This window comes from Oncorhynchus kisutch, linkage group LG30, assembly GCF_002021735.2.
Source record: "Oncorhynchus kisutch isolate 150728-3 linkage group LG30, Okis_V2, whole genome shotgun sequence".
Taxonomy (NCBI): domain Eukaryota; kingdom Metazoa; phylum Chordata; class Actinopteri; order Salmoniformes; family Salmonidae; genus Oncorhynchus; species Oncorhynchus kisutch.
The window spans coordinates 32,580,654-32,652,742 of NC_034203.2; the positions used below are offsets into that span (position 1 = coordinate 32,580,654).

General features: G+C 42.0%; 2 protein-coding genes across 2 annotated transcripts in view; both read left to right on the forward strand.

The window, feature by feature from the left end:
- Positions 1–3,295: 3,295 nt before the first annotated feature.
- On the forward strand, positions 3,296–35,816 carry LOC109880006 (GTP-binding protein REM 2). Its single transcript, XM_020472227.2, has 5 exons — positions 3,296–3,569; positions 5,109–5,424; positions 6,177–6,250; positions 17,386–17,563; positions 33,939–35,816. Exons 1-5 carry the CDS (start codon positions 3,558–3,560, stop codon positions 34,262–34,264), a joined length of 906 nt encoding a protein of 301 aa, XP_020327816.1. The 5' UTR covers positions 3,296–3,557; the 3' UTR covers positions 34,265–35,816.
- A 30,511-nt stretch (positions 35,817–66,327) lies between these two features.
- The window catches only part of LOC109879994 (protein-glutamine gamma-glutamyltransferase K-like), a 27,245-nt gene continuing 21,483 nt past the window's right edge, over positions 66,328–72,089 (forward strand). The window contains exons 1-2 of the mRNA XM_020472215.2: positions 66,328–66,545; positions 71,953–72,089. The exon at positions 71,953–72,089 is cut by the window's right edge and continues 141 nt beyond it. Of these exons, the coding sequence (XP_020327804.1) occupies positions 71,954–72,089 (136 nt within the window). The 5' untranslated portion in view covers positions 66,328–66,545; position 71,953. The remainder of the gene's footprint in view (positions 66,546–71,952) is intronic.

Here is a 72,089-nt window from a genome sequence, read left to right on the forward strand (position 1 = left end):
ACTTTTACTTCACTACATTCCTATAGAAAATATTGTACTTTTTATTCCATACAATTTTCCTGACAACCAAAAGTACTTAGTACTTAGTTACATTTTGAATGGTAAGCAGGACAGGAAATTGGTGAAATTCACACACTTATCAAGAGAACATGTGGTCATCCCTACTGCTTCTGATCTGGCGGACTCACAAAACATAAATGCATCTTTTATAAATATTGTTGGAGCGTTGGAGCGTTGGAGTGTGCCCCTGGCTATGTGTACATTTTTTAAACAAGAAAATGGTGCCGTCTGCTTTGATTAATATAAGGAATATAAAATTCTTTATACTTTTACTTCTACTTTTGATACTTAAGAATATTTTATCAATTACATTTACTTTTGATACTTAAGTATATTTAAAACCAAATACTTTGACACTTTTAGTATTTTACTGTGTGACTTTCACTTTTTCTTGAGTAACTTTCTATTAAGGTATACTATACTTTTACTCAACTATGACAATTGGGTACCTTTTCCACCACTGATTAAGGTAAGGGTTAATGTTTGGGGTAGGGTAAAAAAAAATGAGTGCCTAGCGCTGGGATTGAACAAGCTTGCGGTTTACCCCCATCCGCCATCCTTGTCCACAACGCCCTAGCAAGCCGCAAGCCTTCTTCATGATAATAGCGTTCACTGTTACCTCGAGTGACCGGTTTTGAAGGCATCTCCCGACATCCTAGGGACGTGGAAGAATGTCAAATGTCACCTTGGATCTCGAGTGACCTGGCTGGTCATATAGGCTATTTGTTAGGCCTTCAGTCGACATAATCTCCTTCAACAGCCGTGTAACGTTGACGAAAGACGTTCCTTGACTTATAAGTGTTAATAGAGAATTGCTTGTTTTTATCTGGAGGTTGGACAAAATAACTTGGACAGGGACAATAGGAGCACATTGATGAATAGAGGGAGATGTCATTTTAACAAGGAATGACCAATCAAATCTCCATACTTGGGTCTGACTCTGTAATATTATAGTAAAGAGCATCCCATGTTTTTAAAATGGCATGGTTTGACAAGCAGACTCTCTAAAGTAGGATAATTGGATTTGAATGCGAGGTAATTCATATTTAGAGACAGCAAAAGTGGTATTTAAAATTCATTGGCATGGTGGGAATTACTTGAGCCCGAGATTGATTATATAATCAGTTGTTTTGCATCAGGCTGAGTGCGTATGTGTGTGCGGGTGTTTGTGTGCTTGTGTGTTTCAGTTGCACTCAAATTCAGTTTGAGAGAGCACGTTCAAAACCCAGTGTAATCTAACAACGCAATGACATGGAACACTTACTTCCAAATGTTCAATGACTAGTCTGAAAACGCACTCTGAGAAAAACAGAAATCTGCCCTATTTGCCACCTGACCCCTCTAACCTATTTCAGCCGGAAAGATCATGCACACTATTGCTAATCAATCAACCTATTAACATGAGGAGCAGGAAGCATTTTGTCAGGTTGAGCTTGCTGTTAATGAGTGCAGTTATCTCAGTGATCTGCCTGCACTGTGATTCACACGCACACACGATGCTCGCTCTGATGTACTGTTGAGACTTCAGTACTTCCTGCAGTCAAATGACCAAATCGCCCTCTAGTGGCCTCATGGGTGGAATGTTATTTATATATATTTTTTTATTTATAAATCCAATGTTTCTATTTCAAACAGTTTTGTTATATTTCAGTCCCCATTCAGTCTGCATCAGTCATAACATGCTGCCCCGCTCTAGCTGCCACTGCTACTGAGGCTTGGGCCCAGACAGACAAAGAGATAGACAGACACAGGACATTGCTTTATCAGGCCCATAAGTGTGTAACAATTAACCACAAGGAGTAACTGGGGCTAATTATCCCTGGGGTGTAGTGAGTGTGTTAGAGGTGGTTCAGTAAACAGTTGTTCATGTGATGAGTAAACTAACCTTGGCTGAGACCTGCAGACTCATGTTAGCTCCCAGAGGAAAGGCCTGTCCAAAAAAGTCCAGTCGTCAGCTCCACAAATACAATTTCCATCTAGACACCATAGCCCTAGAGCACACAAAACATACCTCGGCCTAAACATCATCACCACAGGTAACGTCCACAAATTTGTCAACGATCTGAAAGACAAGGCAAGAAGGGCCTACTACGCCATAAAAAGGAACATAAAATTTGACATACCAATTAGGATATGGCTAAAAATACTTGAATCAGTTATAGAACCCATTGCCCTTTATGGTTGTGAGGTCTGGGGTCCGCTCACCAACCAAGAATTCACAAAATGGGGATAACACCAAATTGAGACTCTGCATACAGAATTCTGCAAAAAGATCCTCTCTGTACAACGGAAACCACCAAATAATGCATGCAGAGCAGAATTAGGCCGATACCCACTAATTATCCAAATCCAGAAAAGAGACGTTAAATTCTACAACCAACTTAAAGGAAGCGATTCCCAAACCTTCCATAACAAAGCCATTACCTACAGAGAGATGAACATGGAGAAGAGTCAACTAAGCAAGCTGGTCCTGGTGCTCTGTTCACAAACACTGTGACTGACCCAAACTTAAGGAAAGCTTTGACTATGTACAGACTCAGTGAGCATAGCCTTGCTATTGAGAAAGGCCACTGTAGGCAGACCTGGCTCTCAAGAGAAGACAGGCTATGTGCACACTGCCCACAAAATCAGGTGGAACCTGAGCTGCACTTCCTAACCTCCTGCCAAATGTATGACCATATTGGAGACACATATTTCCCTCAGATTATACAGATCCACAAAGATTTCGAAAACAAACCCAATTTTGATAAACGCCCATATCTACTGGGTGAAATACCACAGTGTGCCATCACAGCAGCATTATGTGTAACCTGTTGCCACAAGAAAAGGGCAACCAGTGAAGAATGAACACCATTGTAAATACCACACACATTTATGTTTATTTATTTTCCCTTTTGTACTTTTACTATTTGCTCATCATTACAACACTGCATATAGGCATATGACATTTAAAATGTATTTATTCGTTTTCAACTTCCGTGACCGTAATGTTTACTGTTCATTTTTATTGTTTAGTTCACTTTTGTTTATTATCTACTTCACTGTTTGGCAATGCCAATAAAGTCCTTGAATGTAATTGAATTGAAAGAGAGCGAGAGAGAAAGAGTGGGGGAGAGAGAGATGAGCTGTGTAGCTCATGTATACACTAAGGGCATTCTTTGGCGTTGGGACAAGAGGAGATTATGAGAAGGGGGCGTGCTAACGTTTTTTTCTGTGCACAAGAAGGGCCGTTTATTCATAACACTCCCAGACGCAGGTGTAGACCAGGCTACCTTTTCATATGCTCTGCACTCTTCTTCGATCAATACCTACACTTCGAGACCAAGGAGCTTCGGGAGGAATTACCAGCCGGAGAATGGTTTCGCAATGTTAATTGATATTTGGTGCGGTTATTTTGTTCTCTCTCATCCATACTTCCCGAGCGCAAATGACTTGACATGGATTGTGGTCGCAGTTAGGGACTTTATTTGTGAAAAATAGAGGAAGAATTTAACACGATGACTGACCAGGTAAGGTGACAAAAAAAAATCTGCTCTGACCTCACTGTTTTTATGTGCCAAACGTTTTCTTTGAGTTCAGTAGACTATAACAAATTGCATCTTTAAACTACATACCGGTGCGCTGTATGCTACATAACGTCTTTAGCAGAAAGACTACGGAGCTGGCTTGGGAGCTTCGCGATATGTGGAGTTCTAGTAGCACGTGCACGCTGACAAAGCTGTCACTATGTTTACGCGCACAACTCCCACTCTCAATCAGCGTTGTCTGTCATCTCCCGAAAGGTGCGGACACATCAATTTGTATTTGTTTCATAAGCAGGCTCATCTCTCTTCTATAATAAATTAGGATCATTATTATGATGTTTTTACAGTATAATTACTCGACATGTTGAATTCGAAACTAAAATGTGATCATCAGTGGGCGAAATAATAGCGGGTCTAATAGTTACACTATAGTGGCAACATCACCAACAGTAGCCTAGCAGCTAGAGCAATTTATGTTCTACAGTGGTAATACAATGAGCAAACAGAAGTATAGCAACAAAGCATTGCCTGTAGGCCTACAGTATTGTACTGTAGTATTTTGTTATTATCCAATGTTGTGTGTTACGGTTTGCCCTAGTTTCTCACCTGTCAGTCGATCCTTCTCGGTGTCTTTCTTTATTGCTCTCCTGCATCTCCTTGACAACAAAGACCTTGATTAATTCATTGCACCCTTTCAATTACTCTTATTGGTACTGTGCCTGAGTCCAGCAATACACTCTATCCTTGTGTGTCACTGAGTGGAGCTCAGCCACAGGCACACCTGCTCCTGGCTCTGTGCTGGCTGTTTGCTGGCTCCCAGGGTGAGTGCTCCAGCTATATGAATTGCTGTATTAATATTGATGGAGGTCATCTGACTGATCTGCTGCAGTACACACGCTGAATGATCCCAGCAACACAAACTCATGGCTTTGGTTGTTGTTGAAAACTGATGGCTTTGGTTGTTGTTCTGAGAACGCTGAAGTCTCTATACTGTGTGTGTGTGTGTTGTGCGTGTTTGCATATGCACACACACACAAAGGTTTAGGTAGGCCTATACGTAGGTATATGTGTTTACGTTTTGCGTGCATAGAGCCTATAGCTTACTGTAGACATGTTGAACTGCTTTTGTGTGTGACATGCAGGAGGAGGGCTCATGGACATTTATGTTCTGGACCTATTTTCTGCTAATGCATCCCAGAGTCCCATTGTAACAGTCTCGCTTCCATCCCTGTCCTCGCCCCAACCTGAGCTTGAACCAGGGACCCTCTGAACACATCAACAACCGCCCCCCACGAAGCATCATTACATTTCACTCCACGAAAGCCTTGGAGCTGATCTGATTGGCCAGAAGACCGATTAGTGTTTAAACGCAGCATTTGCTTCCATAGTAATAGGCCTACTGTGTCAGCTATTTGTGTCAAATGTAACTCTTCTTCTCCTGCATTAACATTCACTCAGTTCCATGCTCATAAGGGTCATGTCCTTTGGGGCTTGTACTCACTACCTATTTTTTGTCTCTCTCAGTACAGTATGTTTCTTACCACCGCTCCCCCTCTGAGAAGAGGAAGCACACCTCTACCAATCAAGCACCAGCTGAGGCGGGAGGAGGCCGTATCAGAGGACCGTGATTGGATACCAGGGATTGACAAACCATCCACACTGCCAATCAGTGACACTCTTTGCCAGGATGAATCATTTGGTCAGGCGGCGGAGGGCTATCATGGGAGTGCTATAAGGATCGTACTACTTGGGCAGAATGGGGTTGGAAAATCATCGCTGGCTCTGTCCCTGGCTGGACTGTCAGACAGATCTCTTTCGGTGGACTCTGAAACAGCCTGTGGTAAAGTTCTTCAATGTGTTTATATTTGTGTGTGTGCGTGCGTGTGTGGATTGTAGTGTGTGTGCAGTGTGCACGTGGTATCTACTTTATGTCAATCGCATTACATCATCCACCACAAAAGACCAACATCATTCTGATTCGTGAGGTTGAGAGTTACTTTTCCCATTTTCTGAGTGCACTCTAAAGGCAGAGAAATTACAAGATAAACCAAAAAAGCACTCTGTGTCACTAGGCTGTCTGAAAGGTCAGGGTGATAATAACAGCAGTCTTGGGCCAATCACTCAACCAATCAATGCTCCAGCAGAGTGATGGGCACACTGCTCTGTAAGAGGTGCTGCAAGAGACATGTCATGAAGAGTCAGACCACAAAGTATTCATTATGGTTCCTAGAATCCTGGAGAGTCAAGGTATTTGCAACATAGCTATTTCTGGAACCTTAATGCTCTATGTGGGCCACCGTACTGTAGGCTACCATAACCTTGTCCAATATCTGTGCTTCCAACTCCTCAGCCTATCATTGTGTAATACCAGACATGGGCCTCGGTTAACTTTTATTTATTTTATTTCACCTTTATTTAACCAGGTAGGCTAGTTGAGAACAAGTTCTCATTGACAACTGCGACCTGGCCAATAGGCTGAATGTTTTCTTGCATTTCCACCTCAAACCATTTGTGAGTGTGTGTTATCATGTGTTTGTGTATCACTTTAGTGTTGCATTGTTGTGTATGTTCATGTGTCATGTTTGGTTACAGGAGAAGGCTACGAGCGCACAGTGTCAGTTGACGATGAGGAGAGTTCAGTCATCATTTATGACAACTGGAAACAGGTATTTAAGGCATTCTCTACACCACAGGTGTCAAAACTCATTCCACGGAGGGACAAGTGTCTGCGGGTTTTCGTTCCTCGCTTGTACTTGATTGATCAACTAAGGTCACTAATTAGTTACAAACTCCCCTCACCTGGTTGTCTAGGCCTTAATTGGAGCCAAATTGAATGGAAATAACAAAAACCAGCAGACATTCAGCCCTTCATGGAATGAGTTTGACACCACTGCTCTACACTGTCATTCTACTACTGTCAATATATTCAACTAATTCTCTCTGTACTGTCTGTCTTGTCTTGGTCTCTCTCTTTCTCTCTGAATCTAATTCACTTTGCCTTTATGACACTGATTGCATTCCTGTTCATGCCGCTACATTTTGAATAGATAAGCCACCCGGAGACAGTGGCAGCCACAGATTTTATGCCTTTTAGCCTTTTTTAGCTCTTACTTAGATAACTTGAAATTGCTTTCACATTCATGTTTTTTGCTCAAATTTCTGTCTGAGTACAGATATGTGGTGGGTGGTAATGTAGATGATTTGCTTCATTGCATGTTTTGATAAATAGCCTGAATGTGTACGTCCTCTCTTTTCTGGCAGAATTTGGAAGGGATTTTGAATGGTCTTAGAATGCGATTGTTTTGTTCTATTCAAATATTTGAGTTGTAAAGAGGCTGGAGGAGCACAGCTGGTCTAAGGTGATTTTGTGTGTGTGTGTGGGGGGGGGGACACAGGTGTAAGTGTATGTAGCCACGCTGAGGCAGTGGCAGCCAATAATTTACTAGTCCTTTTTATTTCCCTTACTTAGACAACTTGAAATTGCTTTCAAAGCCCATTCAAAATCCCTTCCAAATTCTGCCAGAAGAGAGAGGACTAAACATTCAGGCTAATTATTTAAATATGTAATAAAGACATGAATCAGCATTACCACCCTGCAAATATCAGACAGAAAAATTGGAACATGAATGAGATTGTTTTGTCGTATTCAAATATCTGAGTTATAAAGAAGCTAGAGAAACACAGCTGTACTAAGGCTGATCTGTGTTTATACTGTGTGGGGGGGGGGGGGGGGGGGCACTGAGGATTTCATTATGATAAAGTACACTTGGTAATAGTCTAATATTAACCAGGTAATAGCCTTCTATGATGATGGTACACTCAATGCTGTAGTGTGTACACATGGACTTTATACCAGATCATATGGACTTTATACCAGATCACATGGACTTTATACCAGATCATATGGACTTTATACCAGATCACATGGACTTTATACCAGATCATATGGACTTTATACCAGATCACATGGACTTTATACCAGATCACATGGACTTTATACCAGATCACATGGACTTTATACCAGTCCAGGAGTACTCCCTAGTTTACTAAGTGTGAGTTATTTAAACCTACAGATGTAGGATCTTAATTTATCACCCTGATTCAGGACAACTTTCAAGAAATACAGGACATTTACAATGTGTAGTGTATTTGAGGTATAAAAAGGCCAGAAAAGGTTTTATAATTTCCACTATGAATTGTCAGACTTGATTTTCCCTTACGAAAAATGTGTCAACCCATACAGAAATGTCAATGAATTATAATCCACATAATAATTCCCATTTCCTGTTGCAGAATGATGTTCCTGCTGTAACAAACTGGTTTAAATTAAGATCCTGCGTCAAATAAAATACAATAGTGTTTGTGACATGCTTCATGACAAAAACGAGTGTAGACGGACAGTGAAATGCTTACTTTCGGGCCCTTCCCAACAATGCAGAGAGAAAACAGGAGAAATAATAGAGAAATAATAACGGGTGTAATAAATACATAATGAGTAACGGTAACTTGGCTGTGCACGGGGTACCAGTAATGAGCCGATGTTTAGGGGTATGAGGTAACTGAGGTAGATACAGCACAGTGCCTTCAGAAAGTATTCAGACCCCTTGACTTTTTCCACAATTTGTTACGTTACCACCTTATTCTAAAATTAATTAAATTCATGTTTTTCCTCATCCATCTACACACTACCCCATAATGACACATTTTTTCAAATGTACACTACCGTTCAAAATTTTGGGGTCACTTAGAAATGTCCTTGTTTTTGAAAGAAAAGCAATTTTTTTTGTCCATTAAAATAACATCAAATTAATCAGAAATACAGAGTAGACATTGTTAATGTTGTAAATTACAATTGTAGCTGGAAACGGCTATAGTAGAATATCTACTATAGCTCACAGAGGCCCATTATCATCAACCATCACTCCTGTTTTCCAATGGCACGTTGTGTTAGCTAATCCAAGTTTATTATTTTATCATTTTAATCCAAGTTTATTATTTTAGAAAGCTCTTTGCAATTATGTTAGCACAGCTGAAATCTGTTGTACTGATTAAAGAAGCAATAAAACTGGCCTTCTTTAGACTAGTTGAGTATCTGGAGCATCAGCATTTGTGGGTTCGATTACAGGCTCAAAATGTCCAGAAACAAATAACTTTCTTCTGAAACTCATCAGTCTATTCTTGTTCTGAGAAATGAAGGCTATTCCATGCGAGAAATTGCCAAGAAACTGAAGATCTCGTACAACGCTATGTACTACTCCCTTCACAGAACAGCGCAAACTGGCTCTAACCAGAATAGAAAGAGGAGTGGGAGGCCCCGGTGCACAACTGAACAAGAGGACAAGTACATTAGTGTCTAGTTTGAGAAACAGACGCCTCACAAGTCCTCAACTGGCAGCTTCATTAAATAGTACCCACAAAACACCAGTCTCAACATCAACAGTGAAGAGGCGACTCCGGGATGCTGGCCTTCTAGGCAGAGTTGGAGAAGAAAAAAAAGCCATATCTCAGACTGGCCAATAAAATGAAAAGATTAAGATGGACAAAAGAACACAGACACTGGACAGAGTAACTCTGCCTAGAAGGCCAGCATCCCGGAGTCGCCTCTTCACTCTTCACAAAACCCGAGCCATGAGGTCGAAGGAATTGTCCGTAGAGCTCCGAGACAGGATTATGTCGAGGCACAATTCTGGAGAAGGGTACCAAAAAATGTCTGCAACATTTAAAGTCCCCAAGAACAAAGTGGCCTCCATCATTCTTAAATGGAAGAAGTTTGGAAGCACCAAGACTCTTCCTAGAGCTGGCTGCCCGACCAAACTGAGAAATCAGGGGGAAAGGAGGTGATCAAGAACCTGATGGTCACTCTGACAGAGGTCCAGAGTTCCTCTGTGGAGATAGGAGAACCTTCCAGAAGGACAACCAACTCTGCAGCACTCCAACAATCAGGCCTTTATGGTAGAGTGGCCAGACGGAAGCCACTCCTCAGTAAAAGGCACATGACAGCCCACTTGGAGTTGCTAAAAGGCACCTAAAGGACTCAGACCATGAGAAACAAGATTATCTGGTCTGATGAAACCAAGATTGAACTCTGGCCTAAATGCCAAGCATCACGTCTGGAGGAAACCTGTCACCATCCCTACGGTGAAGCATGGTGGTGGCAGCATCATACTGTGGGGGTGTTTTTCAGTGGTAGGAACTGGGAGTCTATTCAGGATTGAGGGAAAGATGAACAGAGCAAAGTACAGAGAGATCCTTGATGAAAACTTGCTCAAGAGTGCTCAGGACCTCACCTTCCAACAGAACAACAACCCAAAGTCACAGTCAAGACAATGCAGGAGTTGTCTCTGAATGTCATTGAGAGGCCCAGCCAGAGCCTGGAATTGAACCCAATCGAACGTCTCTGGAGAGACTTGAAAATAGCTGTGCAGCGACACTCCCCATCCAACCTGATAGAACTTGAGAGGATCTGCAGAGAAGAATGGGAGAAACTCCCCAAAAACAGGTGTGCTAAGCAATTTGCAGAAATATCTAAAAACCTGTTTTTGCTTTGTCATTGTGGGGTATTGTATGTAGATTGATGATGGGGGAAAAACACAATATAATCCATTTTATAATAAGGCTGTAACATTCAAAAATGTGTTTTTTTACATCGGTAGCGTCGTTTCGCTCAGGGGAACTCCATTTTAAGGCATTTCTCTAAAAGGGAATAAACTTTCAAGCTTTCACCTCTTTTTATCTCTCTGGTCTTGCTTTTTTCAGTAAAGATGTCTCTTTCTCCTCCCTCCATCTTTTCCCTGATTTACCTCTTTTATACAAAAAATCTAATCAAATTGTATTTGTCACATGTTGTATTTGTCAAATACAACATGTGTAGACCTTAGAGTGAAATGCTTACCTACAAGCCCTTAACCAACAATGCCGTTTTCATCTTAAAATGAATCTCCTCTCTCTCTCCTTCTCTCTTGCCCCTCTCGTTCGTGTGCTCCCTTTCTTACTCAGAACGGACCCTTTTTTAGTGTAGTTAAATCTCTCTGAAAGTCAGTTACATGTGTTATTCTCTGCATGTTTATACAAGTGCAGGTGTTACGCCATGGCAACATGAGCAGGCCAGTGGGGTTTGGAGTGGCTCCAGCCCAGCAGCAGTAAGGAGAGAGAGCAGACTGGACCAGCTCCCACTCGCCCCAACACACACACACACACACACACAGTCATTCAAACACACTCACCAACACCCTTCTTTCACTGCTGATGCCACGTTGACCCTGATAGCAGCATCACTGCAATGAATTCTGGGTGTGTGTGCGTACTTGTATGCGTAGCATGCGTGCAGTGTGCACTGACCCCAGAGGATTTTGCCTAACTCTAGCTAGTCCCCTATTCCATCTGTGCTCCACCCTCCCCAGGTTACCATGGTGACCAGTGGACTGAACAAATCCCCAACATGGATTACATCATGTAGTTGTAGAAGCAGTGGGCTACAAAGCTTCTGGCTCCCAGAGTCGGTGGGAACCACTGGTTTTACTGTAGCTGCATGTGCCTCATCTTAACCCAACCAATCATCTGGAGTATTTTATAGGATAATAAAACATTTATAATAATTAGATTGATTTTAGAGTGGTTCCCAGCTGATTCACACCTGCTGCTAGTTGTACCTTCTTCCATGTCAAAGCACCTGAGTCCTACACTGAGTCCTACACTATCAGCAGCCATACAGCCACATCATCACAGAACATTTCACAGAGTACACTCACACACACACAAAGCGCTCAGAGAGTCTACACACCCACAGTGGCTCTCTGAGCTTCTCTTCAGCTAGCCCTGGGACTGGGAGTCTTGACGTCAGGCTTAAATAAGTCATCCAGCTTCCTAAAATAGCCGGCACATGCATGGCCGGGACCTGGATGTCCTCTACTGTACTATTTGCCATCTTCTGTGTAGATCACTCATGCAGACAATCAGCCACCATCTTTCAGGGCCAGTGGGATGTGTTTTGATGGTTGTGAGTTGGTTCTCTAGCACTTCCTCTCTCTATTAACAGGCTGACCACACCTGTCTGCACCACCAGGCTTTTTCAATGCTGGAGGTCTGAGCCAGCTGTGAGCGAATGGATCTAAGTGTAGAGCCATTCATTACTGCACCGGCAAGCCTATCGAAATACACTGTTTGTCTGCTGCACGTGTCTATAATTATTTGACAACTGTAAAGTGCAACATTTATGGTAGAAAACCTTGGAAGCACTCCGAGGCCAATCGAAGTAGGCCAGTACACGGTAGCAATCTTGAAAGGAGACAAGGATGTGTGTGATTTGGTGGTGTTCACTGCTTGACTTGGGCAGGAGCTCACGGGAGCTGAGTACCGGTACCTCATATTTTCTACTGCTGGAGCTCGTTTAGTTTAATTTTAGTTTAATTTATTTTCACCAAAGAAAACAAGTGATCGACAACAATGCGAATAAAATTTGTATAAAATTTGGATTTAGATCCGGGCTTTTCGCTGGCCATGGCAGAACACTGACATTCCTGTCCTGCAGGAAATCGCGCACAGAACGAGCAGTATGGCTGGTGGCATTGTTATGCTGGAGGGTCATGTCAGGATGGGTACCACATGAGGGAGGAGAATGTCTTCCCTGTAACGCACAGCGTTGTAATTGCTTGCAATGACAACAAGCTCAGTCCGATGATGCTGTGACACACCGCCCCAGACCATGACGGACCCTCCACCTCCATCCCGCTCCAGAGTACAGGCCTCGGTGTAACGCTCATTCATTCGACAATAAACGCGAATCCGACATTCACCCCTGGTGAGACAAAACCGCGACTCGTCAGTGAAGAGCACTTTTTGCCAGTCCTGTCTGGTCCAGCGACGGTGGGTTTGTGCCCATAGGCGACGTTGTTGCCGGTAATGTATGTGAGGACCAACAGGCCTACAAGCCCTCAGTCCAGCCTCTCTCAGCCTATTGCGGACAGTCTGAGCACTGATAGAGGGATTGTGCGTTCCTGGTGTAACTCGGGCAGTTGTTGTTGCCATCCTGTGCCTGTCCTGCAGGTGATGTTGTTCGGTGTGATGTGATGTTCGGATATACCGATCCTGTGCAGATGTTGTTACACGTGGTCTGCCACTGCGAGGATGATCATCTGCCCATCCTGTCTCCCTGTAGCGCTGTCTTAGGCATCTCACAGTACGGACATTGCAATTTATTGCCCTGGCCACATCTGCAGTCCTCATGCCTCCTTGCAGCATGCCTAAGGCACGTTCACGCAGATGATGTCTTTTGGTGTTTTTCCAGAGTCAGTAGTAAGGCCTCATTAGTGTCCTAAGTTTTCATAACTGTGACCTCAATTGCCTACCATCTGCAAGCTGTTAGTGTCTTAAAAAACCTCTTACAGCTACCCCCCTACTTTTTTCTATTTCCGCCTGAAGACATACCCAAATCTAACTGCCTGTAGCTCAGGCTCAGAACCAAGAATATGCATATTCTGGATTTCATTTGATAGAAAACACTGACGTTTGTGTAAATGTGAATTGATTGTAGGAGAATATTTCACAAAAGATCTGGTTTAGATAATACAATGAAAAAAACATGTTTTTTCATTTTTATTGTTGTATCATCGTCTTTAAAATGAACAAGCCAAAACAACTGTTCAGATAGGATGATGGGGACAATTTCAGTGAAAAACATAAGAGGGCAACAGTACTTGCGCAAAGTTTCAGAATGATAACTTCCAAAATGAGTGTGCTACATGACATTTATCCCACACAAGTAGCCCAAATGTACCCAAGTGGCCAAATTGGTGAAGTTATACATTTTGAATGGAATAACTATATACAAAATACCAAAATGGTATTCTAACACACCTCCCCAAAAAATGGAGAAAAAACATGAAAAATATATATACATTTACAAAATAACACTTTCAATATTTGGAAGACCCTCAGTCCTCTACACAATATTGTGCTGCTGATACCAGGTGCCATAGCAGTCTCTTTCTGCTGTAAAACAGAGGGTCACCAAGCATGTGGTGCAGGTGATGGGGAACTTCATTTTGCAAAGAACACAGCGACGCCTCCATGCTGTGCCCTTTTGGCCCTGAGGCATATCCATGCCTGCAGAAATACATTTGGGCAGATGAACACCAATTGTGACAGGAGCTGGGATGAACCAGCTTCAGTAGGGGATGGACACCTTGGCACTGGGGGCTCCCATTCGGAGTCAGTGTCACTGTGAAAGAAAATGTTCAGTTAGAATAGTTTCACATATGACCCCTGTATCAACAGGTATAATAAACATATATATATAGAGTACAGGGAACATAAGGTTGAATATATTATTATAGACCTGCTAGATCTACTGTCTTTATTATATTACAACAGACCAGCTGTATCTACTGTTTCCATTTCACTTTGGCCATTGTTGTGGGCCTGCCCTCCCCTCAACAGCCTCAAATAGGCTATTTCATGTGGGGGTGGGTTGGCAGACACACGCATCTCACATTTCATTACATTACATTTTTATATATTGCTACTAAAATTTTAAGAAATCACAAAAAAATATATATATATTTAACCAGGCAAGTCAGTAAGAACAAATTATTATTATGACTGCCTAGGAGCAGTGGGTTAACTGCCTGTTCAGGGGCAGAATGACAGATTTGTACCTTGTCTGCCGGGGGTTTGAACTTGCAACCTTCCGGCTCTAACCACTAGGCTACCCTAGGCTACCCTGTTGGTAATTTCAAACAACGGCATTAGCAAAACGATGTCCTCTCCGTTCAAAAAATAGTCCTCCATTTGGGAATCGCTAAATGAATCGTCCTCCAACAATCTCTGTCTCTGAAGATGCGCTTTACCACAACGTAACATGCGTTGCTCCTTCCGGTATGATACTTCAATGGCGAATGACCCTCTTTACGCCGGAGTTTACTACATGGGTTGGTCTTCCAACACATAACCATTACATATTGCCGTTTACCTCAGCTCATTGGCTATCTACCCAGCTAGATTTCAAGATGATCAGTGTTCATTGGGTTAAAATAGGGTCAATCAACGAAACAGCGGTCATATCATTGGTGCACAATGATGTCATTACTTGTTGTCTTCAAATCGGTTTCTTTCAGTCAATACGTTCCGCGAAATGACCCATCACGTTTGGTTCTGTTACAAACAAACCAGTTCATTGCAATGAAACCAAACATGACTAGAAAAGTCACGTTTAGTGTGTGTATTTACATTGAATGTGTCGTCGAAAATGGAATGAGACGGAATTCACGACACAAGCGGTTCACAAAATGTTTCTTGTTAGGCTATAAAAATGAATTTTATCAAACAAAAGACCATTCATTGTGTAACAATGAGCATTGGGATTGCAAACAGAGGAAGATCGTCAACGGTAAATGATTTATTTTATTGCAGTTTGTGATTTTGTTACGCCTGGGCTGGTTGAAATAGTTGTTTTTTATGGGGCTCTATCCTCAGATAATCGCATCGTATTATTTCGCAGTAAATCCTTTTTTAAATCTGACAACGCAGTTGGATTAGCAAGATTCTAGGCTTTCGATACATGTGAGACACTTGTATTTTCATGACTGTTTAATATGACTATTTATGTAGCGATCACCGTATGTTGTCGAATTTCATCCCGCTAACGGATTCGGTGCGCAGAGGTTAACGACTGTTCCACAGGTGCATGTAGTTAATAGTTGGGAAACAGTTTAAACCCTTTACAATGAAGATCTGTGAAGTTATTTGAATTTTTACGAATTATCTTTGAAAGACAGGGTTCTGAAAAAGGGACGTTTCTTTTTTTGCTGAGTTTATATGTAGAGCAGTATTGTGTGTGTGTCTGAATAGAGGGGTCAGTATCTACTGTTGTGTGTGTCTGTCTGTATAGAGCGGTCAGTATCTAGAACAAATAGATTTGAGTGGTTTTTAAAGAGTTCAGAGTTTAACATGGGACACAGTATTTAGTAGTTCATTCAGCTATTGCTGAAGAAGCAGCTACTCTTCCTGGGGTCCACATGAAACATTACATCATACAGAACACTAATGGACAAGAACAGAACTACACACATTTAAAATAAGAACAATGGACCACAGGAGGAGAATGCAGACTGTCTTGGAGAGACTAATATACAGCAAGATAATTTATTTTATTTTATTTTAGAATCTTTCATCAGAGAAGCTAAGCATACAAGTCAACTGTATGTCTAGAAATGCATTGGAAATCATTCAGATTTCTTTGTAAAATAATATATATATATATACTGTACTTTTAACTTCAAAACATATTTGACAATGTCTAATGTCATGTATATTCACCGTTTTCCTGTATTGCATTTACACATTATCCTGAATGAGATTCATGGTGAAAACATCAGGTTTCAGTTGTTTCTGTTTATGGCTTTTACTCAGGAGGCCCTGGTGCATCAATAATCTTGAGTGATTATATGGGGACATACGCTAAGTGACAAGTTACACACAAGTGAGCTTGTGAGAGTCCGGTATGTGTGCATTAGTGTGGGCATGTGAGAGTGTAGTACACGTATGCAAGCTGTAAATCATTTTGTGTGTGTGTGGAGGGCAGTATACCATGACAGATGGTCTGAGTGGAACAGAACAGAGAGGAGCTGACTGACTAGAAGACAAACACAGTGTTGAGTTATCAAGCATCCCACTGATGAAAAGCCCTTTTATTTTGTCACAGTTACCCTGGAGAGCTCTCTGTCATGACACTGCCCATCCTTCTCCGGCATGGCCGTGTTTCTCTTGGCTGCTTACAAAGATTAGTGGCTGTCTCTCCCTGCTCCACAAAGCCTGCTAGTCCCACTCTACTACCCCATCTCCTCCCTCCTCTCAACCTCCTCCCATCTCTCATCCCTCCCCTCTCCTCCCCCTGTACCAAGCCCAGACGGTGACAGGTGGCCAGGCTCACTTCTGCGCCGCTAACTCCCCTCCCTCCTCCAGAGGGAGATGGAGTGTGTTCCGGAGACCATGGATTCCCTGCTGCGGGGTACAATCCTCTTTGGCTTGTAGGAGCTGGGAATTTTTCAGGCGGAGGCTCTCCAGAGGGCTGAAATGTACCTTCAGATCCATGTGGATGTAGGGCACACAGACCGAAACAGAAACAGTCAGACACAGGCAGACAGGGCTGGCTATGGTTGGTTAAGAAAGGGGGCTGGCAGCTCTTCTCCTTCTGTGTGCCTGAGTGAGTGAATCAGAGAGGCCTGTCCTCCAGAGCCACAGTTTACTATACAGGCCAGGACTAGGGGGAGGGAGACATCATTTAAGCCCAGTGCTTCAGTGGGGAGTGGCCACCACTAAAAGGGTCAGAAGCTGAAGCAGGAAGTTCACAAGGGCACAATGTGTTGTGTTGGATTTAGGACAAAGCCCCTGTGAGTCCACTCAGCAGAGAACGTAAAGTAGGATTAAAATAAGCGTTATGCCAGGTGGTGAGGGATAAGAACTGGCACAATAGTACTGATTTAGAATGATTCAAATTCTGAATTTCAGAGCTGGGTAATCATCTTAAATCCTCCCTCTGATATAAGCGTTCATTATGTTACATGCATTAAAACAAGGTAGGTTATAGCCTGGGTGGTGTGGTGGTCAATATACATGTTTGAATCCAGCCCACTCTTTACCTTTCTTTCTCTCAGTCTCTACACTATCCAACAAAACATAAAACATTCTAAATGTATTTATATAAACATAATGTAGGTTTTTGAGAAGAGAACAAGTGTGTATCAGTATCATTAATGTGTGTGTGTGTGTGTGTGTGTGTGTGTGTGTGTGTGTGTGTGTGATGCAGGACCTGTCCACGCTGCAGTGTGAGGTGGTTGTCCTGGTGTTCTCGGTGACTGACAGGAGGAGTTTCCAGCGCACTGCACAGCTCCGCCTCATCCTCAGGGAGTCACTGCCCCACACTCCCATCATCCTCGTGGGCAACAAGAGTGACCTTGTCCGTTGTCGAGAGATCAGCACAGAGGGTAGGGAGGACATCCTCGCTATACTGTAACACACATACACATACACACCGTTATCACATGAGTGCCCAAGGCATATATTTTTAACGTGCCTCCTGTCAATCAATCTAAGGGTCTCTCCTTTCCACCTTGTGCCACCATTCTCATGTAATCACCTACAGTGCAGTGTACAGATATAATACAGTATTGCATGCAAATGTATAAAATACATACTTACAGTCGATATCATATAACCCCCACCACTTTTCCCAACCATTCTCATCTTAACACCAGCAATGTCTCAGTACAGTATGGTTGAGGTTGGCACAGGAGTGAAAATCCATTCCTGTCCCTTCTTATCCTGTCACTTTTTTTACCGTACTGTCTTGATCCTGCAACAGTTTTACAACGCAGGAACTTCCCTGTCCCGCCCAATAAAAATCACTCCTATTCCATCCCGTGCTCAATTTTACACGCAGAAATCAGCTCTGCAGATATCATCTCTGCATGTGAGTAGCCATAGCAACTGCTCCATTTTGGCTGCCACTTAGCGCTCACGAGACAGTTGCCTGCCCTGCACACACAGCCGATAACAACCACATTATGAGATTTTTACAATGAAGGTAGCCTCACTACTTAGTCAGAATAATTAAATTCCTCTCTTAAAGGCTTCATCATTCACTGACATACGTTGGCATCTGAGGTAAAGTAGTGAGTGCGCAGTAGCCATGGCTACAACTGCAGCGAAATGACAATACATTTTTTATAGGTTTTGATTATGTAAACTACACTACCGTTCAAACATTTTGGGTCACTTAGAAATATCCTTGTTTTTGAAAGAAAAGCAAATTTTTTGTCCATTCAAAATAACATCACTTTGATCAGAAATACAGTGTAGACATTGTAATGTTGTAAATGACTATTGTAGCTGGAAACGGCAGATTTTTAATGGACTATCTACATTGGCTCACAGAGGCCCATTATCAGCAACCATCACTCCTGTGTTCCAATGGCACGTTGTGTTAGCTAATCCAAGTTTATTATTTTAAAAGGCTAATTGATCATTAGAAAGCTCTTTGCAATTATGTTAGCACAGCTGAAATCTGTTGTACTGATTAAATAAGCAATAAAACTGGCCTTCTTTAGACTAGTTGAGTATCTGGAGCATCAGCATTTGTGGGTTCGATTACAGGCTCAAAATGTTCAGAAACAAAGAACTTTCTTCTGAAACTCATTAGTCTATTCTTGTTCTGAGAAATGAAGGATATTCCATGTGAGAAATTGCCAAGAAACTGAAGATCTCATACAACACGGTGTACTACTCCCTTCACAGAACAGCGCAAACTGGCCCTAACCAGAATAGAAATAGGAGTGGGAGGCCCCGGTGCAGAACTGAGCAAGACGACAAGTACATTAGTGTCTAGTTTGAGAAACAGACGCCTCACAAGTCCTCAACTGGCAGCTTCATTAAATAGTACCAGCAAAACAGCAGTCTCAACGTCAACAGTGAAGAGGTGACTCTGGGATGCTGGCCATCATCATGTTTAATCTATTCTGGGCCTCTATAATACGCCAATTATCTCTCATATCTGTATTTCACAGAAACTGTTTGGGAGAAAAAATGGAACTGTGTTGTTGTTCCCTCAAGAACCCATAAATATAATTTTGGCTTGGTGATGTTAAGCTCTATTCAATCCATATTATGGAAGTTCAGAGTAATTTAAAGGCAATGTTCCTGCGTTGGTGGAGACTACATTCACGGTAAATGCTGAATATGTTGGCTCAATCTTAAATGACCTTTAAATGTATATTGCACAATCTGTAACAGATACAGATTGAAAAGAGCCCTTACTGTGAAATGTCTTCCAGTGGGTTTACAATTTGTTGGAGAGTGGGTATCCCGCCTCTACCATCCGTTCTATTGGCCAAAATGCAATCACTCCGTTCGAGATTATCCTACCAACGGGACATTCAAAACTGTAATATCTTGTGTTTCACGAGTCGTAGCTGAACGACGACATGGATACTATAGAGCTGGCTGGGTTTTCCATGCATCGGAAGGACAGAACAGCTATGTCTGGTTAGAAGAGGGGTGGGGGTGTGTGTCTATTTGTCAATAACGGCTGGTGCGCAATGTCTATTATTAAAGAAGTCTGAAGGTATTGCTCGCCTTAGGAAGAGTACCTCATGGTAAGCTGTAGACCACTCTATCTACCAAGAGAGTTTTCATCTATATTATTCGTAGCCATCTATTTATCACCACAAACCGATGCTGGCACTAAGACTGCACTCAACGAGCTGTATAATGCCATAAGCAAACAAGAAAATGCTCATCCAGAAAAGCCGCTCCTAGTGGCCGGGGACTTTAATGCAGTAAAACTTACATACGTTTTACCTCATTTTTACCAGCATGTCACGTGCAACAGGAGGGGAAAAAACTCTAGACCAAATTTTTTCCACACACGGAGACGCATACAAAGCTCTCCCTCGCCCTCCATTTGGCAAATCTGACCATAATTCTATTTTCCTGATTCCTGCTTACAAGCAAAAACTAAAGCAGGAAGTAACAGTGACTCGCTCAATGCCCTCAGACAAACCATCAGTACAAGACTAAGATTTAATCCTACTACACTGGCTCTGATGCTCGTCGGATGTAGCAGGGCTTGCAAACTATTCCGGACTTCAAAGGGAAACCGAGCCTCGAGCTGCCCAGTGACACAAGCCTACGAGGCTGGTCATGATTCACATCGAGGCTGGTCATGACTCACATCAACACCATCATCCTGGAAACACTACACCTACTCCAATTTGCATACCGCCCCAAAAGATCCACAGATGACACACTCATTCGCACTCCACACTGCCCTTTCCCACCTGGAAAAAGGAATACCTATGTGAGAATGCTGTTCGTTGACTACAGCTCAGCGTTCAACACCATAGTACCGACAAATCTCATCACTAAGCTAAGGACCCTGGGACTACACACTTCCCTCTGCAACTAGATCCTGGACTTCCTGACTAGCTTCCCCCAGGTGGTAAGAATAAGCAACAACACATCTGCCACGCTGATCCTTAACACTGGGGTCCCTCAGAGGTGTGTGCTTAGTCCCCTCCTGTACTCCCTGTTCACCCACGACTACATGGCCAAGAACGACTCCAACACCATCATTAAGTTTACTGACAACACAACAGTGGTAGGCCTCATCACAGACAATGAGTCATTCTATAGGGAAGAGGTCAGAGACCTGGCAGTGTGGTGCGAGGACAACAATGTCTCCCTCAATGTGAGCAAGACGAAGGAGCTGATCGTGGACTACAAGAAAAGGAGGGTCGAACAGGCCCCCATTAACATCGATGGGGCTGTAATGGAGTGGGTTGAGAGTTTCAAGTTCCTTGGTGTCCACATCACCAACAAACTATCATGGTCCAAGCACACCAAGACAGTCGTGAACAAGGCACGGCAACACCATTTCCCCCACAGGAGACTGAAAAGATTTGTCATGGGTCCCTAGATCCTCAAAAAGATCTACAGCTGCACCATCGAGAGCATCCTTACCGGTTGCAACACCGCCTGGTATGGCAACTGTTATGGAAACTGTCTCTGTATACATTTCTGTGATTACAATGCAAAACCCATAGCAAAACTCAGTCACATAGCCTACAGTAAGCAACAGAAAACCCTTCTATTATTGTTGTATCAATGAAAGCAGTGACCTCTACGTACTTGTAGAGGTGTTTATGGACACGTAGCTCTCCCTCCCTCCTCATCCCCTGCTGGGGGAATTCAGCTGTATGCCTCCTGTCTTCTGTTGTTATTTGGAGTATCTCTCTAGCACAGAGGACTGGTGTCACTATCTTTATACTCATGCAAGCACACACACACGCACCCACACAAACTTACAAACACCAGCCGGCAATCACATGCACACACTCTCACACCTCTCTCTCCCCTCTCAGTGTGGGTGGGGGGTGGTGACACTGCCTGTGCCATGTGTGGAAGGCTGTGATAAGGAGTGTCAGAGAAGAGAGAAGAGAAATGACTGCGGTGTCTATGCTACAAGGTGCTGTTGCAGGGGTGTGTGAATAAAAGTGATTAAATCGGACCAGTTGTGAGTTGGTATTTGTGTACAGTGTGGGTGTGAGACCTTTTGTTTTGGGTGAAACATTTTTTGTTTCGTATAGGTTGTCCAGAAGATAATGGAAGTGTGTGTGTGTGTGTGTGTGTGTGTGTGACAGAGAGAACCACAGTAATGATGTGGTCATTGATGTGGAAATGCTACATCTGTCTTTTGTATCCATCGATCTACGGTATTCTGAGCCCTGACTCCCTGTCCGATATTTGAGCCTGAATAAGGAAGAAAACTTGCCTGGCTGGAGGACTATTTACCATTGACTGTATTGTTTGGTGCCTGTGGTTGAGATATGGGTTTAGGTCATAAAATGTATTTATGGTATTGATGTGGCACATTTATTTCTCTCTCCCTTCTCTTTCTCTTACTATGTATATACAGTGCCTTGCGAAAGTATTCGGCCCCCTTGAACTCTGCGACCTTTTGCCACATTTCAGGATTCAAACATAAAGATATAAAACTGTATTTTTTTGTGAAGAATCAACAACAAGTGGGACACAATCATGAAGTGGAACGACATTTATTGGATATTTCAAACTTTTTTAACAAATCAAAAACTGAAAAATTGGGCGTGCTAAATTATTCAGCCCCCTTAAGTTAATACTTTGTAGCGCCACCTTTTGCTGCGATTACAGCTGTAAGTCGCTTGGGGTATGTCTCTATCAGTTTTGCACATCTAGAGACTGAATTTTTTTCCCATTCCTCCTTGCAAAACAGCTCGAGCTCAGTGAGGTTGGATGGAGAGCATTTGTGAACAGCAGTTTTCAGTTCTTTCCACAGATTCTCGATTGGATTCAGGTCTGGACTTTGACTTGGCCATTCTAACACCTGGATATGTTTATTTTTGAACCATTCCATTGTAGATTTTTCCCAAACCATGATGCTGCCACCACCATGTTTGACAGTGGGGATGGTGTGTTCTGGGTGATGAGCTGTCTTGCTTTTACGCCAAACATAACGTTTTGCATTGTTGCCAAAAAGTTCAATTTTGGTTTCATCTGACCAGAGCACCTTCTTCCACATGTTTGGTGTGTCTCCCAGGTGGCTTGTGGCAAACTTTAAACAACACTTTTTATGGATATCTTTAAGAAATGGCTTTCTTCTTGCCACTCTTCCATAAAGGCCAGATTTGTGCAATATACGACTGATTGTTGTCCTATGGACAGTCTCCCACCTCAGCTGTAGATCTCTGCAGTTCATCCAGAGTGATCATGGGCCTCTTGGCCTTTAAACTTCTTCACAACAGTATCTCGGACCTGCCTGGTGTGTTCCTTGTTCTTCATGATGCTCTCTGCGCTTTTAACGGACCTCTGAGACTATCACAGTGCAGGTGCATTTATACGGAGACTTGATTACACACAGGTGGATTGAATTTATCATCATTAGTCATTTAGGTCAAGATTGGATCATTCAGAGATCCTCACTGAACTTCTGGAGAGAGTTTGCTGCACTGAAAGTAAAGGGGCTGAATAATTTTGCACGCCCAATTTTTCAGTTTTTGATTTGTTAAAAAAGTTTGAAATATCCAATAAATGTCGTTCCACTTCATGATTGTGTTCCACTTGTTGTTGATTCTTCACAAAAAAAAAGGCGGTTTTATATCTTTATGTTTGAAGCCTGAAATGTGGCAAAAGGTCGCAAAGTTCAAGGGGGCCGAATACTTTCGCAAGGCACTGTATTAACAGTTAATTCGGAAAGTATTCAGACCCCTTGACTTTTTGCACAGTTTGTTACGTTACAGCCTTATTCTAAAATCGATTAAATAGTTTTTTCCCCTCATCAATCTCCACACAATACCCCATAATGTCAAAGCAAAAATAGGTTTTTAGACATTTTTGCAAATGTATAGAAACCAATAAACGGAAATATCACATTTACATAAGTATTCAGTACTTTGTTGAATCACCTTCGGCAGTGATTACAGCCTCGATTCTTCTTGGGTATGACACTACAAGCTTGGCACATCTGTATTTGGGGAGTTTCTCCCATTCTTCTCTGCAGATCTTCTCAAACTCTGTCAGGTTGGATGGGGAGCATCACTGCACAGCTATTTTCAGATCTTTCCAGAGATGTTCGATCGGGTTCAAGTCCCAACTCTGGCTGGGCCACTAAAGGACATTCAGAGACTTGTTCTGAAGCCACTCCTGCGTTGTCTTGGCTGTGTGCTTAGAGTCATTGTCCTGTTGTAAGGTGAACCTTCACCCCAGTCTGAGGTCCTGAGTGCTCTGGAGCAGGTTTTCATCAAGGATTTCTCTGTACTTTGCTCCGTTCATTATTCCCTCAATCCTGACTAGTCTCCCAATCCCTGCCGCAGAAAAACATCCCCTCAACATGATGCTGCCACCACCATGTTTCACTGTAAGGATGGTGCCAGGTTTCCTCCAGACGCAATCCTTGGCATTCAGGCCAAAGAGTTCAATCAATCAAATGTATTTGTAAAGCCCTTTTTACATCAGTAGATGTCAAAGGTCGATACAGAAACTCAGCCTAAAACTCCAAACAGCAAGCAATGCAGATGTAGAAGCACGGTGGTTAGGAAAAACTTCATAGAAAGGCAGGACCCTAGCAAGAAACCTAGAGAGGAACCAGGCTCTGAGGGGTGGCCAGTCTTCTTCTGGCAGTGCCGGGTGGAGATTATAAGAGTACATGGTCATTTAAGGCCAGATTGTTCTTCAAGATGTTCAAACGTTCATAGATGACCAGCAGGGTCAAATAATAATCCCAGTGGTTGTAGAGGGTGCAGCAGGTCAGTACCTCAGGAGTGAATGTCAGTTGGCTTTCCATAGCCAAGCATTCAGAGGTCGAGACAGCATGTGAGGTAGAGAGAGAGATTCGAAAACAGCAGGTCCGTGACAAGGTAGAATGTCCGGTGAACAGGTCAGGGTTCCCTAGCCACAGACAGAACAGTTGAAACTGGAGCAGCAGCATGACCAGGTGGACTGTGGAGTTATCAGGCTAGGTAGTCCTGAAGCATGATCCAAGTGCTCCGGTCCTCCGGGAGGGAGAGAGGGAGAATTAGAGGGAGCATACTTAAATTCACAGGACACCAGATAAGACAGGAGAATTTCACCAGATATAACAGACTGACTCTAGCCCCCCGGAACATAGACTATTGCAGCATACAGTGGGGAGAACAAGTATTTGATAACCTGCAAAATCGGCAGTGTTTCCTACTTACAAAGCATGTAGAGGTCTGTCATTTTTATCATAGGTACACTTCAACTGTGAGAGACGGAATCTAAAACAAAAATCCAGAAGATCACATTGTATGATTTTTAAGTAATTAATGTGCATTTTATTGCATGACATAAGTATTTGATCACCTACCAACCAGTAAGAATTCTGGCTCTCACAGACCTGTTTAGTTTTTTTAAAGAAGCCCTCCTGTTCTCCACTCATTACCTGTATTAACTGCACCTGTCCACACACTCAATCAAACAGACTCCAACCTCTCCACAATGGCCAAGACCAGAGAGCTGTGTTAGGACATCAGGGATAAAATTGTAGACCTGCACAAGGCTGGGATGGGCTACATGACAATAGGCAAGCAGCTTGGTGAGAAGGCAACAACTGTTGGAGAAATTATTAGAAAATGGAAGAAGTTCAAGATGACGGTCAATCACCCTCGGTCTGGGGCTCCATGCAAGATCTCACCTCATGGGGCATCAATGATCATGAGGAAGGTGAGGGATCAGCCCAGAACTACACGGCAGGACCTGGTCAATGACCTGAAGAGAGTTGGGACCACAGTCTCAAAGAAAACCATTAGTAACACACTACGCCGTCATGGATTAAAATCCTGCAGCGCTCGTAAGGTCTCCCTGCTCAAGCCAGCACATGTCCAGGCCCGTCTGAAGTTTGCCAATGACCATCTGGATGATCCAGAGGAGGAATGGGAGAAGGTCATGTGGTCTGATGAGACAAAAATAGAGCTTTTTGGTCTAAACTCCACTCGCAGTGTTTGGAGGAAGAAAAAGGATGAGTACAACTCCAAGAACACCATCCCAACCATGAAGCATGGAGGTGGAAACATTCTTTGGGGATGCTTTTCTGCAAAGGGGACAGGACGACTGCACCGTATTGAGGGGAGGATGGGGCCATGTATCGCGAGATCTTGGCCAACAACCTCCTTCCCACAGTAAGAGCATTGAAGATGGGTCATAGCTGGGTCTTCCAGCATGACAATGACCGGAAACACACAGCCAGGGCAACTAAGGAGTGGCTCCGTAAGAAGCATCTCAAGGTCCTGGAGTGGCCTGAACCCAATAGAAAATCTTTGGAGGGAGCTGAAAGTCCGTATTGCCCAGCGACAGCCCCGAAACCTGAAGGATCTGGAGAAAGTCTTTATGGAGGAGTGGGCCAAAATCCCTGCTGCAGTGTGTGTAAACCTAGTCAAGAACTACAGGAAACATATGATCTCTGTAATTGCAAACAAAGGTTTCTGTACCAAATATTAAGTTCTGATTTTCTGATGTACTTATGTCATGCAATAAAATGCAAATTAATTACTTAAAAATCATACAATGTGATTTTCTGGATTTTTGTTTTAGATTCCGTCTCTCACAGTTGAAGTGTACCTATGATAAAAATTACAGACCTCTACATGCTTTGTAAGTAGGGAAACCTGCAAAATCGGCAGTGTATCAAATACTTGTTCTCCCCACTGTAGATACTTGATACTGAGACACGTGGGTCCGGGGACACTGTGTCCCTGTCCGACGATACCCCGGGACAGGGCCAACCAGGCAGGATATAACCCCACCCACTTTTCCAAAGCACAGCCCCCTCACCACTAGAGGGATATCAACAGATCACCAACTTACATCCCTGAGACAAGGCTGAGTATAGCCCACGAAGATCTCCCCCACAGCACAAGCCCGAGGGGGCGCAAAACCGGACAGGAAGATCATGTCTGTGACTCAACGTACTCAAGTGACGCACCCCTCCTAGGGAGCGCATGGAAGAATCCCAGTGGAAAGCCCTTGTTGTCTCTGCCGGCCAGGCAGTGACAGCAAGGGCAGTTCGTCGCTCCAGTGCCTTGCCGTTCACCTTCGCACCTCTAGGCCAGACTACACTCAATCATAGGACCTACTGAAGAGATGAGTCTTCAGTAAAGACTTAAAGGTCAAGACTGAGTCTGCATCTCTCACATGGATAATCAGATAATTCCATAAAAATTGAGGTCTATAGGAGAAAGCCCTGCCTCCAGCAGTTTGCTTAGAAATTCTAGGGACAATAAGGAGGCCTACATCTTGTGACGGTAGCATACGTTTAGGCATGTACGGCAGGACCAAATCGGAAATATAGGTAGCAAGGCCCATGTAATGATTTGTAGGTTAGCAGTAAGACCTTTAATTAATATGGCTAGGCCTCCCACCAGCGGGACAACTTCCAGGGGAAAAAAATATGGATAGTAAACATTTAGTAAACATTTAGGTACATACAGTCTTATATCGGTTAAAAACGTAGATTCTTGTTAATCTAACTGCACTGTCCGATTTACAGTAGGCTTTACAGCGAAAGCATGCCATGCGATTGTTTGAGGACGGAGCCCTACATCAAAATATTTTTCCACCGGCACAGGTTTCATAAATTCACAAATAGCAATTAAATATTAACTTGAATATCTTGAAAATCTTCCTCTGATTTGTCATCCTAAGGGTCCCAGCTACAACATGTAGTGTCGTTTTGTTAGATAAAATCCTTTATATCCCAAAAAGTCTGTTTAGTTTGATGCCATCGATTTGAGTAATCCACCAGTTCAACATGCAGAGAAAGGAATCCAAAATGCTAATGCTAAACTTTGTTAAAACAAGTCAAAATATGTTTCTATGCAATCCTCAGATACCCTAAAATGTAACTAAACTATAATATTTAATACGGAAAGAAGTATGTTTAATAGGAAAAATGATATTAGCAGGTGCGTCTCCTCCTCGTCACGGCGCATACATGAGTTTCCAAGTCTGTATCCCTGTGGTAAAACTCATAATTCTTCCTCGTTTTGGAAGAAACAAGCCTGAAACCTTGAACAAAGACTACTGACACCCAGTGGAAGCCATAGGAATTGCATACTGGGAGCTAGATTTCATCTTTTACCTATACATTCTATTGGAAGAGCATGGGCTCTCAAAAAATAAAATATGTTGGGTTTTCTTTGTATTTTCTCCTACCATATCTATTGTGTTAAAATCTCCTACATTATTTTAACATTTCTACAAACTTAAAGTGTCTTCTTTCCAATAGTACCAATTATATGCATATCCTGGCTTCAGGGCCTGAGCAACAGGCAGTTTTCTTTGGGCAAGTCAGTAAGTCGGAAATTGATAAATATGATAAAAAATGTGGGTTCTAGTCAGGACTCTAGCAGCCATGTTTAGCACTAACAGAAGTTTATTTAGTGCTTTATCTGGGTAGCCAGAGAGTAGAGCATTGCAGTAGTCTAATCTAGAAGTGACAAAAGCTTTTCTGCCAAATTTTTTGACAAAATGTTTCCGATTTTTGCAATGTTACGAATATGGAAAACACTGTCCTTGAGATATTCTTGATATGTTCATCAAAAGAGAGATCAGTGTCCAGAGTAACGCCGAGGTCCTTCAGTTTTATTTGAGACGACTGTACAACTATCAAGTGGCACAGCAGTCTAAGGCAGTGCATTTCAGTGCTTGAGGTGTCACTACAGATACCCTGGTTTGAATCCAGGCTGTATCACAACTGGCCGTAGGGCGGTACACATTTGGTCCAGAAATGTCCGGGTTTGGCTGGTGTAGGTCGTCATTGTAAATAAGAATTTGTTATTAAATGACTTGCCTATTTAAATAAAGGTTAAAAAAATCTAAATAATTGTCAGATCCAACAGCAGATCTCTTTGTTTCTTGGGACCTAGAACTAGCATCTCTGTTTTGTCCGAGTTTTAAAGTAAAACATTTGCCGACATCCACTTCCTTATGTCTGGAACACAGGCTTCCAGGGTAGGCAATTTTGGGGCTTCGAATTGTACAGCCAAGTGTTGTCCGCATAGCAGTGAAAGTTGACATTGCGTATACGAGCGACATCACGAAGAGATAGAATATATATATATATAGTGGAAACAATAGTGGTCCTAAAACGGAACCTTGAGAGAACTTACAATTGATTTGTCAGAGGACAAACCATCCACAGAGACTGATATCTTTCTGACAGATAAGATCTAAACCAGGCAAGAACTTGTCCTTGTAGACCAATTAGGGTTTCTAATCTCTCCAAAAGAATGTGGTGATCGATGGTGTCAAAAGCAACACTAAGGTCTAGGAGCAAGAGGACAGATGCAGAGCCTTGGTTTGACACCATTAAAAGGTCATTTACCACCTTCACAAGTGCAGTCTCAGTGCTATGATGGGGTCTAAAACCAGACTGAAGCATTTCATATACATTATTTGTCTCCAGGAAGGCAGTGAGTTGCTGTGAAACAGCTTTTTCAACAACAACAAAAATTGAGGAATGGGAGATTCAATATAGTCCGATAGTTTTTTACATTTTCCTGGTCAAGGTTTGGCTTTTACAAGAGAGGCTTTATGACTGGTACACATCCAGTGAATAGGGAATCATTTATTATGTTCAACATAGGAGGGCCAAGCACAGGAAGTAGCTTTTTCAGTAGTTTAGTTGGAATAGGGTCCAGTATGCAGCTTGACGGTTTAGAGGCCATGACTATTTCCATGAATTTGACAAGAGATACAGGATTTTTTTTTTATTGAGTGTCTCCATTGATCCTAGGTCCTGGCAGTTCTGCGCAAACTCAGGACTACTGAGCTTTGGAGAAATACAAAGATTCAAATTGGAGTCTGTAATTTGCTTTCTAATAATCATGATCTTTTCATCAAAGAAGTTCATGAATTTATCACTGCTGAAATTAAAGCAATCCTCTCTTGTTTAATGCTGCTTTTTAGTTAACTTTGCGACAGTATCTTATTCTCCTCAATTAGGTTGGAAAAATAGGATGATCAAGCAGCAGTGAGGGCTCTTCGATACTGCACGGTACCGTCTTTCCAAGCTAGTCGGAAGACTTCTAGTTTGGTGGAGCACCATTTCCGTTCCAATTTATTGGAAGCTTGTTTTAAGGCTCGGGTATTTTCTGTATACCATGGAGCAAATTTCTTGTGACAAGTGTTTCTTGTTTTTAGGGGTACGACTGCATCTAGGGTATTACGCAAGGTTAAGTTCCTCAGTTAGGTTAACCCATTTTTGTACTCCAACGTCCATGGGTAAGTGGAGGGAGTCTGGAAGAGCATCTAGGAATCTTTGGGTTGTTCGAGAATTTATAGCACGTCATTTGATGATCCTTGGTTGGGGTCTGAGCAGATTATTTGTTGTGATTGCAAACGTAATCAAATGGTGGTCCGATAGTCCAGGATTATGAGAAAAAACATTAAGATCCACAATATGTATTCCACGGGATAAAACTAGATCCAGGGTATGACTGTGGCAATGAGTAGGTCCGGAGTCAATAATGGCTCCGAAAGCCATGTGAATATTATCTGCCATGAATACAAGGTCCGGTATGAATTAAGGGAACTCGGTGAAGAACGCTGTATACTGCCCACGAGGCCTGTAAACAGTAGCTATAAAAATGACTGAGTAGGCTGTAAATTGGGTTGTAAATTGAAATTGCTGTCATAAATGTTAGCAACACCTCTGCCTTTGCGGGCTGTGCGGGTTATATGGTCACTAGTGTAACCAAGAGGAGAGTCCTCATTTAACACAATAAATTCATCAGGTTTGAGCCATGTTTCAGTCAGGCCAATCACATCAAGATTATGATCAGTGATTAGTTCATCGACTATGACTGCCTTGGAAGTGAGGGATCTAACATTAAGTAACCCTATTTTGAGATGCGAGCTATCACAATCTCTTTCAATAATGACAGGAATGGAGGTTTTTATTCCAGTGAGATTGCTAAGGCGAACACCACCATGTGGGGTGACAGGGTAGCCTAGTGATTAGAGCGGTGGACTAGCAACCGGAAGGTTGCAAGTTCAAATCCCAAAACTGTCGTTCTGCCCCTGAACAGGCAGTTAACCCACTGTTCCTAGGCTGTCATTGAAAATAAGAATTTGTTCTTAACTGACTTGCTGAGTTAAATAACATAAAATGTTTTGTTTTGCCAAACCTACATTTCTACACTAGCCAGTTTTAGCCTTAGCCAGCACCATCTTCAGATTAGCCTTTATGCCGGTATCCCTGCCCCCTGGTAAACAGTGTATTATTTTTAAGTCTAATATTATGGGTAAAAGAGTCACGAATGACTAGGGTTTTCAATTTGTCAGAGCTAATGGTGGGAGGCTTCGGCAGCTCAGACTCAGTAATGGGTGGTTGAGAGACCTGAGAAGGCTCCTGACTCCGACTTGTTGCTTAATGGGGAGAACCGGTTGAAAGTTTCTGTCGGCTGAATGAACGATACCGGTTATGCCGAAACCATTTAATTCCAGAAGCCTTGAGAAAATTGTCCGGCTGCGGGGACTGTGCGAGGGGATTTATATACTATCTGTACTTACTGGTGGCACAGACGCTATTTCATCCTTTCCTACACATAAATTGCCCTTGCCTAACGATTGCATTTGAAGCTGTGTTAGCAACATGGCTATCCTCACCTTAAGGCGATAGTTCTCCTGTATATTATGAATGCAGCCACTGCAATTAGATGGCATAGTGTTAATGTTACTACTTAGCTTCGGCTGATGGAGGTCCTGTAGAACCATGTGCAGATAAAGCGTCCGGAGTGAAAAACTTGAGTGAGGAAAAAACTAAGATGTTGGTCAATGTATTAAATGTAAAAAACAAAAAAACTAAAAACAAATAGCCAAGTAGCAACAAACAGCACAACAGCACTGAGACATGTCCGGAAGTTGAGGGCGCAGAAACAGGGTGGGGGCTGAGCAACTAATCAATCTCTGATCAATCTCAGACCTAGATAATCTTGTTTCTCATGGTCTGAGAGTCATTAGGTGCCTTTTGGCAAACTCCATGCAGGCTATCATGTGCCTTTTACTGAGAAGTGGCTTCTGTCTGGCCAGTCTACCATAAAGGTCTGATTTATGCTTCTACACCTGCATTGATTGCTGTTTGGGGTTTTAGGCTGGGTTTCTGTACAGCACTTTGAGATATCAGCTGATGTACGAAGGGCTATATAAATAAATTTGATTTGATTTGATTGGTGGAGTGCTGCAGAGATGGTTGTCCTTCTGGAAGGTTCTCCCATCTCCACAGAGGAATTCTGGAGCTCTGTCAGAGTGACCACCGCAGCTAGCGACTGGAACGAGCTGCAACAAACACTCAAACTGGACAGTTGTGGCTGCTTTGCGTGATGTATTGTTGTCTCTACCTTCTTCCCCTTTGTGCTATTGTCTGTGCCCAATAATGTTTGTACTATCTATTGTGCTGCTACCATGTCGTGCTGCTGCCATGTTGTGTTGCTACCATGTTGTTGTCATGTTGTGTTTCTACCATAATGTGTTGTCATGTGTTGCTGCCATGCTATGTTGTTGTCTTAGGTCTCTCTTTATGTAGTGTTGTGTTGTCTCTCTTGTTGTGATGTGTGTGTGTTGTCCTTTATTTTGATTTTGAATCCCAGCCCCCATCCCCATAAGGAGACCTTTTGCCTTTTGGTAGGCTGTCATTGTAAATAAGAATGTGTTCTTAACTGACTTGCCTAGTTAATTAAAGGTTAAATAACATAAAAAAATGTACCATCGGGTTCTTGGTCACCTCCCTGTCCAAGGCCCTTCACCCCTGATTGCTCAGGCCAGGCGGCCAGCCCAAGGAAGAGTCTTGATGGTTCCAAATTTCTTACATTTAAGAATGATGGAGGCCACTGTGTTCTTGGGGACCTTCAATGCTGCATAATGATTTTGGTACTCTTCCCCAGATCTGTGCCTCGACACAATCCTGTCTCGGAGCTCCACGGACAATTCCTTCTTTTTTTTTGCTCTGACATGCAATTTCAACTGTGGGATGTTTTATAGACAGGTGTGTGCCTTTCCAAATCATGTCCAATCAATTTAATTTACCACAGGTGAACTCCAATCAAGTTGTAGAAACATCTCAAGGATGATCAATGGAAACAGGATGCACCTGAGCTCAATTTCAAGTCTCATAGCAAAGGGTTATTTTTTTTAAAACCACTTTGTCATTATGGGTATTATGTGAGATTTATGAGAGAAAAAATAATTGAATACATTTTAGAATAAGGCTGTAACATAACAAACTGTGGAAAAAGGCAAGGGGCCTGAATACTTTCCGAATGATGTGTGTGTGTGTGTGTGTGTCGTGTGTGTGTGTATATATAAAATTGTATTTATATATATATTTATATTTATATTTATATATATATTTATATTTATATATATATTTATATATATTTATATTTATATATATATTTATATATATATATATATTTATATATATTTATATTTATATATATATATATATATATTTATATATATATTTATATATATATATATTTATTTATATATATATATATATATTTATATATATATTTATATATTTATATATATATTTATATATATATTTATATATATAAAATGTTATTCATTCATTAGCTAATTGAGGGTCGAAGCGCTATCACCTTAATTGGGGAGGACAGGCTCTTGGTAATGGCTGGAGCGGAATAGGGGGAATGGTATCAAATACATCCAACACATAGTTTGATGCCATTCCATTTGCTTTGTTCCAGCCATTATTATGAGCCATCCTCCCCACAGCAGCTTTCACTGAGCTCTAACCATCGTTAATAACACAATGCTGTTGTTTAATATCTACTGCTCTCTCTAATGCTTAGTCTGCCTTCTCTCTACACCTCCTCCCTCTGTCACCCCTCCTCCCTCTGATACCCCCTCCTCCCTCTCTCCTCCCCTCCTCCCTCTCTCCTTCTTTGTCCTTGCTCTCTCTCTCCCTCTTGCTCTCTCTCTCGCTCACTCTCCTCTCTACTCCCCTCCTCTATCCTCTTCCCACCTCAGCCACTGCCACCACAACACTATAATCTCACGGTGGTCTCATCTTATTGTGGCTCCTCCCTGCCTCGGCTCAGCTGAGAACGGCTCAGCTCCATAAAAAAATAAGTCATTTTCATTCCGCTCTTAACAGGTTAAGACTCCATTCAATCAGCTGTTATATGTAGTAGATATTAGGATAAGCCCAACTGACCTTTCCACTAAACATGGCTGTCATGGTATCTCTCTATTGCTACATCCCTCGCCCCTCTCTCTGTGTTCCAGAGGCCCACTCCAGTGCCATGATGTATGACTGCCAATATCTGGAGCTGTCTGCCTCCCTGGACCACGGCACCACCGAGTTGCTGGAGGGGGCAGTGAAGGCTGCCAGGGGTGACTGCGTGGGGCCAGGCTGGACGGAGGGGGACCCCGGGGCGGGGCGCAGGGAGAGCCTGACCAGCAAGGCCAAGCGCTTCCTGACTGGCCTGGTGCCACGCTCCTACGGCCGAGGAGACAGGGACCGAGGCCAATACAGGGAGATGAGCAGGCACAGGGGGAGCAAGATCCTCCGACAGAAATCACGCTCCTGCCATGACCTCAGTGCAATGTGACACATCAGACAGACAGAGAGAGGGGATGGGAGGTGTGTGAAACGTGGAAAGAATGAAGGAGGACAACAGGGGATGGGAGATAAGTAATGGAAGGGGAAAATGAATAGGAGAGAGAGAGAGAGAGAGAGAGAGAGAGAGATGAAGTCATCAGAATTGCGAGATGAGATGGATACGAGACGACTCATTACGCAATGAGAGACAAAAAAAACAATGAAGAGTGATATTGGAGAAAGATGAATGAATCAAGAAGGAAAATGTGCAAGATGGAAAAGAATTGCTCACAAATGAATACACCCAAGAGGCATGTCGTGTCTGATTATGTAGAGACTGATAGAGATCTAATATAGACCTAATGATTATGTAGAGACTGATAGAGATCTATTGTACACCTAATGATTATGTAGAGACTGATAGAGATCTATTGTACACCTAATGATTATGTAGAGACTGATAGAGATCTATTGTACACCTAATGATTATGTAGAGACTGATAGAGATCTATTGTAGACCTAATGATTATGTAGAGACTGATGGAGATCTAATGTAGACCTAATGATTATGTAGAGACTGATGATATAATGTAGAGCTAATGATTATGTAGAGACGGATAGAGATCTAATGTAGACCTAATGATTATGTAGAGACTGATAGAGATCTAATGTAGACATAATGGTTATGTAGAGACTGATGGAGATCTAATGTAGACCTAATGATTATGTAGAGACTGATGGAGATCTAATGTAGACCTAATGATTATGTAGAGACTGATAAAGATCTAATGTAGACCTTAAGTCCCTGTTTAAAAGCATGATGTTACACAGTGAATAGATTTGCAGTGATAAGACTTGCCCAGTAGGCTCATGTAATTATAATAACAACGTCCTGGATTTACTTCTTATTGGCCGGAATTTATGGTATACTATCCCTCCCCTGTGATCTCCAATGCAATGCCCTTTTCAAAAGCCTCATCTTGCACTTTTTATACCGATCAGATTTAATGTCGCTGCTGCATAATCCCTTTATATCAGGTATTGCTTTTGGAGATTATTTTTTTCTGTAGAGCAGGTAGTGCTCAATAATCCCATAGATGAGAGAACTTGGTTGGAGCAGGTCATATATTACAGGAGCTATTTTGAAAGTGAATGTAAACTCAAGTCTTGCGGTTATATGGAATCTGGCCACTTATCCCACTACACTCTCCTTTACATTGACTCAATGCTAAACATCCCTGCACTCAATCATGATCCTATTTAATTGGGCAAGGAGATTTTCCTCACCAGGAAAAACTACAGGCTCTACTTATATATATGCAGCTACTGCAGAGCCTAGCAATAAGTAAATCGCTCTAAATTAATAGAAGTAAGGAATTACTTGTAACTAGGGCCCAGACCTAACAGGGAAAACTCTGGCAGAACCCACAGACTGGCAGAACCCACAGACTGGCAGAACCCACAAACTGGCAGAACCTACAGACTGACAGAACCCACAGACTGACAGAACCCACAGACTGGCAGAACCCACAGACTGGCAGAACCCACAGACTGGCAGAACCCACAGACTGGCAGAACCCACAGACTGGCAGAACCTACAGACTGATAGAAGCCACAGACTGGCAAGAACCCCAGACTGGCAGAATCCACCGACTGGCAGAACCCACAGACTGGTAGTACCCACTCCAATAACTGCTGACTGAGGCTGAGTCAGAGCACATTGGCTTGCTAGAGGAACACAGGAATATATATTATACAGTGCCTTTCGGAAAGTATTAAGAACCCTTGACATTTTTCACATTTTGTTACGTTAAAGCCTTATTCTAAAATTGATTAAATCGTTTTTTTCCCTCATAAATCTACACACAATACCCCATAATGACGAAGCTAAAACATTTTTTTTTTTTTTTTTACAAATGTGTTAAAAATAAAAAACTTAAATATCACATTTACATAAGTACAGTGCCTTGCGAAAGTATTCGGCCCCCTTGAACTTTGCGACCTTTTGCCACATTTCAGGCTTCAAACATAAAGATATAAAACTGTCTTTTTTTTGTGAAGAATCAACAACAAGTGGGACACAATCATGAAGTGGAACGACATTTATTGGATATTTCAAACTTTTTTAACAGATCAGAAACTGAAAAATTGGGCGTGCAAAATTATTCAGCCCCTTAACTTTCAGTGCAGCAAACTCTCTCCAGAAGTTCAGTGAGGATCTCTGAATGATCCAATGTTGACCTAAATGACTAATGATGATAAATACAATCCACCTGTGTGTAATCAAGTCTCCGTATAAATGCACCTGCACTGTGATAGTCTCAGAGGTCCGTTAAAAGCGCAGAGAGCATCATGAAGAACAAGGAACACACCAGGCAGGTCCGAGATACTGTTGTGAAGAAGTTTAAAGCCGGATTTGGATACAAAAATATTTCCCAAGCTTTAAACATCCCAAGGAGCACTGTGCAAGCGATAATATTGAAATGGAAGGAGTATCAGACCACTGCAAATCTACCAAGACCTGGCCGTCCCTCTAACCTTTCAGCTCATACAAGGAGAAGACTGATCAGAGATGCAGCCAAGAGGCCCATGATCACTCTGGATGAACTGCAGAGATCTACAGCTGAGGTGGGAGACTCTGTCCATAGGACAACAATCAGTCGTATATTGCACAAATCTGGCCTTTATGGAAGAGTGGCAAGAAGAAAGCCATTTCTTAAAGATATCCATAAAATGTGTCGTTTAAAGTTTGCCACAAGCCACCTGGGAGACACACCAAACATGTGGAAGAAGGTGCTCTGGTCAGATGAAACCAAAATTGAACTTTTTGGCAACAATGCAAAACGTTATGTTTGGCGTAAAAGCAACACAGCTCATAACCCTGAACACACCATCCCCACTGTCAAACATGGTGGTGGCAGCATCATGGTTTGGGCCTGCTTTTCTTCAGCAGGGACAGGGAAGATGGTTAAAATTGATGGGAAGATGGATGGAGCCAAATACAGGACCATTCTGGAAGAAAACCTGATGGAGTCTCAAAAGACCTGAGACTGGGACGGAGATTTGTCTTCCAACAAGACAATGATCCAAAACATAAAGCAAAATCTACAATGGAATGGTTCAAAAATAAACATATCCAGGTGTTAGAATGGCCAAGTCAAAGTCCAGACCTGAATCCAATCGAGAATCTTTGAAAAGAACTGAAAACTGCTGTTCACAAATGCTCTCCATCCAACCTCACTGAGCTCGAGCTGTTTTGCAAGGAGGAATGGGAAAACATTTCAGTCTCTCGATGTGCAAAACTGATAGAGACATACCCCAAGCGACTTACAGCTGTTATCGGAGCAAAAGGTGGCGCTACAAAGTATTAACTTAAGGGGGCTGAATAATTTTGCACACCCAATTTTTGAGTTTTTGATTTGTTAAAAAAGTTTGAAATATCCAATAAATGTCGTTCCACTTCATGATTGTGTCCCACTTGTTGTTGATTCTTCACAAAAAAATATAGTTTTATATCTTTATGTTTGAAGCCTGAAATGTGGCAAAAGGTCGCAAAGTTCAAGGGGGCCGAATACTTTCGCAAGGCACTGTATTTAGACCATTTACTCAGTACTTTGTTGAAGCACCTTTGGCAGCGATTACAGCATTGAATCTTTTGTATGACGCTACAAGCTTGGCACACCTGTATTTGGGGAGTTTCTTCTATTCTTCTCAGTAGATCCTCTCAAGCTCTGTCAGGTTGGATGGGGAGTGTTGCAGCACAGCCATTTTCAGGTCTCTCCAGAGAAGTTAGAACGATAAGAGGAATACTGGACAAGAGGAATACCTATGTAAGAATGCTGTTCATCGACTACAGCTCAGCATTTAACACCATAGTACCCTCCAAACTCCTCTTTAAGCTCAAGATCCTGGGTCTCGAACCCGCCCTGTGCAACTGGGTCCTGGACTTTCTGATGGGCCGCACCCAGGTGGTGAGGGTAGGAAACAATATCTCCACCCAGCTTATCCTCAACACTGGGGCCCCACAAGGGTGAGTTCTCAGCCCTCTCCTGTACTCGCTGTTCACCCATGACTGCGTGGCCATGCACGCCTCCAACTCAATCATCAAGTTTGCAGACGACACTACAGTGGTAGGCTTGATTACCAACAATGACGAGAAAGCCTACAGGGAGGAGGTGAGGGCCCTCGGAGTGTGGTGTCAGGAAAATAACCTCACTCTCAACAAAACAGGAGATTACCGTGGACTTCAGGAAACAGCAGAGGGAGCACCCCCCTTTCCACATCGACAGGACAGTAGTGGAGAAGGTGGAAAGTTTTAAGTTCCTCTGCGTACACATCACAGACAAACTGAAATGGTCCACCCACACAGACAGCGTAGTGAAGAAGGCTCAACAGCGTCTCTTCAACCTCAGGAGCCTGAAGAAATTTGGCTTGTCACCAAAAACACTCACAAACTTTTACAGATGCACAATCGAGAGCATCCTGTCGGGCTGTATCACAGCCTGGTACGGCAACTGCATCGCCCACAACCGCAAGGCTCTCCAGAGGGTTGTGAGGTCTGCACAACGCATCACCGGGGGCAAACTACCTGCCCTCCAGGACACCTACACCACCCGATGTAACAGGAAGGCCAAAAGGATCATCAAGGACAACAACCACCCGAGCCATTGCCTGTTCACCCCGCTACCATCCAGAAGACGAGGTCAGTACAGGTGCATCAAAGCTGGGACAGAGAGACTGAAAAACAGCTGCTTCTATCTCAAGGCCATCAGACTGTTAAACAGCCGTCACTAACATTGAGTGGCTGCTGCCAACACACTAACTCAAATCTCTAGCCACTTTAATAATAAAACAGTCGGATGTAATAAATGTATCACTGGCCACTTTATATAATGTTTTCATACCTCACATTACTCATCTCATATGTATATACTCTACTCTATACCATCTACTGCATGCCTATGCCGTTCGGCCATCGCTCCTCCATATATTTACATGTACATATTCTTATTCATTCCTTTACACTTGTGTGCATAATGTAGTTGTTGTGAAATAGTTAGATTACTTGTTAGATATTACTGCATGGTCGGAACTAGAAGCACAAGCATTTCGCTACACTCACATTAACATCTGCTAACCATGTGTATGTAACCAATCAGATTTGATTTGATTTAAGTCTGGGCTCTGGCTGGGCCACTAAAGGACAGAGACTTGTCCCGAAGCCACTCCTGCGTTGTCTTGGCTGTGTGCTTAGGGTTGTTGTCCTGTTGGAAGGTGAATCTTCGCCCCAGTCTGAGATTCTGAGTGCTCTGGAGCAGGTTTACATCAAGGATCTCTCTGTACTTTGCTCCGTTCATGTTTCCCTCGATCCTGACTAGTCTCCCAGTCCCTACCACTGAAAAGCATCCCCAAAGCATGATGCTGCCACCACCGTGCTTCACCATAGGTATGGTGCTAGGTTTCCTCCAGATGTGATGCTTGGCATTCAGGCCAAAGAGTTCAATCTTGGTTTCATCAGACCAGAGAATCTTGTTTCTCATGGTCTGAGTGTCTTTAGGTGCCTTTTGGCAAACTACAAGTGGGCTGTCATGTGCCTTTTACTGAGGAGTGGCTTCCGTCTGGCCACTCTACCATAAAGGCCTGATTGGTGGAGTGCTGCAGAGATGGTTGTCTTCTGGAAGTTTCTACCATCTTCACAGAGGAACTCTAGAGCTCTGTCAGTGACCATCGGGTTCTTGGCCACCTCCCTGACCAAGGCCCTTCTCCCCTGATTGCTCAGTTTGGCCGGGCGGCCAGCTCTAGGAAGAGTCCATTTAAGAATGATGGAGGCCACTGTGTTCTTTGGAAACTTCAATACTGCAGACATTGTTTGGTACCCTTCCCCAGATCTATGCCTCGACACAATCTTGTCTCAGAGCTCTACAGACAATTCCTTTGACCTCATTGCTTGGTTTTTGCTCTGACATGCACTGTCAACTGTGGGACGTTATATAGACAGGTGTGTGCCTTTCCAAATCATGTCCAATCAATTGAATATAACACAGGTGGACTCCAATCAAGTTGTATTAATATCTCAAGGAGGATCAATGGAAACAGGATGCACCTGAGCTCAATTTCGAGTCTCATAGCAAACGGTCTGAATACTTATGTGAATAAGGTATTTATGTTTATTATTTTTAATACATTTGCAAAAATCTCAACTTTTTCATTATGGGGCATTGTGTGTAGATTGCTGAGGAATTGTTTTTATTTAATCCATTTTAGAACAAGGCTGTAACGTAGCAAAATGTGGAATAAGTCAAGGGGTTAGAATACTTTCCGAAGGCGCTGTATAAGAGAAGATGACGAGAAAGACTCAACTAGCCTACCTGTGGTTGTTTCAAGTTAGATTGTTTTTTTACCTGCTGAAAATGTGTACATGCAGTACGTACATACGGAACATGTACATAAACATTCACTACCATAGAACAGAGCACTGTGGGGGCTGGCCACACAGGCAAACACAATCATAAGCGTTCTGGAAACGTTGCTTGGATGTGTTGACAGCGGGTGGCAACATCATTGATATACATTTAGCTACACATGCTCACTTATTTGTCACGGTCTATTATTTTGCACTCTTGTCTTTCGAAAGAGAATAAATTAATTTTGTTTGACGTCCTTGATGAGTGTTATGCTCTTGTCTCATTTGTGTGAACATGACAATATCGTACTAGTGTTGTAAGGAAGCCTAGCAGTTAGAGAGGCAAGCCAGCAGCCAGAAGTTTGGCAGGTCGAGTCCCAGGACCGACGGGAAAAATCTGGCGGGAAGTAAGCTGGCATCCGGAGGGTTGCTGGAATCTAATCCTAGATGTCATTGCCTCCTGTTGTGCCCTTGAGCAAGACACATACAGACACAAGTCATCCTAAAGGGTTTACTACAAAAATTCTACAAAGGCTATTGAGGGCAGGTATATGTGCTATTGTTTAAATTTCTGCTGTGTCAGTTCTTCAAGTAAAAGTACAACGGCAACACTTCGGGGGATAAAAGAATAACTTCAATGTCAACATGTTATTGTACTCCTCCAGAAAGAAAACATTCAACATATTCATCAAGGACAAGTCTTCTGGCATTTACCACCGTTCAAGTATTGTGTCCCAGTATTGCACAGTTCTTTCTACTTTCCCCTAGTTTGTGGGCATAAATAACATCACACACTCTGTTCCCCTTCAGAGGGGAATACACAGCCAAAGCTACAGACTCAGAACTACTGATGTTCATGGGGGCTAGCTGAAGTGAATCCAGGTGAACTCTTGAGATGGAGAGGGAAGATAGGGGAAGGGACAGACAGAGGAGTAGGGGGAGATGGGGGTTGAAAAGTGATGGTTGCTTGGAGACTGTTGTCAAGGAGACACAGAGTCCCAGAGTCCTTTGGCATCTGTCTTTTTATCTTTTTGTTTTTTTCAATCTTTTGGAGTAGGTTGTTGTTGTTTTTTCTAGAAGAGAGAGGAGACAGAAATAAGCAGTGAGGTGCTGTCTGTGTTCAAGAGAAAGTAGAGGAAAATAATATTATATTCAGCCTAGGACTAGTCAGAGCATTTTAATACACACCTCTCTCTAACACAGGCCTGCACAAACTGACAAATATACTGTACACTTGAGGAACACCACATATGCATTAACATATTATCAAAATCACAGTAACACACTCAAAAATAGCTGTAGACTCACTGTCACACTGAAATCACATTTGAACATGCACCACATAATGAGAAGCTCAAATTGGAGAGTACAGAGGTAAAGCAAAGTGTAAAATTATAGAAAATGAGAGATGATTCTTCACTGAAACCTGATCAGTCTCTCAAATCGTGACAGATGCCAGATGCCTTCTATCACTCCTATGCTGACTCATTCTCTGGGCAAAGACAGAGACAGGCTGGGTAGATGAAGAGGAGGGATGGGGAGAGAGGTAAAGAGGTATACTAATATCTATGCCCAGATAGCATTTATATCCTGACTAATCTTTAAAACATCACCTAAAAACAAGTAAACTAATTGTTAGTAAATTGGAGTATAGGCTACATCTCTAAACACACAATGATATTAATATGCATATCTTTGTTTCTGTTTATGTGTGTGTGAGTGCATACGTGTGGTGGTATGTTATGAAAGAGGCAATTCAGCAGGAGGGGGATGGAGCAGAATGCAGATGAAGGCAGCTGTGCTCATGTACTGATAGCTGCCATGTACTGAAGTAACTAAGACGTTGAATGGCATTGAGGGAAGCTGCTCTGAATCCCAGGGGAATGGTTGATTTATTTTCATGGAGCACTGCCTCATTGTACCCTAAAGGTCAGTGTTCTGCCGGCTTCCCCTGTGCATATACATCAGATTATACATGCACACTAATAAACAACCACAGAGATTCCAAGGAGAGAAACACACCACTAAATGGAGTACAGTGTGGCTTCTTATTCATGAAGATTTTGTTGCCCCACAGAATACAGTAGAGACAACGCATCATGCTAAGTGATTGCATTGTCAGAGGAAAAGTGGCAAATCAACACCAATATGGTCTGAAATCCCACTAAACCCCCCTAATGTGGATTAACAGCAAGGGGGGGAAGGAAAATGACATGTGGTTCTTAAGCTCTTTTTGGCTAGAGATGACATAATGGGTCTATGACATTAGTATCGATTTGATTGTTAGGCCTATTGTTGAAAACAATTATGCACAATAGATTACGTGAAGAGGATAAACTGAATTTACTCAATAACATATCATTTATTTGACCTCCAATGCTATCAGCCTATAAGCTCTCTCTGTATGGATGCAGTAGTATCCAGTAGATACAGTAGTATCCATACAGACATGTGCTTTAAGAGCTGATTAATGGTGAAGTTGCAGTGCATTATCATCTTGTGATTCTTTGCAATCACACTGCCATCTAGTGGGAAGTGTAGAGCATTGTGTGGCCCTATGGGTTTATTCTTCATGCTGAGCTGGAAAGAGGCCTTTTTAACCAGACCTTCATTAAACAAATCAGGTAAGTGCTTCCAGTTCCAGTTGCAATACCATCATGACACGTGCTTCTAGTTGCAATACCATTATGACACGTGCTTCTAGTTGCAATACCATTATGACACGTGCTTCTAGTTGCAATACCATTATAACAAGTACTTCTAGTTGCAATACCATTATGACACGTGCTTCTAGTTACAATACCATTATGACACGTGCTTCTAGTTGCAATACCATTATGACACGTGCTTCTAGTTGCAATACCATTATGACACGTGCTTCTAGTTGCAATACCATTATGACACGTGCTTCTAGTTGCAATACCATTATGACACGTGCTTCTAGTTGCAATACCATTATGACACGTGCTTCTAGTTGCAATACCATTATGACACGTGCTTCTAGTTGCAATACCATTATGACACGTGCTTCTAGTTGCAATACCATCATGACACGTGCTTCTAGTTGCAATACCATTATGACACGTGCTTCTAGTTGCAATACCATTATGACAAGTGCTTCTAGTTGCAATACCATTATGACACGTGCTTCTAGTTGCAATATCATTATGACACGTGCTTCTAGTTGCAATACCATTATGACACGTGCTTCTAGTTGCAATACCATTATGACACGTGCTTCTAGTTGCAATACCATTATGACACGTGCTTCTAGTTGCAATACCATTATGAAAAGTGCTTCTAGTTGCAATACCATTATGACACGTGCTTCTAGTTGCAATACCATTATGACAAGTACTTCTAGTTTCAATACCATTATGACAAGTACTTCTAGTTTCAATACCATTATAACAAGTACTTCTAGTTGCAATACCATTATGACAAATGCTTTCAGTTGCAATACCATTATGACAAGTACTTCTAGTTGCAATACCATTATAACAAGTACTTCTAGTTGCAATACCATTATGACAAGTGCTTTCAGTTGCAATACCATTATAACAAGTACTTCTAGTTGCAATACCATTATGACAAGTGCTTTCAGTTGCAATACCATTATGACAAGTGCTTCTAGTTGCAATACCATTATGACAAGTGCTTCTAGTTGCAATACCATTATGACACGTGCTTCTAGTTGCAATACCATTATGACACGTACTTCTAGTTGCAATACCATTATAACAAGTACTTCTAGTTTCAATACCATTATAACATGTACTTTTAGTTGCAATACCATTATAACAAGTACTTCTAGTTGCAATACCATTATGACAAGTGCTTTCAGTTGCAATACCATTATAACAAGTACTTCTAGTTGCAATACCATCATGACAAGTCCTTTCAGTTGCAATACCATTATGACAAGTGCTTCTAGTTGCAATACCATTATGACAAGTGCTTTCAGTTGCAATACCATTATGACAAGTGCTTCTAGTTGCAATACCATTATGGCACGTGCTTCTAGTTGCAATACCATTATAACAAGTACTTCTAGTTGCAATACCATTATAACAAGTACTTCTAGTTGCAATACCATTATGACACGTACTTCTAGTTGCAATACCATTATAACAAGTACTTCTAGTTGCAATACCATTATAACAAGTACTTCTAGTTGCAATATCATTATGACAAGTGCTTTCAGTTGCAATACCATTATAACAAGTACTTCTAGTTGCAATACCATTATGACAAGTGCTTTCAGTTGCAATACCATTATGACAAGTGCTTCTAGTTGCAATACCATTATGACAAGTGCTTCTAGTTGCAATACCATTATGACAAGTGCTTCTAGTTGCAATACCATTATGACAAGTGCTTTCAGTTGCAATACCATTATGACAAGTGCTTCTAGTTGCAATACCATTATAACAAGTACTTCTAGTTGCAATACCATTATGACAAGTACTTCTAGTTGCAATACCATTATGACAAGTACTTCTAGTTGCAATACCATTATGACAAGTGCTTCTAGTTGCAATACCATTATGACACATGCTTCTAGTTGTAATACCATTATAACAAGTACTTCTAGTTGCAATACCATTATGACACGTACTTCTAGTTGCAATACCATTATGACAAGTACTTCTAGTTGTAATACCATTATGACAAGTGCTTCCCGTTGCAATACCATTATGACAAGTGCTTTCAGTTGCAATACCATTATGACAAGTGCTTCTAGTTGCAATACCATTATGGCACGTGCTTCTAGTTGCAATACCATTATAACAAGTACTTCTAGTTGCAATACCATTATAACAAGTACTTCTAGTTGCAATACCATTATGACACGTACTTCTAGTTGCAATACCATTATAACAAGTACTTCTAGTTGCAATACCATTATAACAAGTACTTCTAGTTGCAATATCATTATGACAAGTGCTTTCAGTTGCAATACCATTATAACAAGTACTTCTAGTTGCAATACCATTATGACAAGTGCTTTCAGTTGCAATACCATTATGACAAGTGCTTCTAGTTGCAATACCATTATGACAAGTGCTTCTAGTTGCAATACCATTATGACAAGTGCTTCTAGTTGCAATACCATTATGACAAGTGCTTTCAGTTGCAATACCATTATGACAAGTGCTTCTAGTTGCAATACCATTATAACAAGTACTTCTAGTTGCAATACCATTATGACAAGTACTTCTAGTTGCAATACCATTATGACAAGTACTTCTAGTTGCAATACCATTATGACAAGTGCTTCTAGTTGCAATACCATTATGACACATGCTTCTAGTTGTAATACCATTATAACAAGTACTTCTAGTTGCAATACCATTATGACACGTACTTCTAGTTGCAATACCATTATGACAAGTACTTCTAGTTGTAATACCATTATGACAAGTGCTTCCCGTTGCAATACCATTATGACAAGTGCTTTCAGTTGCAATACCATTATGACAAGTGCTTCTAGTTGCAATACCATTATGGCACGTGCTTCTAGTTGCAATACCATTATAACAAGTACTTCTAGTTGCAATACCATTATAACAAGTACTTCTAGTTGCAATACCATTATGACACGTACTTCTAGTTGCAATACCATTATAACAAGTACTTCTAGTTGCAATACCATTATAACAAGTACTTCTAGTTGCAATATCATTATGACAAGTGCTTTCAGTTGCAATACCATTATAACAAGTACTTCTAGTTGCAATACCATTATGACAAGTGCTTTCAGTTGCAATACCATTATGACAAGTGCTTCTAGTTGCAATACCATTATGACAAGTGCTTCTAGTTGCAATACCATTATGACACGTGCTTCTAGTTGCAATACCATTATGACAAGTGCTTTCAGTTGCAATACCATTATGACAAGTGCTTCTAGTTGCAATACCATTATAACAAGTACTTCTAGTTGCAATACCATTATGACAAGTACTTCTAGTTGCAATACCATTATGACAAGTACTTCTAGTTGCAATACCATTATGACAAGTGCTTCTAGTTGCAATACCATTATGACACATGCTTCTAGTTGTAATACCATTATAACAAGTACTTCTAGTTGCAATACCATTATGACACGTACTTCTAGTTGCAATACCATTATGACAAGTACTTCTAGTTGTAATACCATTATGACAAGTGCTTCCCGTTGCAATACCATTATGACAAGTGCTTTCAGTTGCAATACCATTATGACAAGTGCTTTCAGTTGCAATACCATTATGACAAGTGCTTCTAGTTGTAATAACATTATAACATGTACTTCTAGTTGCAATACCATTATAACATGTACTTTTAGTTGCAATACCATTATAACAAGTACTTCTAGTTGCAATACCATTATGACACGTGCTTCTAGTTGCAATACCATTATGACAAGTGCTTTCAGTTGCAATACCATTATGACAAGTGCTTCTAGTTGCAATACCATTATGACAAGTACTTCTAGTTGCAATACCATTATGACAAGTACTTCTAGTTGCAATACCATTATGACAAGTGCTTCTAGTTGCAATACCATTATGACAAGTGCTTTCAGTTGCAATACCATTATGACAAGTGCTTCTAGTTGCAATACCATTAATACACATGCTTCTAGTTGTAATACCATTATAACAAGTACTTCTAGTTGCAATACCATTATGACAAGTACTTCTAGTTGCAATACATTATGACAAGTACTTCTAGTTGCAATACCATTATGACAAGTACTTCTAGTTGCAATACCATTATGACAAGTACTTCTAGTTGCAATACCATTATGACAAGTACTTCTAGTTGTAATACCATTATGACAAGTGCTTCCCGTTGCAATACCATTATGACAAGTGCTTTCAGTTGCAATACCATTATGACAAGTGCTTTCAGTTGCAATACCATTATGACAAGTGCTTCTAGTTGTAATACCATTATAACATGTACTTCTAGTTGAAATACCATTATAACATGTACTTCTAGTTGCAATACCATTATAACAAGTACTTCTAGTTGCAATACCATTATGACACGTGCTTCTAGTTGCAATACCATTATGACAAGTGCTTTCAGTTGCAATACCATTATGACAAGTGCTTCTAGTTGCAATACCATTATAACAAGTACTTCTAGTTGCAATACCATTATGACAAGTACTTCTAGTTGCAATACCATTATGACAAGTGCTTCTAGTTGCAATACCATTATGACAAGTGCTTTCAGTTGCAATACCATTATGACAAGTGCTTCTAGTTGCAATACCATTATGACACATGCTTCTAGTTGTAATACCATTATAACAAGTACTTCTAGTTGCAATACCATTATGACAAGTACTTCTAGTTGCAATACATTATGACAAGTACTTCTAGTTGCAATACCATTATGACAAGTGCTTCTAGTTGCAATACCATTATGACACGTGCTTCTAGTTGCAATACCATTATGACAAATGCTTCTAGTTGCAATACCATTATAACAAGTGCTTCTAGTTGCAATACCATTATGACAAGTACTTCTAGTTGCAATACCATTATGACAAATGCTTCTAGTTGCAATACCATTATAACAAGTGCTTCTAGTTGCAATACCATTATAACAAGTGCTTCTAGTTGCAATACCATTATGACAAGTGCTTCTAGTTGCAATACCATTATAACAAGTGCTTCTAGTTGCAATACCATTATGACAAGTGCTTCTAGCTGAAATACCATTATGACAAGTGCTTCTAGCTGAAATACCATTATGACAAGTATAATGCATTCCCATGAATCAGTCAAGATTTCTTTGTAAATAAATAGTTCCTTCAAAATAAATGTTACCATAGATCAAATGAAAAGTGCAGTCAAATCAATCATATTTTCGGGAAACACTGGTTGACAAAAACAAAAACTTAACAGTATTCAATCACATCTTGTGACAAACGATCCCTCTTTTTCTACATGAGTTTGCAGATGGCTTTTCAGATGATCTCTCCTGCCTAAACCCTTACCACATACACCACACTGGTGTGGCTTCTCCCCAGAGTGGATCTTCTCATGCCTTCTGAGATGAATAAGCTGGTCAAAGGTCTTCCCACACTGGGTACAGACGTGTGCCCCTTCTCCGGTGTGGCCCAGCTGGTGACTCACCAGCTGCCCTAGGTAGAAGAAGGACTCTTCAGGGCTTCTCCCCAGTGTGGAGCTGTTGGTCCTTCTTTAAATACGCTACTGAACTGAAACTCTTCTCACAGTCGGGGCAATCGTATATCTTTCTTTCCCCCTGGTGATTTCGGACATGGAGTTTGAATTTCCTGGAAGAGCTTAGTGTTTTCACGCAATATGAGCAATGAGCATTTGTACTCTTCAGCACCAGAGTAGAGGTGTTTCTTGAAAGTGTCATTTCTAGTGAAGGTCTTGCGACACTCACCACAGTGAAATGGTCCCTCGTGGTGAATGATGTGATTTCAGGTTTACTAGGAGTTTTAACACCCATCCTACAGTGACCAAAGCTGTAATCTCTGGTTAGTATGACTTTTCTCATGACATTTGGGGCTTTCAAACCTGCTGAAGGTCTTTCTACACTGCACACAAGAGAAGGGTCTGTCCTCGGAGTGGGTTTTCTGATGGCCTTTCAGAGTGGTCGAGTGTCGGAAATTCTTCTCGCATATGGAACACTTGTATTTCTCCTCGGTGTGGATACGGAGGTGTTTCGACAGATCGCCAGAGCAGCTTAACCTCTTCTCACACTGGACACAAGGGTAAGGTTGCTCACCTATGTGAGCTCTGTGGGGGTTTTTCAAAATATTGAGGCAGCTGAACATTTTCTCACATAGGGTACATTTGTGTGGCTTCTCTCCGTGGCAAGTTCTCGTGTGTGATGTTAGATGCGACAGAAAGTTCTCTCTCATTTACAGCACTGAAACGGTCTGTCTTCAATGTATATCGTTTAATGTGCAACAAGCTCATATTTTCTTGTGAAGTCCTTGCCACACTTTGAACTAACAGGGAAATGGTCTTTGTCCAGCATGTAGACTTCCTCTAATCACCTAACTCCAGGAGCAAAGCTGAGTGATGTCAGGTACTTCACAATGCCTTTGGTGAGAGGTTTGCAGAGCTTGGGCCGGTTTCTGTGACACACCGTCAACATGGGCTGGAGCACTGTAGTAGCCACAGCATCGGTCACACACACTGACGGAGAGATAGGTCATGTAATGCCACTTTGACAAAATGTCTCCAATAGTATGTACTATGAATATCTACTATGAAGATGTACTATGAAGTGCAATGTGGAGCTTAGTTCAATATATTGTAACTTGATGACAGAATCCTTGCCATTGTTCATCAAGGAGGTAGACAGGGTTTTCAGTTCCCACCAAAATGACATATGTCAGCTGAGTGGTGACATTCCTGTCCTTTACACCTGAAACAAAATACACAGACAAGATAAGTTAGTGTGTATGAGTGTGTTTGGATCATTTTGTGTGTGTGTGTACCTGGGTGGGCTGGACCGAGGCAGCCTGCCAGTACATGTATGAGCGTGCGAGCTACATGGGAGCCATGTGTGTTTCTGATGAAATCTGCACAGTGCTCCCTCACCATGCGACACAGTGACAGAACCTGGGCCTCCAGTATCCCCTAATCCTCCCCTTCTGTCTCTGTATCTCCTTCTGTGGTGGCTGACTTCTCCTCCGATGAGCTCTTTTCTAAGAGAAATAAACAAGTAAGATTCATTATATGTGTTATGACCTTAATAACGAAGTTACCTAACACAAGACATTTCAGGGCCTAGACGTTGTTTTCAGATTGGTAACCATCAGATTCACCTCTCCTTCTGGGCATCTGTCTGAGGGCCCTCTCCACGACGTGACCCCCACATTTCTCACATGACATTGTCTTGAACTCCAACCCGGATTCTCCGCCGAGCTCGGCCAGCACCTCCCCCACCAGGCCAGGGCTAGTCAATGGGAGCAGCTGCTGGCGGATGACACCTCCAGTCACATCCATGGCAACCAGGGCGGCCTGCCCTTTGATCTCCGTCAGCACTGCGTCCACAAAGAGAACTACAAGGAAAGGAGGATGAAATTAAGATATGAAGCCATGTTGTATAGACCACAGAAATGTACATTTACACACACACACAATTTCTAACCCAATCTCCTCCCCCTGCCCAAGGTCATTCATTTCACCTCTCTCCTCATCCTCTGAAGCCTTCACTGAGTCTCTCTCCCACTCTGAAGTAGCCCAGAGTGGGAGAGGCATCCAGACGCTTCCTGGCACCTCCTTCTTCAACTCCTCCTCTTCCACCCCTACCTCCTATTTCACCCACTGCTCTCTTTCTCGCTCCATCTTCTCCTCATTCACCAGCTTCTCCTATCCTTCTCTCGTCATCCCTTCTTCTTCCTTCTGCTCCTCCTCTTCCACCCCATCTCTTTAGCTCCTCCTCCTTCATCTCTCCATAGGAAGCTACGAGTTAACTGACAAGCCAAGATAATTTTTTGTCAAGTGAAACATCTCATTTTGACCAATTTCGTTTAAGGAGCGGTCAACAAATGAAGAATATGTATGATCTGAATCTGCTTCTGGTGAAGCTAGCTAACGTTATAGTAGCTAACAAGAAACCATGGTCGTGGAAGCCAGCTACAACCCCTCTCTACCTATTCAAATCGCCTACATGGTTGATCTTTATTAATATCTTATGAGTTTACCATATGAGTCAAATTAGTAACAATACAGATTACAATATAAATGTTACAAAATACAGTCAGCAAGCTAGCTAATAGTATAACTCACATGTGAAGCGATGGCAAAAAATATTTATAACCAACCCAAGATAGTTCATCTGTGTCGTTTACAGTGGGAGCAAATGAAACATAGTGCACAGAACAAGCAAGGAGGTGGGCAAAGCCAAGCATGAGCTAGTGAGATCCTATTGGTACGTTGTAGCGTGTATTTGCATATTTCCAGTAGGCAACGCCTCCTCTGAAGTTCGCGTGTGGCCAAATTCAATGTTTCTAAACAAAGCAATTTTAAAACTTTAAAACTTTGTCTATAAAGTCTATAAAGTCTTTGTCTATAAAGTCTATACAACTTTGTGAACTGTGTCCATAACAGATTGTAGTTTTGGGAACATAAACATTTATTGAGATCATATGTTTCGTCAATAAGAAAATTTGCAGAAAATCGGCCCTAGTTCCACACTCTTCCACTACACGTGACTACCTCTCACTACCATATTTGGTGGTGAGAAAACGTTAAACGCATGCTTCAGCATTGTAGCTCCTGTGACTTGTCTGGCAATGGGGCATTTTTGGGGCATGATGATGACGTCAATATGCAAAAGTCTTGTTTTTTTAAGTAAACTGTCAGGAGGCTCTTGGCTTGTTTGTTGTTTTATCCCCAGGGTAATTTAGTGAATCATGAATAGTGGTTGCTGGTTGGCAAATACAGTATGTGTGTTTTATGAATGGGTTGATAAAAAAAAATAAAAAAATAAACGTCATCACAATGTCTCGCATCCCTTGACTCACACACAAATGCATACACATTTCATCACATTAATGTAAGACTCACAGCGTGGACATCACCCGTATGATGTCACCAGGGTAGTAGCTAGAACTCTTGATTGCAAAATCCCTCCACTCCCCTGACGTAAACCCTTAGACACAGCAAAGACATGACACAATAAAGCACGATAAAACATGCACATAGATCATCGGTTTTACTAATTTATTTAAGAATTACCTCACTCCCTTCCTGACCTTAATAATGTTGCTGAGTTCTCTTCATCTATAGGTTCTCTCTCTCTGTGTGTAATCTACAACATATGAAACATTTCCCTAATTTAAATGTCCAAAATTAGTTTACCTTAATCTACAATATATTTATATTCCATACATTTCCAATGTGGCCCTCTCCACTTGGTTGTCTGTCAAAATGATCCCCAAAGCCATCACCAAACCCAGATTCGCTCGCTGGCCACACCTGATTTCCGGTCACAACTTGCAGGCTTGTTTTCGAGTTGCTGTGCGTTTTGTTGCCAACCTGTTTTGCTACCTGACAACTTTACAGTTTTCACTTTTTAATTACCGTTCATATATTTATTTATTTTTTCCTCAACTTTTTCACTCCGGACGCTTTATCTGGACACGATTCGTCAGGACCTCCAACAGCCGAAGCTAAGTAGTAACATTAACATGATGCCTTCTAATTGCAGCCGCTGTACTCGCCTTACGGCGAGGATAGCTGTGCTGCAAGCCCAGCTTCAGACGCAATCGTTAGGCAAGGGTAATTTCAGTGTAGGAAAGGTTGAAACAGCGTCTGTGGCACCAGTAAGTACAGATAGTAGTGTAAATCCCCTGGCACAGTCCCCGCAGCCGGACAACTTTCTCACGGTTTCTGGAAGGAAATGCTGTAGGAACGCTCAACCGGTGTCGCTCATTCAGCCTACAGAAACTTTCAACCGGTTTTCCCCATTAAGCAGCGGGTCGGAGTCAGAGGCCGATTCTTCTCTGGTCTCTACTCCTCCCGTTACGGGGTCTGAGACGCCGAAGCTTCCCACCATTAGCTCTGACAAATTGAAAACTCTAGTCATTGGCGACTCCATTACCCGCAGTATTAGACTTAAAGCGAATCATCCAGCGATCATACACTGTTTACCCGGGGGCAGGGCTACCGACGTTAAGGCTAATCTGAAGATGGTGCTGGCTAAAGCTAAAACTGGCGAGTGTAGAGAGTATAGAGATATTGTTATCCACGTCGGCACCAACGATGTTAGGATGAAACAGTCAGAAATCACCAAGCGCAACATAGCTTCTGCGTGCATATCAGCTAGAAAGATGTGTCGGCATCGAGTAATTGTCTCTGGCCCCCTCCCAGTTAGGGAGAGTGATGAGCTCTACAGCAGAGTCTCACAACTCAATCGCTGGTTGAAAACTGTTTTCTGCCCCTCCCAAAAGTTAGAATTTGTAGATAATTGGCCCTCTTTCTGGGACTCACCCACAAACAGGACCAAGCCTGACCTGCTGAGGAGTGACGGACTCCATCCTAGCTGGAGGGGTGCTCTCATCTTATCTACCAACATAGACAGGGCTCTAACTCCTCTAGCTCCACAATGAAATAGGGTGCAGGCCAGGGAGCAGGCTGTTAGCCAGCCTGCCAGCATAGTGGAGTCTGCCATTAGCACAGTCAGTGTAGTCAGCTCAGCTATCACCATTGAGACCGTGTCTGTGCCTCGACCTAGGTTGGGCAAAACTAAACATGGCGGTGTTCGCCTTAGCAATCTCACTAGGATAAAGACCACCTCCATTCCTGTCATTACTGAAAGAGATCATGATACCTCACATCTCAAAATAGGGCTACTTAATGTTAGATCCCTTACTTCAAAGGCAATTATAGTCAATGAACTAATCACTGATCATAATCTTGATGTGATTGGCCTGACTGAAACATGGCTTAAGCCTGATGAATTTACTGTTTTAAATGAGGCCTCACCTCCTGGCTACACTAGTGACCATATCCCCCGTGCATCCCGCAAAGGCGGAGGTGTTGCTAACATTTACGATAGCAAATTTCAATTTACCCCAAAAAAATGACATTTTCGTCTTTTGAGCTTCTAGTCATGAAATCTATGCAGCCTACTCAATCACTTTTTATAGCTACTATTTACAGGCCTCCTGGGCCATATACAGCGTTTCTCACTGAGTTCCCTGAATTCCTATCGGACCTTGTAGTCATAGCAGATAATATTCTAATCTTTGGTGACTTTAATATTCACATGGAAAAGTCCACAGACCCACTCCAAAAGGCTTTCGGAGACATCATCGACTCAGTGGGTTTTGTCCAACATGTCTCTGGACCCACTCACTGTCACAGTCATACGCTGGACCTAGTTTTGTCCCATGGAATAAATGTGGTGGATCTTAATGTTTTTCCTCATAATCCTGGACTATCGGACCACCATTTTATTACGTTTGCAATTGCAACAAATAATCTGCTTAGACCCCAACCAATGAACATCAAAAGTCGTGCTATAAATTCACAGACAACACAAAGATTCCTTGATGCCCTTCCAGACTCCCTCTGCCTACCCAAGGACGCCAGAGGACAAAAATCAGTTAACCACCTAACTGAGGATCTCAATCTAACCTTGCGCAATACCCTAGATGCAGTTGCACCCCTAAAAACAAAAAAAATGTCTCATAAGAAACTAGCTCCCTGGTACACAGAAAATACCCGAGCTCTGAAGCAAGCTTCCAGAAAATTGGAACGGAAATGGCGCCACACCAAACTGGAAGTCTTCCGACTAGCTTGGAAGGACGGTACCGTGCAGTACCGTAGAGCCCTTACTGCTGCTCGATCATCCTATTTTTCTAACTTAATTGAGGAAAATAAGAACAATCCGAAATTCCTTTTTAATACTGTCGCAAAGCTAACTAAAAAGCAGCATTCCCCAAGAGAGGATGACTTTCACTTTAGCAGTGATAAATTCATGAACTTCTTTGAGGAAAAGATTATGATTATTAGAAAGCAAATTACGGACTCCTCTTTAAACCTGCGTATTCCTCCAAACCTCAGTTGTCCTGAGTCTGCACAACTCTGCCAGGACCTAGGATCAAGAGAGACGCTCAAGTGTTTTAGTACTATATCTCTTGACACAATGATGAAAATAATCATGGCCTCTAAACCTTCAAGCTGCATACTGGACCCTATTCCAACTAAACTACTGAAAGAGCTGCTTCCTGTGCTTGGCCCTCCTATGTTGAACATAATAAACGGCTCTCTATCCACTGGATGTGTACCAAACTCACTAAAAGTGGCTGTAATAAAGCCTCTCTTGAAAAAGCCAAACCTTGACCCAGAAAATTTAAAAAACTATCGGCCTATATCGAATCTTCCATTCCTCTCAAAAATTTTTGAGAAGGCTGTTGCGCAGCAACTCACTGCCTTCCTGAAGACAAACAATGTATACGAAATGCTTCAGTCTGGTTTTAGACCCCATCATAGCACTGAGACGGCACTTGTGAAGGTGGTAAATGACATTTTAATGGCATCGGACCGAGGCTCTGCATCTGTCCTCGTGCTCCTAGACCTTAGTGCTGCTTTTGATACCATCAATCACCACATTCTTTTGGAGAGATTGGAAACCCAAATTGGTCTACACGGACATGTTCTGGCCTGGTTTAGATCTTATCTGTCGGAAAGATATCAGTTTGTCTCTGTGAATGGTTTGTCCTCTGACAAATCAACTGTAAATTTCGGTGTTCCTCAAGGTTCCGTTTTAGGACCACTATTGTTTTCACTATATATTTTACCTCTTGGGGATGTTATTCGAAAACATAATGTAAACTTTCACTGCTATGCGGATGACACACAGCTGTACATTTCAATGAAACATGGTGAAGCCCCAAAATTGCCCTCGCTATAAGCATGTGTTTCAGACATAAGGAAGTGGATGGCTGCAAACTTTCTACTATTAAACTCGGACAAAACAGAGATGCTTGTTCTAGGTCCCAAGAAACAAAGAGATCTTCTGTTGAATCTGACAATTAATCTTAATGGTTGTACAGTCGTCTCAAATAAAACTGTGAAGGACCTCGGCGTTACTCTGGACCCTGATCTCTCTTTTGAAGAACATATCAAGACCATTTCGAGGACAGCTTTTTTCCCATCTACGTAACATTGCAAAAATCTGAAACTTTCTGTCCAAAAATGATGCAGAAAAATTCATCCATGCTTTTGTCATTTCTAGGTTAGACTACTGCAATGCTCTATTTTCCGGCTACCCGGATAAAGCACTAAATAAACTTCAGTTAGTGCTAAATACGGCTGCTAGAATCCTGACTAGAACCAAAAAATGTGATCATATTACTCCAGTGCTAGCCTCTCTACACTGGCTTCCTGTCAAAAGCAAGGGCTGATTTCAAGGTTTTACTGCTAACCTACAAAGCATTACATGGGCTTGCTCCTACCTATCTCTCTGATTTGGTCCTGCCGTACATACCTACACGTACGCTACGGTCACAAGACGCAGGCCTCCTAATTGTCCCTAGAATTTCTAAGCAAACAGCTGGAGGCAGGGCTTTCTCCTATAGAGCTCCATTTTTATGGAACGGTCTGCCTACCCATGTCAGAGACGCAAACTCGGTCTCAACCTTTAAGTCTTTACTGAAGACTCATCTCTTCAGTGGGTCATATGATTGAGTGTAGTCTGGCCAAGGAGTGGGAAGGTGAACGGAAAGGCTCTGGAGCAACGAACCGCCCTTGCTGTCTCTGCCTGGCCGGTTCCCCTCTTTCCACTGGGATTCTCTGCCTCTAACCCTATTACAGGGGCTGAGTCACTGGCTTGCTGGGGCTCTCTCATGCCGTCCCTGGAGGGGGTGCGTCACCTGAGTGGGTTGATTCACTGTTGTGGTCATCCTGTCTGGGTTGGCGCCCCCCCCCTTGGGTTGTGCCGTGGCGGAGATCTTTGTGGGCTATACTCAGCCTTGTCTCAGGATGGTAAGTTGGTGGTTGAAGATATCCCTCTAGTGGTGTGGGGGCTGTGCTTTGGCAAAGTGGGTGGGGTTATATCCTTCCTGTTTGGCCCTGTCCGGGGGTGTCCTCGGATGGGGCCACAGTGTCTCCTGACCCCTCCTGTCTCAGCCTCCAGTATTTATGCTGCAGTAGTTTATGTGTCGGGGGGCTGGGGTCAGTTTGTTATATCTGGAGTACTTCTCCTGTCCTATTCGGTGTCCTGTGTGAATCTAAGTGTGCGTTCTCTAATTCTCTCCTTCTCTCATTCTTTCTCTCTCTCGGAGGACCTGAGCCCTAGGACCATGCCCCAGGACTACCTGACATGATGACTCCTTGCTGTCCCCAGTCCACCTGGCCATGCTGCTGTTCCAGTTTCAACTGACCTGAGCCCTAGGACCATGCCCCAGGACTACCTGACATGATGACTCCTTGCTGTCCCCAGTCCACCTGGCCATGCTGCTGCTCCAGTTTCAACTTCCACCTGACTGTGCTGCTGCTCCAGTTTCAACTGTTCGGCCTTATTATTATTCGACCATGCTGGTCATTTATGAACATTTGAACATCTTGGCCATGTTCTGTTATAATCTCCACCCGGCACAGCCAGAAGAGGACTGGCCACCCCACATAGCCTGGTTCCTCTCTAGGTTTCTTCCTAGGTATTGGCCTTTCTAGGGAGTTTTTCCTAGCCACCGTGCTTCTACACCTGCATTGCTTGCTGTTTGGGGTTTTAGGCTGGGTTTCTGTACAGCACTTTGAGATATCAGCTGATGTACGAAGGGCTATATAAATAAATTTGATTTGATTTGATTTGATCACCTGTTGAATGTTCTTCATTGTGTTGGTTTGCCTTCTTAAAACCCAGCCCAACAAAACATAAGTCACTATATTAAACAATTCATTGTCTGCCTATTTCCGTTTAAAGAATTTCAGGGCTCCAAAGATACAAAGTCAAATCAAAATCCAATCAAATTTGATTTGTCACATGTACAGAATACAACAAGTGTGTATACCTTACCATGAAATGCTTTACCCTTCAAGCCCTTAACCAACAGTGCAGTTTTAAGAAAGTAGAGTTCATATTTACTAAATAAACTAAAGTAAAACATGAAAAAATGTACTAAAAAGGTAACACAATAAAATAACAATCATGAGGCTATATACAGGGGTTACCGGTACCGAGTCAATGTGCAGGGGTACAGGTTAGTCGAGGTAAATACCCATGCTCTTCAATATGCTCTATTCGAATAGTTCAGCTCTTTAAAGACTGAAATGGGCTATGGCCAATGTTTTACAGTACAGTGGCTTGCAAAAGTATTCACCCCACTTGGCATATTTCCTATTTTGTTGCCTTACAACCTGGAATTAAAATGTATTTTGGGGGGGGTGGGGGGTTGTATCATTTGATTTACACAACATGCCTACCACTTTGAAGATGCAAAATATATTTTATTGTAAAACAAACAAGAAATCAGACATAAAAACAGAACACTTGAGCGTGCATAACTATACCACGCAGTCCTCATACCACTCAGGAAGGAGTCTCCTAGAGATGAACGTACTTTGGTGCAAAAAGTGCAAATCAATCTCAGAACAACAGCAAAGGACCTTGTGAAGATGCTGGAGGAAACAGGTACAAAAGTATCTATATCCATAGTAAAACGAGTCCTAAATCGACATAACCTGAAAGGCCGTTCAGCAAGGAAGAAGCCACTGCCCCAAAAGCACCTTGAAAAAGCCAGACTACGGTTTGCAACTGCACATGGGGACAAAGATCGTACTTTTTGGAGAAATGTTCTCTGGTCTGATGAAACAAAAATAGAACTGTTCGGCCATAATGACCATCGTTATGTTTGGAGGAAAAAGGTGGAGGCCTGCAAGTCGAAGAACACAATCCCAACCGTGAAGCACAGGGGTGGCAGCATCATGTTGTGGGGTTGCTTTGCCGCAGGAGGAACTGGTGCACTTCACAAAATAGATGGCATAAGGAAACGTGGATATATTGAAGCAACATATCAACACATCAGCCAGGAAGTTAAAGCTTGGTTGCAAATGGGTCTTCCAAATGGACAATGACCCCAAGCATACTTCCAAAGTTGTGGCAAAATGGCTTAAGGACAACAAAATTAAGGTATTGGAGTGGCCATCACAAAGCCCTGACCTCTAGAAAATCCTCTAGAAAATTTGGGGGCAGAACTGAAAAAGCGTGTGCGAGCAAGGAGGCCTACAAAACCTGACTCAGTTACACCAGCTCTGTCAGGAGGAATGGGCCAAAATTCACCCAACTTATTGTGGGAAGCTTGTGGAAGGCTATCCGAAACGTTTGACCCAAGTTAAACAATTTAAAGGCAATGCTACCAAATACTAATTGAGTGTATGTAAACTGCTGACCCACTGGGAATGTGATGAAAGAAATAAAAGCTGAAATAATTAATTCTCTCTACTATTATTATGACATTTCACATTCTTAAAATAAAGTGGTGATCCTAACTGACCTAAGACAGAGAATTTTTACTAAGATTAAATGTCAGGAATTGTGAAACACTTAGTTTAAATGTATTTGGCTAAGGTGTATGTAAACTTCCGACTTCAACTGTATGCACCAACCCCTTTTCAATTATTCATTTAAAAAAATGTTTTTAAATAAGTTATTTTTTCATGTCATTTCACCAATTTGGACTATTTTGTGTATGTCCATTACATGAAATCCAAATAAAAATCCATTTAAATTACAGGTTGTAATGCAAGAAAATAGGAAAAACTTTTGCAAGTCACTGTAAATACCAGCCCTGACCCAACCCATATCCTGTTAGAGAAACATTGATAGTATTATAGTCCAGTGATGATATAGAATCAATACCTGAAAGACCTGCTCTGACCCTGGCTTGGCCTTTCCCCAATGCTTGTTTTATTTAACCTTTATTTAAACAGGTTAGTCTCATTGAGATACAAATCTATTTTTCAATAGAGACCTGGAGACCTGGACCAAGGCAGCAGCATCAACACAACCGTTTCAGACAAACAGGCACATAACATCAACCAGACGAAGATACATCCGTATGAAAAGCAACACGCCAGTAAAGAACATGTAGACAACACAAGTCTACATAAGGCAATGCTGACTAGTGATATTGGGTGACAACTAGAAACAGCTACATGACTCACGAACCTGTTAATCTATTTGACCTTTGAACTCCTCTAGGGACATCAGGTCCTGTGGCTTTCAAATCAAAATCAAATCAAATCAAATGTATTTATATAGCCCTTCGTACATCAGCTGATATCTCAAAGTGCTGTACAGAAACCCAGCCTAAAACCCCAAACAGCAAGCAATGCAGGTGTAGAAGCACGGTGACTAGGAAAAACTCCCTAGAAAGGTCAAAACCTAGGAAGAAACCAAGAGAGGAACCAGGCTATGTGGGGTGGCCAGTCCTCTTCTGGCTGTGCCGGGTGGAGATTATAACAGAACATGGCCAAGATGTTCAAATGTTCATAAATGACCAGCATGGTCCAATAATAATAAGGCAGAACATTTGAAACTGGAGCAGCAGCACGGCCAGGTGGACTGGGGACAGCAAGGAGTCATCATGTCAGGTAGTCCTGGGGCATGGTCCTAGGGCTCAGGTCCTCCGAGAGAGAGAAAGAAAGAGAGAAAGAGAGAATTTTGGAGAGCACACTTAAATTCACACAGGACACCGAATAGGACAGGAGAAGTACTCCAGATATAACAAACTGACCCTAGCCTCCGACACATAAACTACTGCAGCATAAATACTGGAGGCTGAGACAGGAGGGGTCAGGAGACACTGTGGCCCCATCCGAGGACACCCCCGGACAGGGCCAAACAGGAAGGATAGGTTGGCTTTAGGTTGGCTTGGAGGGAATTCCAAGACCCAGGGGCTTGGTAATGAAAATATATATTTTTTTCATGTTTGGAACTGTCAGCATAAAACAAGATTAGGATCTGAGCTTGTACATGTATGTCAAGAATATTACCGAAGGTGACTCCCCTTCTTGTTCGGGTGGCGCTCGGCGGTCGTCGTCGCCGGTCTACTCGCTATCACCGATCCTTTGTTCTGTGTTCCTTTGGTTTTGTCTGATTGGTATCACCTGTTTCTTGTTTGGTTGTTAGGGTGGGGTTATATAAGTTTGTTCAGCCCGCTTCTGTTTCGTGCGGGCTTGTTCGTCTGTTTTGTGTTAGAGTGTATTTTGTTTGCATTTTCGGGTTTCGCGCTGTCCGTTATTATTTCTGATCATTTGTTTTCCTACTTTTGTTCATGTTATTTTTCCTGGACATTAAAGCGTGTTTTTCCCACATCCTTTTGCTCTCTGCGCCTGACTCCACACCTCTTCACTCATATACCGTAACAATGTATGTGTTTTCGTTTCAAGCTAGAAGAGATGATAGATAAAATGACCGTTTTACAAAAATGTCATTATAAATAGGAATGTACCCGTGTTTGAGTCTGCGTGTTGCTTGCGATGTCCACCCGGCATTGTAAAGTTCACAAAGGTGAGTTAGACATCTCTGGTTAGTGACAAAACGAAGGATGCATGATAGACAGTCAAGAGCCTTCAGTGTAGAGCTTGAGGCTTGCACATATATATTATCACCATTTTCCAACACAGAAAGAAAAGTACAAAGAATCAACCCCCTTTGTTGGCAAAGACAAATAAAGCCTTGTGCCGTTAATAAAACTCAATACGCAACTTGAGTTTCCTGACAAGGTTCTACATGGTTAGTGAAGCTCAATTTGTCATCTTATCCAAACTCTATGGAATGTCCTTCCAATGTAGTAATGACATGGTTATCAGTGTTTACTATTGGAAAAATACCATGCAGTTTGATTTTGAGGAATTTAGTACAAGCTCCAACTGGTACAGATTCTGTTAAATGGTGTTAAAAACTGTTTGAGCTTTTGCTTAAAAAGCTCAAAGATCTTTTAAAACCATTCAACAGAATATGTACAAGTAGGAGCTGTTTGAGCCTTTTCAAAAGTCGAACTGCTGCCACTAGAGTAGAGAATAACGATTTCAGCTAAAAATGTACAACAGCTGACTCAACATGTCAGCAGCATACCACTCACTGCTGGCTTGCCTCTGAAGCAAAGAAGTGTTGGTCTGGCTGTTTTGTGGATGGGAGACCAGATGCTGCTGTAAGTGGGGCTGGAGGGCCAGTAGGAGGCACTCTTTCCTCTGGTCAACAAAAATTATAATCACAAATCTGTCTTTCAGATGGAATGTTGAACTGGTGTTCTGACTCTCTGTGGTCACTAAAGATCTAAGAGCAGGGGTGTTGTTTTTGTATTCTTTATTTTACTAGGCAAGTCAGTTAAGTACAAATTCTTATTTACAATGACAGCCTAACCCTGATGTCCTGGCTAAATTCCCAATCAGGCCCTCATACCGTAGCCACCTAATCATAGCCACCTAATCATCCCCAGCTTCCAATTGGCTCATTCCTTTCCCATGTAACTATTCCCTAGGTTGTTGTTGAGAATGTGTTCTTATTCAACTTATCTGGTAAAAAAAACAACCAATGGATATATAATAAACAATATGAGGCCTCAAATGCATACTTCAGGCACACCTGAGCACAGATCTATGGTACAACCATCTGCCTTAACACGCTGGGTTCGATTTGACAGGTAGTTCACAAACCACTCCATAGCATGACCAGTAATCCTGATACACTTCAAACTCTGCACAAAGACAGTACGGTCGACAATGTCAAAATCTTTTGAAAAGTCTATGAACACAAGATCCACAATGCAACTTGTCATCCAGGGCACAGTGGATATCATTCAAAACATTCAAGGTTGCTGTCGCAGTGCTGTGGCTTGACCTGAAACCTGATTGCATGACACTCAGAATGTTGTTTTCCTGACGGTAGACCATAAACTGTATATTGACTAGGGACTACTTTTGCCAAAACAGACTATTTAGATATGGGCCGATAGTTGTTCAGCTGAGTGGGATCTCCTCCTTCCAAAAAAGGTAGGACAAATATGCTGATTTCCATAGTTTGGGGATTTCATTACTTTCTAAGGTGAGGTTGCAGATGCATGTTAAAGGCATAGCAATGATGTCAGCAGCCAATTGTAGAAGGCGGGGGTCTAGATCATCAGGGGCAGGGGATGATTTTGACATCAATTTGCCATCAGGTCTCTAGACACCTCTGAGACTGAGAAGGGTGAGAAGGAGAACCTGGAGAAGGAATAGACAGGGGTATCAGGTAATTACACAGGGTGTTCATTTTGACATTTAACACTTTCAAATCATTTGCCTGCGTCAAGGAAATGCTGATTGAAAGAGTTCAAAATAGAGGTTTTCTCACTTACCGCTTATGTGTCTACCAGCAGTTGTTTAGGAAGTTGTGCATTTTTTTTGCACTCCAAACCTTTCACTACTTGCCAAAATTTGCAGGGATTATTCAGATTCTATGCAGTAGACTTGAGGTAGCGGTCAGCTTTCATCTTTCAGGTCTTAGTCACAACCTGATTCCAAAGATGTTTGAGCTGCCGTTGACCACTGAATTTAAAAAAAACTTTCCTTACACCGTCAGCTGCAGTAGTAATGGGAGAGGTGACTCCATTATTATTTAACAAAGTGTCAATATGGCACATACCAATCGTGACTCTTGACCCTCAGCCTCAATCACAAGAAGTCTAATTCTAGACTGTGTTTGGTGTACTGTAGTAAGACAAGCATACATTTTTTTTTACATATACGTATAAACCTGAGATTTAAAGAGTGGGTGGTTTTGTGAGATTTTGTAGGACAAAGGTTTTGTAAGAGAATCTATTCAGTGCATCCTGATTATTACCTTCTTCATCACATTCAATCACGTCAACATGATGTTAAAGTTATTATTTATCACTCTGCAAGGGCAAGTTTAGACAGGACAGGGCAGGGCAGTTTGTGATGATAAAGTAAACCACAGACCTGCCAAGTCATACTTTCCCCTCCACTTCTACATGACAGGTCTCTGTGAGGACATACTGGGCACAAACGTCAATTCAACGTCTATTTCACGTTGGTTAAACTTCGTTTAATTTAAATGACATGGAAGCAATGTTGATTCAACCAGTGTATGCCTAGTGGGTGGGAACATCACCGGGAGACTTGGAACTCAGGTGTTGGTGACAGGTGTTTTCGTTTGCGTGATGAGTTGAATGTCAAATCAAATCAAATCAAATTTTATTTGTCACATACACATGGTTAGCAGATGTTAATGCGAGTGTAGCGAAATGCTTGTGCTTCTAGTTCCGACAATGCAGTAATAACGAACAAGTAATCTAACTAACAATTCCAAAAAAACGACTGTCTTATACACAGTGTAAGGGGATAAGGAATATGTACATAAGGATATATGAATGAGTGATGGTACAAAGCAGCATAGGCAAGATACAGTAGATGATATCGAGTACAGTATAACATATGAGATGAGTATGTAAACAAAGTGGCATAGTTAAAGTGGCTAGTGATACATGTATTACATAGGGATGCAGTCGATGATATAGAGTACAGTATATACATATGAGATGAATAATGTAGGGTAAGTAACATTATATAAGGTAGCATTGTTTAAAGTGGCTAGTGATATATTTACATAATTTCCCATCAATTCCCATTATTAAAGTGGCTGGAGTTGAGTCAGTGTCATTGACAGTGTGTTGGCAGCAGCCACTCAATGTTAGTGGTGGCTGTTTAACAGTCTGATGGCCTTGAGATAGAAGCTGTTTTTCAGTCTCTCGGTCCCAGCTTTGATGCACCTGTACTGACCTCGCCTTCTGGATGACAGCGGGGTGAACAGGCAGTGGCTCGGGTGGTTGATGTCCTTGATGATCTTTATGGCCTTCCTGTAGCATCGGGTGGTGTAGGTGTCCTGGAGGGCAGGTAGTTTGCCCCCGGTGATGCGTTGTGCAGACCTCACTACCCTCTGGATAGCCTTACGGTTGAGGGCGGTGCAGTTGCCATACCAGGCGGTGATACACCCCGCCAGGATGCTCTCGATTGTGCATCTGTAGAAGTTTGTGAGTGCTTTTGGTGACAAGCCGAATTTCTTCAGCCTCCTGAGGTTGAAGAGGCGCTGCTGCGCCTTCTTCACGATGCTGTCTGTGTGAGTGGACCAATTCAGTTTGTCTGTGATGTGTATGCCAAGGAACTTAAAACGTGCTACCCTCTCCACTACTGTTCCATCGATGTGGAATGTGGGAAGAGTTTTCTGAGAGCACACATTGGACACAGGTCTTGACAAAAACCTACAGTATAGACTAATAAATTAGATGTTCTCATGTCATCATGTGTCATTGTTTCTGACTGAATGTAATTCTGAAAGACCAACATTCATTTTTATTTCTATTTTTATTCTGCTCAAACTCTCGATCTGCCTCAGCTTGACATTTCAGCCCCATGACCAAAAAGGATAATGATCCAGGATATGACTTTCTGAGAAGATTACGATAGGAACTCAGAGGAACTCTTGTCACAGATGGGGTCCAGCTTGTGAGGTCATGAGTTATGAAAAAGTGAGGCAGGGGTGTGAAGTAAAACAGAACCGAAAGTCATTAAGGGAAGTTGACAAGGAATGAGACCATACTAACCTTTTTAGGGATGTGTGTGTGTGTTGTGCGTAGGCCTACTGTTTAGCTCACTCACTGTCTTTACATGCATTAGGATATAGTGATGAGTTGTATCCAAATTTAGAGAGGGAATGAGAAGACCTACAGTATTATGTCTTGCACCCACTCAGGTTGAGGTTTAATTCGTACATTGGAGATGCTAAAATGTCCTTTGACTTAGTTTAGAATGGACAGTTTATATTCAGCTGCCTCTGCATCCAAAGGTGATGGATATGATCATCACAGTCCACCCACTGTAGATGAGGGTAGGGTAGGGTGATGACCAGCCTTTGTTACTCACTTCCTGCCCTATGTCGCTTTTTTTTCTTACCACGTGCCTTTCTTTTATTCGCTCCACTGCCTTTCCCTGTATTTCCCCTCCCTTTCTGCATTGGAAACAAACGGCCTGCTATTGCGTAACCTGCGGGTTTGCTATGCTGTGCCTCGATGCTCCACACGGGACATCCTGGGCTACAATGGTTCATTTGATATAGCCTACTACTGTGCTAACGGTGACTGGAGGGGCGGGGGAGGGGAGGTTTGAAGCAGAGGGTGTGTCAAATCAAATGCCGTTTGCATTCCTTAGGAGTGTATAAAACAGTATCTAAGACGCATATGTAAGAGACATAGGAACTGGTAAGAAAAACTTTTAAACCTGGTAAGAAAAACTTTTAAACCTGATCATACAAGAACGGAGAGCCATTGAAAACTTTAAAACGCACTCAAACTTTTTTGGTGAATCAAGAAGCCATCACCTAAGACAAAGTAAGGATTTTTTCATTCATTCGTATTTAAATGACCTATTTATAAAATGCGCTTACAACTCTTGACAAATAGTTACACTGTGGTAGGATACTCGTGTGATGAGGTTTTCCACAACTGTATCAGTCGGGATGCGTTTTGCTGATTTGCGAACCGTTAGACACTCACTGCAGTGAGTGAGAAGCTCATAAAAGGCAGGCAGAGGAAAGTGCTCATGTAGCCTATTGATCATGTAGCCTAAGCAAAATACCAGGCAATTAAATGGTAGATAGAGAGAGTTATTAGCTCAGTTGAGAAATATTACGTTTCACTTGACATGGGTTGATGGGTGTTAGACCTATTGGCTCCAGTGTCACAAGGCTCTTCTGCTCATAAGTATTCCCCATTGCAAACTTACGTCCACAGAAATATTTCAGATACCATGCTGATATTAAAACACATTTTTCTCTCCCTAAGAAGAGGTTGTCTTGTTCCCTCACATCATGTTGCCTAGCTAGCATGTGGTTCCTTGGAAGTTGTGGGAACCTACGTTTCTCATTTCCCATTGGTTCTGGGAACCAAGCTATAGGTTTCCTGGGAACCAAGCTATAACGTTCTGAGAACTGAAGTGAACATTTGGCTGTTTTGGGAATGTTAATTTTTAGGTTGCAGGGAGGTTCTGAGAACATTTTAATATGGTTCCCTGAAAGTTTTCCTGGGAGGTTTTATTAACGCTCTGAGAATTATAAACATTATTTTGAGTTTCTTATTTTATTTTATTTAAGCAAGTCAATTAAGAAAAATAAATACTTATAACAATGACTCCTTAAAACTTTCACTGAATGTTTCAATAAGACGTTTAATAACACTGCTAGATTATTTTGGGTTAACTTTTTAGAACTCCAAGCACAGATTGGATACATGGAAATTCACTTCCTTAGGCATTAATCATGCAAACGCAGTTATTTTTTTTATTGTGACACGGCATCAGATTCAAACATAATCTTCTCTTCTCTATCCATGTAATTATTCCACTGTGCCACCAGGATGGAGCTAGCATGCCATGTTTTTTTTACGCATACACAGCTGTTTATTTTAGTCTATTCAAGTAGACTCATTTCAAAGGAAACAAGCACTCATTAAGATCAGGTGTGGCCGATTTGTGGGTGCGGCCAACACACCTGAACACACTTAACAAGATAGAAGATAGAGTTTTGTTGATGCTGAGAACAGATTGTATATGTTTTTAAATAACATTATTAAAACATTCTCTGAACGTTACTAAAGTTTTCTTGTGTTTAAAAAAAAAAGTTTATCTTAAGATTCTCTGAACAATTTGAGAACTACTTTCAATAGAACCATGGGGAAATCTATAGGAAACATTATGCTAAAGTACTGAAAGTACTGTTTTTTAACATTCTCTGAACAATTTGAGAACATTCCCAATGTCAAACCAGTTGGAGAATGTTCCTAGAACTTTACCAAAATGTAAATGTTTGAATTTTTTACCTTCTGTTAAAGTAATGAAGTACCAAGAAAAGAAAGTTCCTTAAATGTGCTGAGAATGGTCCAAAGCCAAGCAACTATCCTGCATCATTTCCAGAAAGTTGTGGGAAGGTTGTATGCAAAATAACCATAGGACAACCACACTCTGACCAAGCGCTAAGAAACAAATGGTTCTCAGAACATTATGTGCTAGCTGGTGTGCTTCGATAACCAATGAAATATCATGTGCCATTTTTACACTTTATCCTATGACCTCTGCCATCATTTCACCTCTCATGTGGTCTATTGACCTTTGTTCTCAAACAAGTGGAGATAGAATATATGTTGCATGCCATTTCATTTTTAAACTAATGCTGATCGTGGGTGTTATCTACATCAGGCGTCACTTTGAGGGATGTTTTATGTGTGTTGGGGAAGCAGGCTTCAACTCATTGTATTTGGGTGTTATTGTTGGAAAAGTGCATTGAATTATAAGCTCTTATCTCAGTGGCCCGTGTGCATTCCAATCATGCTAGCAAGGTGCTAACTGCCAAAAACAAACCCACTGTGCGGGAGGGAAACATGTGGAGGGACAGGGGCAGGCACGGGTGAATGAGAGGACCATGGAAACATTGTGGAGTGGTGCTAGAAACAGGGTCGTTTTGGGCGGGGTCCCAATTGTATGTTGCAAGCAATTTTGACTTTGGCATTTGCATTTGTCATCATTGTTACATGATAAGTAATGCTTCTGACATGTATTGCTCTTTTTCAAAAACACAATACAGTCTCTTTCTGACAATTCTTAGGACATTTGGATGACTGTAAGGGAGGGGAACATTATTGGACCAGCATGTGGACTGAGGAGTTTAGAAATCAGTCACTCACGCTTGAATGCACTCAACTATAAACACACAAACACACACACAGTGCTATAGTTACTAAGCCCACCATGACTACACACCCATCTGCTACACCCGCTCGCTGTTCACTCTACTCCCTCTGAGCTTCTTCCTATGTTCTTTCTGTTTTGCTCTCTTAGCAGTCTTAATTATCAAAAGGTTTGTGAAACTCTTTCACTAGCCTCTACACACATTAAAGTGTCTTTTATGTTTAGACACAGCAGAAAGTACAGATGGAGACCATGGTTGGAAACTCCTCGTGGTTTTCATTAAACATGCTTCATGTTCCTCTTGTTTTTAACTCACCTGACCTCTGACATTTGTCATTGAACTCCCATTATGTTCAGAGTTGAAGCCTGAACTCTAGTCTGGATCCACTCAGATTCATAGTCTCATGGTTCCCCTAACCTTTCAGTTTGATGAATGGCGGTCTAAAAAGATGAACTAGATGTAACTGGGATTAATTAAGTGCTCTGCGTTGTCATGAAAATATGATTATTGTTTCCCATCATTTCTAGAGATTACACACACATACATCTGTGGCTAGGTGGGGCTGTAGGGTCCGGCATCAATCAGTGAGTCAAGAGTTCTGCTGGGGTGTTTGGGGAATTTGGGGAGTGCCTGACCTGGGACAAAAGGCTAACTACCCTGGCATGCTTTGGGAAAGGCAGACTGTTGAAAAAAAGTGTGAGTCAGGAATGTGGTAATTGTGAGAAAAGATTAAAAAGAAAACAAGCTAGTTTCTGGAATGGAGGGAGGAAAAGATCAAGTATAGGAATAGTAATGTTACTATCGTTCTCAGTGGATTATTGTGCAGTGTTGTCCAACAGTGTTGTCCAACAGTGTTGTCCAACAGTGTTGTCCAACAGTGTTGTCCAAGTAATGTGTGCACTTAACCTCTCCAACATTGAATTGTTGACGTGCTTTTGTATCTTCATTTGTTGGTATTTTATAGATTTTCTCAGTCAATTGCTCTTGTTTTCTATCCTTTCATTTTTTTATCTCGGCACTCTCCAATATGAGTACTATTTATCTCCGTCTGTATGACCCCTCTAACAGTCTCATCTCTACCTTCTGTATGACCCCTCTAACAGTCTCATCTGTAACTTCTGTATCACCCCTCTAACAGTCTCATCTGTAACTTCTGTATCACCCCTCTAACAGTCTCATCTGTAACTTCTGTATCACCCCTCTAACAGTCTCATCTGTAACGTCTGTATCACCCCTCTAACAGTCTCATCTGTAACTTCTGTATCACCCCTCTAACAGTCTCATCTGTAACTTCTGTATCACCCCTCTAACAGTCTCATCTGTAACTTCTGTATGACCCCTCTAACAGTCTCATCTCATCTGTAACTTCTGTATCACCCCTCTAACAGTCTCATCTGTAACTTCTGTATCACCCCTCTAACAGTCTCATCTCATCTGTAACTTCTGTATGACCCCTCTAACAGTCTCATCTCATCTGTAACTTCTGTATCACCCCTCTAACAGTCTCATCTCATCTCTAACTTCTGTATGACCCCTCTAACAGTCTCATCTCATCTGTAACTTCTGTATGACCCCTCTAACAGTCTCATCTGTAACTTCTGTATCACCCCTCTAACAGTCTCATCTGTAACTTCTGTATCACCCCTCTAACAGTCTCATCTCATCTGTAACTTCTGTATCACCCCTCTAACAGTCTCATCTCATCTCTAACTTCTGTATGACCCCTCTAACAGTCTCATCTCATCTGTAACTTCTGTATGACTCCTCTAACAGTCTCATCTGTAACTTCTGTATCACACCTCTAACAGTCTCATCTCATCTGTAACTTCTGTATCACCCCTCTAACAGTCTCATCTCATCTGTAACTTCTGTATGACCCCTCTAACAGTCTCATCTCATCTGTAACTTCTGTATCACCCCTCTAACAGTCTCATCTCATCTGTAACTTCTGTATGACCCCTCTAACAGTCTCATCTCATCTGTAACTTCTGTATCACCCCTCTAACAGTCTCATCTCATCTGTAACTTCTGTATCACCCCTCTAACAGTCTCATCTGTAACTTCTGTATCACCCCTCTAACAGTCTCATCCCATCTGTAACTTCTGTATGACCCCTCTAACAGTCTCATCTCATCTGTAACTTCTGTATCACCCCTCTAACAGTCTCATCTCGTCTCTAACTTCTGTATCACCCCTCTAACAGTCTCATCTCATCTGTAACTTCTGTATCACCCCTCTAACAGTCTCATCTGTAACTTCTGTATCACCCCTCTAACAGTCTCATCCCATCTGTAACTTCTGTATGACCCCTCTAACAGTCTCATCTCATCTGTAACTTCTGTATCACCCCTCTAACAGTCTCATCTCGTCTCTAACTTCTGTATCACCCCTCTAACAGTCTCATCTCATCTCTAACTTCTGTATCACCCCTCTAACAGTCTCATCTCATCTCTAACTTCTGTATCACCCCTCTAACAGTCTCATCTCGTCTCTAACTTCTGTATCACCCCTCTAACAGTCTCATCTCGTCTCTAACTTCTGTATCACCCCTCTAACAGTCTCATCTGTAACTTCTGTATCACCCCTCTAACAGTCTCATCTGTAACTTCTGTATGACCCCTCTAACAGTCTCATCTGTAACTTCTGTATCACCCCTCTAACAGTCTCATCTGTAACTTCTGTATGACCCCTCTAACAGTCTCATCTCATCTGTAACTTCTGTATCACCCCTCTAACAGTCTCATCTCATCTGTAACTTCTGTATGACCCCTCTAACAGTCTCATCTCATCTGTAACTTCTGTATCACCCCTCTAACAGTCTTATCTCATCTGTAACTTCTGTATCACCCCTCTAACAGTCTCATCTCATCTGTAACTTCTGTATCACCCCTCTAACAGTCTCATCTCATCTGTAACTTCTGTATGACCCCTCTAACAGTCTCATCTCATCTGTAACTTCTGTATCACCCCTCTAACAGTCTCATCTCGTCTCTAACTTCTGTATCACCCCTCTAACAGTCTCATCTCGTCTCTAACTTCTGTATCACCCCTCTCAGAATGCCAGGAGACCGGTCGACGGTGAGTGGTTCTGTTGTGGGCCGTTTCCATGGCGTCGCCCGAACCACAGTGCAGATAACCAACCAGAAGGAGGCAGAGTCTAATTCTAAGAAGCAGGGAGGCTGTCGCCGTTGGT

Coding starts and splice junctions, on each gene's coding strand:
- LOC109880006 (XM_020472227.2), top strand. Junction 5,425..6,176: donor GGACTCTGAAACAGCCTGTG/GTAAAGTTCTTC, acceptor GTTTGGTTACAG/GAGAAGGCTACGAGCGCACA. Junction 6,251..17,385: donor TTTATGACAACTGGAAACAG/GTATTTAAGGCA, acceptor TGTGTGATGCAG/GACCTGTCCACGCTGCAGTG.